The sequence below is a fragment of the Monodelphis domestica genome, chromosome 3, assembly GCF_027887165.1.
Source record: "Monodelphis domestica isolate mMonDom1 chromosome 3, mMonDom1.pri, whole genome shotgun sequence".
Lineage (NCBI taxonomy): Eukaryota > Metazoa > Chordata > Mammalia > Didelphimorphia > Didelphidae > Monodelphis > Monodelphis domestica.
The window spans coordinates 219516503-219588591 of record NC_077229.1 but is presented as its reverse complement, the minus strand read 5'-3'; the positions used below and the strand labels follow the sequence as shown (position 1 = coordinate 219588591).

Sequence of the window (72089 nt, the reverse complement as noted above, 5' to 3'; positions counted from 1 at the left end):
TTAATCATCTTCAGAGACATGGTCAGTTTTCTTGAAGTTCCTGAAACTCATGGTTTCCTTTGGATGTCTGGTGACACATGGACCCCTTTTCAGAGAGCTGTTTTTAAATGCACAAAATGAATATTATTATAAATGAAAATGATATGTAAGGAATTTGACAAAGTGAGGAGAGCAGTTTAACAGAAACTTTGTTTAATTTAAGAAAGAAATACAGATAGAAATATAGGAAAAAAAGGAGAGATTATTAATCTTGTACCATATAAATATACCTAGAATTCCTAATACTACCTAAAATTCCCTAAACTATCTCCAACTGTCTTCTGAGGACAGTTTCTTCTGTCTGGCATGCCAGGGCTATCTCACCTACTCTATCTATAAATTATCCACGAATTACCTAACTCCCTAAATAATAAACAGCCACAACTCATTCATTCCTTCAATTAGTATTCTTTAGCAATCTAACTATCAGCAGCCAACTGCTAGTAGATCCTTGCCTCAGAGACAGACCTCCTGCTCTCTAAAGATCCCAGAGGCAAATGACCCTCTTTCCTCAGTGGCTACTTCCTTTTTCCTCACTCAGCAACTCTCTCCCCCACCCCACCAACTTCCTGTTAGAGAGGAGACTACATCCTCTCCGTAGGTCCTGGTCTCTTTGGTAATAGAATCTTCAGCTCTGGCTCACTGACTCCTGTCAGTTCTGATCTACTAAGAAACCCTGCTCTCTAGCCTCTTAAGAAGATAGAAGGAGAGATTAAGAAAATCCTAACAAACTCCCCCTGAAATCCTTTGGGAGACATCTCCCCAATGGATATTTCAAACATAACTATTTTATACTTATATTCATATTCCTAGTCAAAGTTACCTATACTATTAATTCTTTCTAATAGAAAACTGTATTAATACGAGAAACAGGGAGAAATAAATAGAAAAAGAAAGAAAGCAAAATAATTTTGGAGTTACAAGTCTCAAATTATAAATAATTATAGTTACAAAATTACAAATAAATACAATTAAACATAATAAAATCCTGACTATAGAAAAAAAGAACCTGAAAGTATTAAACCAAATTCAACAAATACCACATAAAAAGTTTGTGATTATTATTATGTACAAAAATGTATAAGAATATTATGTAAATACTATATATACAAGCATATATAACTATAATATGAAAATACTATTATCCATATATATAAATATCTCATCTATATATTATCTATATATAATTTTTATATTTTATATTATATATTATATTTATATTATATATTATTTTTATATTATTATATATAAATATCATCTATATATTATATAATGGATAATAATGTTATCCATTAAATGAATAAGTTTGGTGTTTCAAAGGTAAAAACTCCTAGCTTTTAAGAAAATAAATTAATTTTCAAGCAATATAGATTTCACCTATGCCTTGTCATCAAGAATCCATATGTGACATACTTTCCTAAATATTGCCCAGTTTTTTAGAGTGGGTTAGTCTAAAACTTAGTGAGATGAATCAAATTACAATATGATTGATTCAGTATGAAGTTCTTTCTCACAATATCCTTGAATATACCCTTGGAGTCAAAAGTAGATTCTGTCCTAAAAATGTATAGCAACACCCAGCAATTACATGTTAACCCTTCTTTCTCATTCTTTGCGACTCAGTAAACCAATTGACTTTCCTTTTTCTGTCAAACAACCTTGAGCCCCCTCTTTCAGTGCTTTAAATAAATGCCTGCACTAATTGCATATAACCACAAATGTAAGACCAAGCACTACAGAACTGGTACAAACAAGAAAAGAAATAAACAAGCTATGGTAGATTAAACACTGCACAGTGGTGTTTTTCCTTCCCTGTCAGAGTCTGTAATAGAGTCCCACAGTATTTTACTATTCCTTTCCTTGTATTGCATGGCAGATACCTATAATTTATGACAAAGCCTTTTGCTTCATCAGGTACACTTCCCTTTAAACTGATGCTGAACTCGTTAGTGAGGAAAATGTGACAAGTTGATGGTGGTTTCTTATCTTCAGGTTAAATATTGCCAGTGTAATTCACAGCAAAGCCACTGTTGGAATGATAATGTTTTTGTAATTGAGGATGAAGTTAACCACTTGTCAAGGATTCACACTCTTGCAAACAGGTCTTTTGTTTAAGAGTTCCCTGACAGCCCCATTAAGTCACCCAGCAGCTGCCAGAAGCAAGGAGACCCAACAAGTAGATCAATAGCCCATTGGCCTGCTATACCAGGAGTTCTGGAGCTGTCTGAACTTCTCAAAGGCAATGATGCTACTTAGCCATGTGCTCTTGCTTCCCCGAAGCCAGAGAGATATGATGAGTTGATTATGAAACAGAGAAACCAGAACAAGAGAATCTATTATTTTAGAGGGAATATCCTAGCCTGTGATCATATTCCAGACCAATTTTACATTTTTTGTGGTGTAAATGTATATAAAACTTGGTATAAAATGAAATATCTAATAAAATAGAATCTCATAAGGATTTATGAAGTGTTTCCTACTATGTCCAAAGAGCTCATTTCAGATTCAGGAAGGCCTGGGTTTGAGTCCCATTCCCAATATATATGGCTGTGACTCTGGGCAAGCCCTTTGGAAACTTAATGTTTGCAAAATGCAGGCATTTTGCTACAAATCTCCCACGTGGTTTTGACCTGAGGAATAATGATTTATTTATCCAGGAACTCCGTATACCAATGAAAATGCAAGTCTGAGATCTATCCTTAGTTGCTAGTCTACAACAGTCAAGGAACTATATTAGTCATTAGGATTACAAAGGCAAAATATAAAACAGTGACCACCCTTGATGGAAGTTTTATTCTGAGTCATATAACATATTAGAAAATATATAACAAATAAGTGTGTGTGTGTGTTTGTATGTGATTATTTAAGGAAATTAGGGGGCTCAAGAAAGATTTAGGAGGTAGCACATGAACCTGGTCTTGAGGTAAGTTGGGGATTTTTTAAAAATACAATCAAAGTCAAATAGCATGAATACAATACTTAAATATACATACATGTGCATATGTTTATTTGCTATAATGTATAATAATTATATATTACATCATAGAAGATAGTTACAAAATATATAAATATAATTATATATACTTATAAATCATGTTATTAAATGCTTTAAACATTATTTCATTTAAATTTAATTAAAATATTAAAATCATTTATATGTGATTATGTTATCATATAATATGTAACAAATATAATCATATAATGTGTCATATTGTTATATTTATATATTAATTGGGTTATTAAATATTTTAAGTGTTAATTCACTTAAATGTATCATATTTAAAAGGAAATATTTAATGGTAATCATATCAAAGAAGAAAGAAAAGAACATTGATGAATCACTTAAAAACACAAGTAAGAGCAAAAGAAAATGTAAAATGGGACCTGAAGTATTTATATTTTAAAATTTTTTATGTAATGGAAATTCACAATTTCATATGTTGTCCTTTTTCCTGTTCTTTGAATATGAAAATATTCATGTATGTTAATGCTTATCAATTTCATAGTAATAAAATATGAAAATAAAGTTATAAAATTTAATTTTAAATTTAAAAATATTACTATTATATGTATTATATAATTATATTACGTAATTATATAAATTTCTTTATACATGTATTATAACATAATATTATAATAAATAATATATCTTATTAAAATACATTAAATATATATATATATATGCTAAAGAAAGAGCTAGCATCAAAATGAATGGGTATTTGATGCTGTATTTTTTATTGCACTGACTTTTCCTACTGACCTTGATATTCTTTGTAATCCAAATCCCTGGCATTAAAAAAAAAATTGACACAGTCTCCCAATCAACTATTATAAAAATAAAAATAATGATAATGGAAATTTTATGATAAATATACATAGAAAAGAAATCACTGTGTTATAAGACTAATCACTTCATTACACAAAACCATATTCCTCTTTGACTTAACACACTGAGTTGCAGGAAGAAGGTAAGAGTCACTATTTAAATGACAAGGCAGAAAGTTATCCTTCCAAAGAAGCCATGGGAACATTTGAGACTGCAGCAGAAGGTGGTTTTGCTTCCCTTGTCCTTCCTATTCTGATTGTATGGCTTAGATGCATCTTTTTCCAACACTCAGGGTTTTTTCCCCAAAAACTATTTCAAACATAAAGCATCTTTGGACTTGGACAACATGGACAAAAGTCATAAACAGTATTCTGGATAACCTGGAATAGTCCCAAAACAAAGGTCACCTTTTCAAGCCCCAAACAAAGGGTATTCTGGGCGGTCTGAACTGGCCCCAGACAGGAAATACTGTACCGAACTATAGGAAGTTGGGCCTATTTTTATATTGAATAAAAATCCTTGCAAGTAGTAAGTATTTTGATGCATCTATAATCTGATATTTAATTACTAAGAGGTGCAAATGGCACAAACATCAGAATTTTCTCACAGAACTTCTATTCACTATGGAATAAAATATTTGAAAAATCAAACAGAGAAAAGGCTTTGAAAGAGTATTTGAAGTGTTTTCTGACTTCCCTTGGGCCTCCCCTGGGCTTAAAAACTCCCTAGCCCATTGTGAGTTTTACTCAAACCTCTTTTTCCCTGCTTGAAAGAGCAACATTTCAGAGAGATGATTTTGACATCATTGACTATGAAAGAACTAAACCTGACTGCTATTAGCAGTGACCCTCTGGATCCATTTATCAGCTTTAGCCAAATTTCCTATTTATTGTTGTTTCTCTCAGAGCATGCAATACCTAGCTCCCAGCCTGAGGGACAAGGAGAAGAACAGGGCCAGACTTAGCTGGCCCCTGGCCAAAAGTCTGTTCTGCATCTTCCTAACAAACACCTAAAAAAGAGAATGAATTTATTATAGCATCCAAATGATACACGTAATACCAAAGAGGGGGAAAATGTTATTATGGATCTTTTTGTGTTCCTTCACTTCTTTGGCATTCCAAGGAAAATATTTAAGTAAACAAATAAGGATTAGTTTTTATAACGAATGCAATCTTCTTAAACTAATAGTCAGAGAAGAGCTATGATTGTTATATGTCTAAAAATCCCAAATGGCAAAATATAATTAAAGTTAGAACTGTTGAACAAATAAACCTGTTAAATACACAATATTACCAGGCAAAATGGCTATGTGTTTATCACTTTGCCACTGTAATTACGATGACTGGAACTCTTCATGCATATATTAATATCTTGCTAACATTATAGAGGCTGAGACATAAATTGCAACACACTAAAGAAATCTTCAACCAGAAAGAGCATAGAGGGGAAGAAAATCTTATGATTTAAAAAAAATTATATATATATATATATATATATATATATATATATATATATATATATATATACTCACAATCACCACAGCATTTAGTGTTACTTCTTATTGTCTTTCCCAGAAAGAAATAAGAATCTTTAAGTGGCAAGTAGACTGATCTCCAATGGGTAATCATAATGTACTTGCACCTAGGTACCTAGCTTGCAAAACCAAACAAAAATCTATTGTTCCACTCTTAAAGTCTGAGATTATGAATTTACTCAGTTTATCCTGAGAAGGAAAAAGACAGGAAATGAAACTAGTATATCATTTCTATGTAAATAAGGTACAACTATGTTTAAGAAATCTCCACCAATTTCAGATGATTATGAATTAAACCCTAATTGTATGGATGTGAGTTACAGTGGGTGTGTTCGTTATTAAGAAGCAGGAGAGGTTGGAACATTCATTCCCATGGGCTGATATGCTAAATCCAGAAATAAGAGAGAAGAGACTTTGAAATGACTTCTGAGCACTTGAGAAAATCAGTGCCAAGAACTGCATGTAATGGCTTACAGAAAATTCAAGTGTCTAAGGGTCCACAAGACATAATGAACATTTAGTGACAGGTTTTGTAAAATGGTCTTCCAGTCTCTGAATAGTTACTGAAACTGTGATTGAAAATTTAATGGAAATTATGGCTTTGAAATCACAATGTCCTCCCTTCCTTTGAACAGCACTTGTTGCTTATTGACTTGCCTCCTCTAAGAGTACATTAAATAAATACATTAAATAAGTTATTTTTTATGACTTGCATTCATTAAGTAAATAGGTCACTTTCTTTGTCAATTTTATTGTTTTTGACATTTTTTTTAAAAGCTTGAATTTCCATTATAGGGAAAATAAACAATTTGAATATTATCCTTTTGGGATGGAGCTATATTTTTTAATGGTAATGATTATAACCTTGGTTTTAGGGCCTCTGAGAGAACTAAATGTGACTTTGTGTTTGAAGTACTATGTCTTATTATTTCTGAGCAAATATAAGTCAAATGTTTGCTTTTATTCTTTTCTAATCTCTGAAAATTGAAACCTGGAAATGAGAGATTAATTCAGTTATCACATTCATTCTGTCTGTAATATAACAACCCAAATTATCATAATTGATCCATATCATGGTGTATTGCTATTGTGGTTTTATTAAATGGACTTCTAGCCCCAACATTTATTCTATAATCAAGTCATTTTATATATAACTTGGCATCTAAATACTGTTCAATTGTTGATGACTCAATTTATACTCAGTTTTGTTTGGATTAAGGTTTAAATCTTTTAAGAAAACTATTCCTCTCAAAGTTGATTCTTCTTACCTATATGTGAGGAGTTAAGTCTACCTGTATTGGGAAGTGGGTAGAGAGGGAAAGTTTTAGAGAACCCAGTTTTTACAGTACTCCGTCAAAGACTCAATATGTGCATCAATGTTTTTTTTTAATTTAAAGTTTAAATGCACAATAACATTCACAATAACATTCAGAGTAATAATATAATTTGCATTTTCTCTTAATTCTCTATGCTATGCTTATATATTGGTAGATAGGACAGGTAGGGATAACTAACTCAAATTTCTATAGCATATTGCAATTATAAAATGTTTTCCTCACAAAAAGCAGTTTAATTCTTTCCTTTTCATGCCACTTTGGATATTATTAGTCCCTTTACACAGGTGAGTAACTGAGACTGAAATAATTAATTTTAAAAAGGTCTTTTAGGGAGCAAACTAGAATTACTCTTAAAGAATTATAAATCTGTGTATACCTTTTGCCCTAGCAATACCACTATTAGTTTTATTTCCTAAAATGATCAAGAAAAATGGAAAAGAAACTATATGTTCTAAAATATATCATATATTTATACAAAAATATGTATATATGCATATATGTGTTTGAGTGTGTGTGTGTGTGTGTGTGTGTGTGTGTGTGAGGGAGAGAGAGAGAGAGAGAGAGGTGGCAAAAATTGGATGAAATACTACTGTATGATAAAAAGTGACAAGTTATTTTTTGAAAAAAAATCAAAAGACGCACATGAAATTTAAAGAGTGAAACAAACAGAACCAAGAGAACAATATATGCAGTAATAGAGATATTGTTGGAAGAATAACTTGTGTATGTCTACCTCCAAAGGAAAAAAAACCTGATAAACAGAAATGTTAGGGCATAGTTTTAGGATACACACACACATATATACACACACACACACACACACACACACACACACATGATGCCTTCTCTAATGGGGAGAAAAGAGGAAGGTAGTTAATTGGGTATTTAAATGTAACAAACAAATAATTATTTTCAAAAGCATTTAGTAGGTAGGTGTCTTCTGTGATAGTCTTTGAAGCAAAGAAAAACTCAAGTATCTTATATACTTACATCCAATATAATGAGAAAACATATGCAAATATCAATATAACTAAAAAAACACAAATTAATTTGATAGGGGCAGACATTCATTATCTGCTGTAGGAAATAGGAAAGATCACATAGCAAGTTGATACGAGGATGATTAGAAGGTGACATTTGAAATGAGTTTTGAGGGAAACTAAGAATTCTTTGATTCAAAGAGCAGAAGGAAATTCAATCTATATAATGAAAGCCTATGAAAAAGTAAAAAAAAAAATTAGAAAATGGAATTCTTTTGTGTGAGGAACAAGAAAGCCAGTTCAGATGGGCTGCAAAGTACATAGAGAGGAGTGATGTATAATAAATCTGGGAAGGTAGGTTGAAGCTGTGTTATGAAGTTACACAGAGAATAAGAACTTATGTCAAATAGAAGGATTTACATTTGATCCTAAAGGAAACAAGGAGTAAGTAGATTTTATTAAGCAGGAGGATGACATGGTAGGACATAGCTTAGAGACATTACTTAGATAGCTGAGGAAGATGCAATAGAGAGTGGAGGAATTTGAGGGAGAGAAACTAATTAGGACACCATTGAAGGTGTCACTAGGTGAGAAGTTATCAGAGAGTCAGTTAGAATGGAGGTTATGTGAAAGAAAAGAAAGTAATAGATGCAAGAAATACTGTGATACAAAGCATATAAAAAGGTTTACATAAGGTTATCCAAAGCTAGTTAATAGTAGAAATGGAAATGGACATCAGGTTTTCTTCCTCCTTTGTCAGAGTTCTTTTCACTGTTCTACTTTAATCTATGCTTTTAAAAGGAGACCAGAGAATGGAAAAAAGAAACCAAGGTTAAATGTAGACTTTAAACAATTCTCCAGGGAAGATCTGCCATTTACTCCATTTGTCTTAGCCACTAGAGGAGACTTAAGTACTAAAATAAACTTCTTTCCCAAAAGCAGCACTTCAGACAAAGGACAAAAGTTAACAAACTGGAAGGCAGGAGACCTTGGTCTGTATCTCAACTCTTCCATTTGCTATGTGTGTGACCTTTAATAAACAATTTAAATTATCTGACCATGGACAATATCAAAGAAGTTACCATTTAGAAATTGAGGTGAGGGAAGTTTCAGTGATAATTAAATTTTAATTACTTGGAATAAGCAACATTAAATAATTATCATTTATACTTTACAGAGGCTTGAAAAGGATCGTAACATTATAGAATTTCTGGAAAACACAGGATCATAGACTCAAAGGATAAAAAACTGGAAGAAACCTTAGAGATCATCAACATGAAATATTCTTCATTTTATAAACAAGAAAACTACATCCAAAAGAAGTAAGGAATTTTACCAAGATCCCATAGATAATAAGTAGCCATGTTTGGATGTGAAATCAGACAGAACTATAATTAAGGCATGGGTGATGTAGGGCTTATCCTAGGGCACTGAGAATAAGTCACCAAAGGTATGTACTTCTTCCTCACAGCATCATTTCTGCAATAATGCTGGTCACAGGCCACACAATCTCTGACCCCTTTACCTGGCCCTGTGAGACCATTCTCTCAAACTAACCCTTGTTCTGGCTAAAAGAATGGTAGTGACTTATGTTCAAAAATTGAGATACCTACACTTGAGGCTATGCAGAGTTCCTTCTCCTATCCATTTTAGTGGAAAAACTTAGTTTCTCCATAATAATTGATAGGCAGACAAGACCTCTGGATTACCTTGGTTTGGACTCCACTAATTCTACTGCATTAATAGTGGAAAGTGCCTTTAACTCTCCTTCCCCATCACTGAATGTTCCATTAGTGCCAGATTTCTTACTTTTGAATTCGAACACAGGTCCTTATTGTACTTCACACCTAGGTTCCTGCCATAAAATGGTTTCTACTATCTAGCTTTATCTCCATCTATAATATATTAATCTTTAGGAATATCAGTGGATGCTGGACCATTATAAACCTTTATTTTATGCATTAGCCAGTACTTTGTTAGTTATAGGAATTTGGAATTACCATCTTTTGCTTGAAAGGGGCAACAGTTACTCCTCAGGGCTCATTACTGAAGAGGGGATGTCTACAATACCATAATGTACATGGACTTTCTGAAATGTGGAATGGGAAAAGGAAAGGGAAGTTCAATAAATACAGTTTGTTTGTTTTTTTTTATAACTGGGAAGCTAGTCCCTTCTAATAAGCTTCTGTTCTTAAATAAGCCCAACTATGTAATAGCAAACATAACAATTATAGTAATTTAGGAATAACTTCTGTACCTCTTAAATTCTACATTTTATTTATAAAAAGATAGACTCTTTGATTAGGTAGGGGATTAATCTAAGAAAATAGATGTAGATGCATAGAGAACTCAACTGACTTAAATCTATAAAAGATAAGTTCAGAAGGTGAGACCAATAACATGACTAAGGATAAATTTTTTAAAAAGAGTCCCCAGTAAGAATTTATAGGTCAGAAATGTTTAGTCTCAGGGGAGATTATTTAGAGGAACGGGATGGCTATCTAATAGTAACTGAAAGATTATTGTATTAAACTAGTTCTACTTAGCCCTAGAGTATTGAACTAGAAAGAAACCAACTACATTTATAGAGAGATAGAGTCAAGTTCAATATAAAGGGGGGGGCGAATCTGATAATTAGACATTTGAAAGCAGAAGATATTGTTTTCAGAAATAGTAGAATTCTTCCACTGAAAACTTTTAAACAGAGACTGGACAAGCACTTCTAGGGCACGTTGCTGAAAGTGCATTAATATTCACTTGCACATTTTCCTGTATATATTCTGAGGGCCCTTGATGTCCTGAGATTCTGTTCTATGTTCTACTTGGCTTATTTTTTATTCTTTTTTCTGTCATTCTTATATCCACTTTGATGAGTCCTGCTTCTTTCACCAATGAATACTCCCATACTATACCACCAAATTCCAAATGAACCTCCTATTTTCTCCATGGTTTCCATCAGAATTAACTCATGTATGGTAGGTTCGAAGTCATCTGAATAACTCTTTTGGCTCTTTGGAGGAAAGATACTACATAAATCTAAGAAATAAATGAATAAATAATAAGTGCATTTCCTGAGAACATTTTATATCAGATCTACCTAACACAAATTTAAAATGGAGAACTGACAGCTATCAGATGCAGTATGTGTAGACTGCCAAACCATTTGATTGGGTAATTTTTTTTCTCTCTATTTCATTCTATTATCTTTGTCTGTGCTCTTATAATTTTATATAGCCTAGTTCTGACATTTCATACCTTCAGCATCATAACATCTTAAACATTTGACATATTGAACCTTAAGACCCTACTGATCCTTAAAGTTTCTTGAATACCTGGAATTACCCAGCTGTAGTGAACTCACTAGGGGAGTGAGGACTCTTACCTATACCTATGCTAGTTTATGAGCACAAATGGGAACATTAGATTGAATTCTTAACATTTCACATTGGGTGATGTGCCAATGCTTTGAATGGCTAGAAGTATTTCTGAGGCTTTGAGACAAGAGCTATTGTCAATTTCATATCTTAGCTCTTTCTATTTCCACACTTAATGTGGGCATATGAGAAATGGAGCATCTTTGTTTAGTTTTACAATGGACAATTTTCCAGCTGTTTCAATATACTCTACTCCTTAAGAGACTCCTAGAAATCAGTTGTCATATTTATAACTTGCTTTGTACTTGCAGTCTTTTTATTCAATATAGCTTCAGAACTGGAATGTATATGATGATTTGTCTGTGTGATCCAAAGTAAATTGTAAATAATATTTAACTTGGTCAGTGATCCAATTTCTGTTTTTTGGCAGACATGCACAAGTCAGGTGTATAGTAATGTGGCAATATTTTGAATGCCAAATAACAAAGTGAATACAAATAGAAATTTTTCTTTATACTCACCTAAATTTCTTCCATCCATTCTACAATAGAGCACACTAGAAATCAATTTTGCAGCAACAAAGATGGTCATTCCTATTAAATATCCAAGAGTAGCCATTCTTTTTAACATTGTTCTAGTAGAACTGAAATAAGTTAAAAGAATTGAATATGACAGATGTATAGAAACCAGAAAAAATTAGAAGGAAGTGGGTTAACTTTTAAAGGGAGTACATAAGGACAGTGGATTAAGTATCAGTTTGAAATTCTTTATTCTTAAAATAAAAATGAAACTGTGGCCAATTTTATTTTGCCAAAAATCTAAGTACTGCATCTTCATGCATAGTAATGAAGGTATAGTTATTGGAACATTATAGATAAATAATGTCCGTAAAAATGATAATTTGCCTTTATTTGTAACTCTATCAAGTATAATGAATTTCACAGGTGAGGGAAGTAGAGCAATGACATAAGCAATGGATGTCATTGTTATGGGAATACAGATGTGTACCCCTGGTGTTCGGGAAGGATACCTTTTGCAAGAATGCAAGACCCCAAAACTTAGCTTAAAAACAAAAAGAGAAATTTATTAATTTAGAAAGTAATGTTGAGAATGGCCAGGAGGATAGCAAGGTAGAACAGCAAGATGGGGAGCAGTTCCTTGGGAGGGCAGCATGAATGGAAAGGCTGTTCCCCCCCATGAGGACAGCATGGATGGAAAGGCTGTCCTCCAGATGACATCAGTTCTGGGGATTTTATACTTTTTACAACAGATGATATATCACGGTGTGGACCTATAGAGTATTAGTCACTCAGGCATTTGGTGGGGTGAGGTGGTCATCTGACTGGGGTCTGCCTGGAGGGATAAAGATTCCTTAACAGATATCTTGAGATGTAGCCTGATAGGATCGAGGTGTAGCCTGGAGGTGCATCTCTCTGTCCATAATAGTTTGCCTGAGTTTCTGGGGGTACAGTGCCCATGTCATTATGATCAAATTTAGCATTTAATTGGATACCAACAACATGTAGCATATATTCCTTGCTATATACTCACAATTTAAATTGTAAAACTAGAATACAAGCACAGGTAACTGATTAGGATGAGAAATAACTGAAGAAGATAGAAGAGAGGATAACAGAAAACAGAAGTAAAGGATAAGGATATTATTGTTGACATGTGTATATAGAACTCACATTTCCTTCAGACTATTTCTGCAGATCATATGAGGGAACAAACACTATCTCATTCATTGAGCTGGCTTTCTCTGATATCAATCCCTTATTCTCTGACTTTGTTTTCTGGTTCACTCTAAGCTCAGGAAGGGTAATTTCTATGTTAATTAATCATATTTCCATACAAAGCTGAGGTAAAGCATTGGAAACCCATTTAGATTGCTTTTAATGGGTCATCAATACCAGGCAAGGTTGTGTTACTCATTCTCTCTTGTGATCTAATCAAGTCTTTGATGTAGGAAAGAGGCTATGTTTTAATAACAAAGACAACAGGAAAACCCATATGACATTATGGTGGCAGCATGGAATGAAGAGTTTGGGAAGAAGGAAAATGCCAAAGAGCAATAAACTAAGAATGTTAACTGTAGGGATTAATATTGTATCTGAGTATTTTGTTATCTTTTTAGCTTCATGGATGTATTTTTACCAACATATGCATTTCCAGATTTTCACTTTTTCCCCATTCTCCCTGACAAGCCAGGTGTAAAGATTTAAAAAGAGAAATCAACTCAACTCACAACCCAGGATATTAAACATGTCTGAAAACATATATGACATTACATACCCAGATCTCCCCACAGATTCAATGAAAAAAGAGAGAAGTACATTTTCTCTTTTTGAGGACCAAGCTTGATCATTTTTATTATGTGGTGTTCAGCTTGATTTAATTGATCATTCCATTTATAATATGATAGTCATTCTAAATATTGTTTCCATTTCATTTTTCTTTTCTTCTTTATTCAGAAGAAAGAACAAATGATATCCCCACTAATACAAATCATGAAGCTTTTTCTGCCTTTGGGTAAATTTCAAGGGCCAACACATTGAGTGCAACAGATTTTTATTTTTTGTCCTCTAACATGACCTTAATGATAATTTTATCTCTCCTACCAAGAAAGTATTAAATATTGGTTTCCTAGTTTAGCTTACTTTATTCCTCATCCTCTCACAAAAGTAACTCTAATTCATATCTATTATTCATAGTTTAGTACAAATTCTATTATCATTCATATGCCACAACTTGGTTTACCATTTCACTGTCAAAGGTGAATTCAGGTCATTTCCAGGAATTGGAATATATCAGAAATTAGTATGGATAGGAAATTTCTTTCTTGATCTTCCCATTTGTGTGCTTAGTTTTGGACTATCTAGGTATGAACATTTTAATCATTTACTCATCAACATTCCCAGTTGCTTTCTTTAATGGCTAGACCAATTTATAACTCCATGAAGTATACCTATCTTCCCATTTCCTCTCAGTCATCACCATTTTCATCTGTTGACATCTTGGTAAATTTTTTGGTTGAGTATTTTAAAATTTGCACATTTTATTTCAATGTTAACCACTTGCAATTCCTCTTTTGAAGATTTTATTCATATCCATTACTCAATTAAATTAGAGAAATTGTAATTTGGTAAGTGACTCTTTGGTTCTATAAATTTATATTAATTTCCCATGCATTCCATATTACACCTTTATTAAAATATTTTAAAGTTTCTTTCCTCCTTATCTTGTGTTCCCTGGTTTTGTTCATGAGAAAGTTTTTCAATTTCATGTAATCAAAATTGTCTATTTTATAGTGTGTTATGTTTTATCATGTGAAATTAAATTTTCTTCCCCAAGTTTTATCTGTTAAAGTTACTGTACTCATTTCCCCTTATTTTAACATAATAGGATCTGTTATATTCCCTTACATTTTAAATCTTTCTAAATTTTATGGAAAAGCTATTTCCTCAAGCAATCTCATATATTAAGTTATTTAATCTACTCATATGAGTAGACTGATTTTTCCACTCAAAGGTGTGGTAAATGTTTAACAACCAACTCTTTTACGGGGAAGGTATACATGACATATGCCTATGTTTATTCTGTATTATTAATATTTATCTATCACCTTTTAAAGTCTGAACAATCAGCAATGCTATAAAGTCCTAACTTGTAGCATTTACTGATTTCTTCATTATAAATTCTCACACTGAAAATTTAATTATTGTCATCATCCACAAATGTTCCACTTCCCTGATCTTTTAACTAATCATTACTTATTATCATTCCATATTGTTGCATTGTATTTTTCTTGAATTTCACTGTATCATTACTATGAAGTTTTCACTTTCCACTATTCTCTTAGATAAGAACATCTGCTTTTGCTTCATTTTTCTATATTTCAAATCCCAAGCATTCAAGATGATATTCCATATTAAGATGATGGAAGTATTAGAGCAGAGGTCCCCAAACTACTGCCCACGGGTCACATGAGGACCCCTGAAACCATTTATCCAGTCCCCACCACACTTTTAGAAGGGGCACCTCTTTCACTGATGGTCAGTGAGAGGAGCAAAGGATGAATCCACATCCTGTGCTCCTGGAATACTGTATGTGGTGGTGCTGCAAAGTGCAGCATCACTCACATACACTACTATTTCTGGTGGCATATCCTTTGCATGGCACCTTGTTCTGAGAGTAACTGAAAGAGAACAAGGTGTAGAGAAAAGAATTATGTGGCTGCACAGTGGGAAACATCAGCATGGTGAGCCGCAGTCTGGGGGAGGGGATTTTGCACTGTGTATACTGCTATAGTGGTGGAGGTGATGGACCTGTGCAAGGTGTGATAGGCCCATAACAGTCAGCACTGCAGCTTCCACTATCCCAGACAGCAGTATACAGATTTGTTCACAGTTGTTTTTGTTTTTGTTTTTTTAATAGTCTGGCCCTCCAACAGTCTAAGGGACAGTGAACTGGCCCCCTGTGAAAAAAGTTTGGGGACCCCTGTATTAGAGGATAGAGGGGGAAAATTTGAGAGATGTTATGAAAATAAATTTGACAGACCTTGGCAACAGATTGGATTTGGGGTAGAAGGTGAGAGATACTGAGAAGTTTGATGATAGCACTTAAGTTGTAAGCCGGGGGTATCAGGTGGAAAGTAATAGCCTCAAGAGTAATAGGAAAGTTGGAAGAGAAGGAAGAATTTGGAGGGAAAGAAAATAAGTTCATTATCTCTAAAGGAATTTTTATGCATAAACTTTTTAGGATAGTTTATTATAAATTACTTATACTTTGTCAAAGGTGTTTTCTATATCTATTAACACTCATGTCACATAGCTGTTTTTGTTTCCAATATAATATATCAATTGATTTTCTACTGATAACCCATTTTTGTGTCCTTGGTATAAATTTAACTAATTTATAAAGAATTCTTTAAGACTGTGCTTCCATTGTCACTTTTCTAAAATGTTATTTAACATTTTTGAAACAATGATTATTAGTGAATTTGGCTTTTGGTTATCCTTCTATACTTTATTCCTCCTTTGTTTAGGTATTAGGACTTTATTTGCCTCATAAAAAAGAGCTTAGCAGAATAACTTCTTTCTCAATGTTTAAGAATAGTTTAGTATAAGTATTGATTAATCCTTTAATTATTGACAAATTTCACCTATAAATCTCTCTTCTTTTTTAGATCATTTATCTTTATTTTATGTTTTGCCAGTTTTGATAATTTGTCTATTTTCTTTTAATTCTCATTTTGGGTAAAATATGAATATAATCTGGTCTGACAAATGTTTTTATATGGTCTTTATTGAGAGTTCATCTTTATTCAGTTTTTTAATTTGGTGATTTTATTTTCCTCTATTTTAAAGATCAGGTTAGCTAAAATTTTACCATTTTTATTAATCTTTTTAAAGAACCAAATTTCAGGGTTTTTTCCTACTTCGTCTATTTTTTCCATAGTGTTCAATATTCCCTCTTTTGTTCTCAGTTTATATTTGTGAATTTGTAGTTAATCTATTTTTCACATTATTTTGGTCTTTTTCACAATTTTTATACTATAAGTAATTTACAAATTATAAAGTGGATCATTCAGATAAGCACTACTATTTAGTACAGGTGAAATTAATTTTTCATTTTAAAATAATTCCACTGACCTTTTTTGGGCATATAGTTAGCAAAGACCCTCCTTCCCCCATGTACCTAACAAAGATTCTTATAAGGAGGGATTACTCATGATCTCTAAATTCTTTAAGTTCTTTGGAAAGGAAGTTTTTTGAGTTGGACAGGGTTTCTTTTTTCTGTGTACTATAAAGTACAGGTCAAAGGGATAGGTACTTCTTGGTCACCTAATAAATGTCTTCTAAGTAGACAAGACAAAGGAATGGATAGAAATATATTTGGGGCAGGAAGATGATTAAAGACAGGGCTGAATAATCAGAATTTAAAGTCATGTTCTCTCACAAAGAAGTCCAACTGATTAACCATTAAAACATTATTGCACCTAACCATAAATTGAAACCTAGACATAAAAAAAAAAGAAATAGAAAATACATTTTATACCTTCAATAAGTCTGAAAATTCCAGAAGAAAAGGAAAGGGGTAAATGAGTTCTAGAAAATATAAACATATAAAAAAGAATTAAAATAGTTTTAAAGCCATGTATAAATAAAAAATGACATAATGTAAACACAATTCATAAGACCAGGGCAAATTGGTGGTTACAGTTGATTGATTGCTTGATCTGGAGTCAGGAAGTCTTGTATTTATGAGTTCAACCTGACCTCAGATACTTACTAGCTGTGTTATCCTGGGCAAGTCATTTAACACTGTCTCAATTTCCTCACCATTACAATGAGCTGAAGAAAGAAATGACAAACCTCACCAGTATCTTTGCCAAGAAAACTCCAGATGGGGTCACAAAGACACAACTGAAAAACAACTGATCAATAAGAACACCTAAAAGCCAGAAGGAACAAAGTAATAGATTCCTCAAATCTGATAAATCTGTTTAGTGAATGTTTCCTGGAGAAAATGAACTTTGAGCAAGTTAAACAAGGAAAGAGTATATATATATAAGCAGAGACCAGTGGGAAGAAAAAGTGGTAGCCCCAAAACTTTGCATCACCTGAATCCTCTTTCATTACTTCTATAACTACATTTATAGCTTCTTCCAAATATGTGGAATGTGAGTTGGGAGAGGAATGTGGCCAGATTTCTATTAAGTTGAAAAAAGTTTGCCTATTTAAGAAATTATTTTTATCACTTGCTCTCTTTAAATTTTGTTTTCTAAGACTGCAGTAAAAATAAGTCCAGGTTGGAAAGATAAAAAAATCGACATGAGGCAACTAGCAAGGAAGAGAGACTAGTGATGAAATGAGCCTATCTCCTTTCTTCTGTACAAGATCAAATGTACAAATCTCTAGAGGTTTGGTAGAGTAGGATTGCTGAATTTGGAGTCAGATGATCTGGTTCATATTTTGACTGCCATCAATTATTTGACCTAGGGTGAGCCATAACCTCTCTGGGCTTAAGGAACCTTATCAGTAAAATGACATGACAAGGTTGAATATGTGGTCTCCAAGTTACCTTCCAGCTATGTATCTATAATTCTAGTCTAAGAAATATAACACTAGAACAAAACACTTCTAGAATATCCTTCTTGTTTGATCTCTTTTACCCCTCTCTAAAGGGTGACATTAGCAAATCCATTTGTCGCAATGGATACTGATCAATAGCTTTATGGTTGTACTCATTCCATCACGGCTAATGAACCAATTCATTCAATGAAAAGCTGTATTTCTCTCACCTTAGGCTTAGTGTACGTCTAAAGGGTGTGATTAGGACTAATAGAAATCCATTGATTTATATTAAGCATTTCTTTGTTTTCATGCCAAATTCTACAAACCACTCACTCTCAACTTTGCAAAGAAAATGGCATATTGCTACAGCTTTCCCAAAAATGTGAAAGAAAGGTGTTTAAAGTCAATTTATCTAGAAAATGATTTTCAACCCAATTTGAAGTTGAAACAAACAAAATCAACAGCAAAACTAAGTATAATCAGTTTCACAGATTTATTCTTTCAGATTTGGCAAATCACCAACCAGTTCAGAACTATTCTATTCATCTTTCAGATTACAAAGGGAAGAGATTATGATTTTTTCTTAGAACCATATAATTACCAAACTATAAGGAACTTCTGAAGTCCATTTTTTCATTTGACAAATGAGTTGACTGAAGCCATGCAAGTTATGAGACTTAATCCAAGAAACAATTTCCTGGTTCACTCTTTATTCAAATATCTTTTATATTTTTTATATGACAAATTATAGTGTTTTGAATAAAATGGAAAATTAATAAGAATGGATAACTTGATTTTGCAACAATCAAGACTACAAGTCTTCTGTAAACTTTTGTAACCATATAAATACATACACATATATATGTATATGAATACCAATATATGTCTGATAAAATGACAATCACAGAATAACACAGATATCATAGAATAATAGCTACAATATCAAAACATAGCCAAAGGATCTTATCCTCAGATTATTACAAAATTATTATCTATGACATTGGAGAGGAGGGAGAATGGTTTAATTACTATCACTATCTTTACTCTTCTTATCACCTGGTTTACCAAATTAGCTACCCTGTATTGCTAGTATTACATGTTAACATAAAAGTTGGACTCCTAGGGTAGTTGATTTTATCACTTTTTAACTAAAAGTAAATGTAGCATGGATAGCTGAGTGGCTCGGTGGATTGAGAGTTAAATCTAGAGATGGGAGGTCCTAGGTTCAAACCTGGCCTTAGACTGTGTGACTCTGGGCAAGTCACTTGACCCCCATTGCTTAGCCCTTACTGCTCTTCTGCCTTAGAATCAATACAAAGTATTGATTCTAAGATGGAAGGTAAGGGTTTAAAAAATGTAGTTGACTGGGTCTCAAAGCAGAGGTTCTTAACCTTTGGTCTATAAACTTCTTGTTTTGACTATTATACTTCAATATAATTAATTTCCCTTTGTAAACATATGTATTTAATTTTATAGATTTAAAAATATTTTCTGAGAAAGAGTCCAATGGCTACCTTAGATTGCTAAAGATGTCCATAACTTGCATAGAGAAGGTTAAAAATTCCTGATATAAAAGGTAACTTTAGTCTTCTTCTTATGCTAATCAAATATTTATAGAGCATGGGTATTGTTTAATAAAAATAATGATAATAACATTTATAATGATATTTAATAGCAATATTAATAAATAATATTAAGCAAATATTAAAGGTTTACAAAGCTTTAGAGATAGAAGATAGGTGATAGATTAAATAGACAGATAGGTATTTAATGATCACAACAATTCTTTTAGGTAGGTGCCATTTTATTGATGAAGAAATTGCATTTTGTAATGTACTTCAGGAATTTTGAATTTATTTTCCTACTGTAATAAACTTCTTAAAGTCAGATATCTGTTTTTGTTTTGGTTTCCTCAGTTCCCAGCCCAATCCCTTGCATAGAAAGGGTGTTTAAAAACATTTTCTCTGCATTAGGGTCATATAAAGCATATTAAATCAGATTACTTCCACTTTCCCTCATTCTGTGCTTTATGACTACTCCTGATCCTGAGTTTCCAAAAGCGGATAGCAGTACCAGATATTTGAACAAGTTTCATTCCCTCTAATCCTTTCTTGTCAGTCATGTTGTCTGACATATCTGTTCTTCTTATAAACAGAACACCTTAGATCTCAAAGAATATTTTTGATCTCAGTATTTTTCTCCTAATGAAGCAGCTTACCTCAGATATATACAATATTAAAGCATTGCCTATAACCTCACTGCACAATATTATATGAAATAATTAGCATGAAGCCTCCATTTCTTTGGAAATACATATTTATATGGTGAAGTCTATACCATCTGCAAAAACATTGCAACCTCCCAGAGTCTGAAAAGAATGATAGATCAGGGTTTGGGCTAATCCTGGAAAATGTTGAGAAAGAGAAAAGAAGAAAGAAAGTATTCATGGTTGAAATAAAAAAGGCCATTCTTTGGCAAAACATAAAACACCATCTGTTGAAACAACTCGAGTTCAGGGTTGTGGTGCATGGCATTCTTTGTTGTTGCATCTATCAGGCCTTTCAGGACATGAAATGATGACTGATGAATGTCCCCTGCCAAACAGCAAGAGGGAATTGCATTTTGATATGCAGTTCCTTGGTAGTGAGCCATCCAAACACAACCAGAGTAGGAGACATCACACCCATTTAATGGACTGAATTGGAGGCACAAGATCATTTCTTTTCCAGCCATACACCACATTGCCCTGTGTGCTGGTGTGCAAGTTTCCAGTATTGCTTAGTTTCTGTAGAAGATGAACTCCAATCCTGTAATCCATCCCAGGTGTACCAAAGTCATTTATTACCCTATTTTCTTTGGTGGCATGCACAATTAAAAGTTGGCATGTCCTATGGATTTCTCTCATTTCATTTTCCAAAGAAATCCTCTCAGGACATATACTCATCCCCTTTTTGGTGTACACATCTTGCCTCTGTAAATATTAATAAGCATAAAATCAGCCACAAACACCCTGGCATACTTTAGTCATTCCCTAAAAGAAAGTATTGAATAACTGAAGGCAATTACTCCTCACATACCATTAATAAAATTGTTTCTTTACACACATAAATATTTGTCAGTAGAGCCTCAAAAAACCCACAAAGGTAAGGGATTTTTTTTCTCTCTAACTTTTTAAAAAAATTTTAATCAAAATGTCCTTTTTTGATATCACAATAATTTTTAATTTTTTTTCAGATTACAAATAAGTACATTTTTAATGCTTTGTGATCCATGTTTCTCTTTCATCCTCCCACCCTATACCTTTCCCTAAGATGGCAGGTAATTTGATTTAGGCTTTACATATATTATCATGTAATACATTATTTCCACTTTCATCATGTTGTGAAAGAAGACATATTTCTTACAATAGAGAAAAATTCATGTTAACAAAAAAAGAATGGCATGTTTCAATTTGCATTCAGACTTCATCAGTTCCCTCTCTGGTGGTAGATATCCTTTTATTTGTCATAAGTCCTTGGAGTTTTCTTGGACGTTGCCTCATTGATAATAGATGTCATTCTGAGTTGGTCATCATACATTATTGTTGTTACTGTATATTCTGTTCACTTCACTTTGTGTCACTTCATAGAAGTCTTTCCAGGTTTTCTTGTGATTATCTTGTGTGTCATTTCTTATGGTATGATATTATTTCATTACAAGCATATACCACAACTTGTTCAGCCATCCTCCAATTAATGTACAACCTTTACATATCCAATTCCTTACCATCACAAAGAAATCTGCTACAAATGCTTTTGTACAGGTAGATTCTTTTCTTTTATCTTTCATCTGTTTGAGATACAGACTTAGTATTGGTATTGCTGGATATGCAGTTAGATGGGCTTTGGGCATGGTTCCAGATTGTTTTTCCAAAATGTTTTTATCAGTTCACAGCTCTGAAATCAGTGTATTAATGTACTGAATTGTTTACATGTCTTCTAGAATTTATTATTTTCCATTTTTTTGGTCACATTACCTGGTTTGATGGCTATAAGGTGGTACCTCAGAGCTGTTTCAATTTGCATTTCTCTAATAAATAATGTTTATTGTTTTTATATGACTAAGGACAGTTTTAATTTCTTCAGTTGAGATTTACCTATTCTTGTCCTTTGACCATCTTTCAATTAGGAAATCCTTTGTATTCTTATAAATTTGATTCAGTTGTCTATATATTTGAGAAAGGGAGCCTTTGTAAGAGAGGCTCCTATAAATATTTTTCCCCAGTTTGTTTGCCTTTGAATCTTTGTTTCATTGCTTTTATTCATACAAAAACTCTTTTAATTTAAGTAATCTATTTTATATATCATAATACTCTCTATATCTTATTTTGACCTAAATACGCTTATCTTTAGGTCTGACAATTAAGCCAGTCTGTGCTCCCCTAATTTGTGTATATTATCTCCCTCTCTAAATTGTGCCCATTTTGACTTTACTTTGGTATGTGGCATGAGGTATTGATCTATTCGTAATATATGCCACATTTTTTAACTTTCTTAGGAATTTTTGTGAAATAGAGAGTTCTTCTTCCAAAAGGGTGGATATTTGGATCAGAAATGGGTCTTTAAAAATATGTTTTTTTGAGATTACTTTTTCCTTTAAATAAAGAAAATTCATGGGGAGTTTCATATTTCAAATATTTCATTTTTAAAAATCCATCAAGTATATCTGATAAAACATATCTATCTTACCCATTCTAAAAGTTCTCAACATTTTTCTTGACTGATTCTCATTTTATATCCTTTCATTTTCCTATGAAAAATGATAAATAAAAGAATTACCTTTTTAAAAACTGTACTTCTAGTATCAAAGTGGAATATTACTATTTAACCATATTTTATAGCTTCTTTACAGAGATGAGAAGTGGAAATATTTGTGAATAATAGTACTTTGAAAAATCTTACACCAAAGAGTAAAAAAAAATAGTCATTACTACTGAGAATTCAAGAAAAAATACCTAAATGGAAACATCCTAAATATCTAGTAGTACAAAGAACAAAGTGAAGGAACAATGAATAATTATGTGAGAGAGAATAATATCTTTGAGACAACAAAACACTTCTGGGATACATCTTGCATTCTGGTGAGCAATGAAGGGGTTAATATACTTCCAAATATAAATGAATAGAAGCTAGGCAGTTCCATAAATAGATATTCAGTCCTCTATGTACTGTGCTGAAATCTGGCCTCAGACACTTCCTGTCTGTGTGACACTGGACAAGTCACTTATCCCCAATTGCCTAGCCCTTATTGTTCTTCTGCCTTGGAACCTCTGCTTAATATCGATTCTAAGACAGAAGGTGAGGGTTTTACATATGTATTTTTTCCACAAAATTGGGGGGGAGGGGAAAGGAAAATAAAGTTAATGCACAATGAAAAATTGTGCATAAGAAAATCAACAAAAGAGTAAAACCAAAATAAATATAAAGGAGGTTTTAAAACTAAAGGAAAATAGATAAAATGAAAAACAAAGATTATAGTATTGACTAACAGATAGAAAACTGTTTTTAAAGATAGACAATATAATCAGTAAACTTTTAGCTAGCTGAATAAAAAAAAAAAGAGAAATCCTTTATGGTCCCTGCCAGATCTAAATCTCACATGCTATCAATAGCAAATTACCAGAGTAAAAATGAATAAGGTAAAATGACACAAATAAGGAAAACATTTAGGAAGAATCATCAAAACCATATATAAATATGTATAATATAATGTATATTATATATGTATATGTACATACATATAGTCATATGCTAGCAAAAGATAAAAATGTGATGAGGTATTAAACAGCTAAATCTTAGAAAATAAAATTAAGGAAACTGTAAAGTAACTAGAAATTAAAAAATAAAAGAATCACCTCTGTCCTTTCAAGGTGTTTTTTTAATTTAAATTTGTTTATTTTTTGTAACATTTAAATGTCCAAAAAACTGCATCCCACTTTCCCCTCCCAACCATTGGTAAGGCAACATTTAACAAAAAGATATATGTATATATAAAACTATGTCTTGCTTATTTCTATTCATCAATACTTTCTCTGGAGATAGATATACAGAAGTCATTTTTCAAATAATATTTCTATTGTATATAATGTTCTCAGTTCTGCTCCTTTTAGTCTTTATAATTTTATGAATGTCTTTCCATATTTTAAAAAATTAACTTGCTTTTCATTTCTAATGGAGCAGTAATAGTATTCCAACACAATTATATGCCCCATCTTTTTGACATTCCCCAATTGATGGACATACTTTCAATTTTCAATTATTTGCCACCACAAAGAGAGTTGATTTAAATATTTTTAAAAATATAGTTTCTTTCCTTTTTCTCTAATCAAATTTGGAGAAAATTGTACCAGTAGTATCACTGCGTCAAGAGGTAGACACAGTTTTATAACTCTTTGGACATAATTAGAGAATGATCTCCAAAATAGTTGGATCAGTTTTCCATTCCACCAACAATGTATTAGTGTTCCCAGTTTTTTAAATTCCTTTCAACAGTTGTAATTGTATCCTTTTGTTATTTTAGCCAGTCTGAAAGTTTTAAGATGATATCTTACAATAGTTTTTATTTGCATTTCTTTAATTCATAATTATTTAGTAAATTTTTTATATGGCTCTGGGTTCTACATCCAAGAACTATCACATTTTTGACCATTTATAAATGTGGTATGGCTCATGTTCTCATAAACTTGACTAAATTATCTCTATATTTTAGATATTTTACCTCTATCTGAAAAACTCTCCACAAATTGTTTTTCTCAACTTACTGCTTTCCTTCTAATCTTGCCTACATTAGTTTTATCTGTACAAATCATTTTTAATTTAATGCATTCAAAATTATCCAATTTATATCTCATAATGCTTTGTAACTCTTTCTTATTTAAAATTCTTCTCTTATCCATAAATCTGCTAGGAGATGTGTTCTCTGTTCATCTAGTTTGCTTATGCTATTTCCTGTATACTACCATGCATATATTTTTTATCTTATCTTGCCAAATTATATAAGATATTGGTCTATATCTAGTTTCTGTAAGACTGCCTTCCAGTTTTTCCAGCAATTTTTACCAAATAGTGGATTCTTTTCCCCAAAATGTAGATCCTTACTTTTGTCACAGAAGGTTACTATAATATTTTACAACAATTTATTGTATGTCAGTTCTGTTCCACTGATCCACTTTCCTATTTCTTAGTCAGTAGCAGATAGTTTCGATAATTACAATTTAAAAATAAAATTTTAAATCTGGTGCTACTAGTCCACCTTCCTTTATATTTTTCATTAATTCCTTTGTTATTCCTGAACTTTTGTTTTCACAAATGAATTTATTAATATTTTTCTAGCCCAATAAAGTACTTTTTTGATAATATATTGAAATAGCATTGAATAAGCATATTAGTTTGGATTGAATGGTAATTTTAATTATATTGGCTCTGCCTACCCATAAACAATTACTATTTCTCTAATTATTTAGATTTGATGAAATTGTATTAAAGCATTTTATAATAATGTTCATTTATAATTCCTGGGATTCTTTTGGCAGATATACTGCTAGGGATTTTATTTCATTCAGGATTATTTTAAAAGGAGAAATCTCCTTTTAACTTTTCTTATGGAACTTTGTTAATGTTATATAGAAAAACTGAAAGTTATGCTACTTTGCTAAAATTGATAGCTTTGACTTATTTTTATTAAATCATTATTATTTGTCATATATGTCATCATGTAGTCTGTAAAAAGAGGGTAGTTTTATTACCTCTTTGTTCTTTCTGATTCCTTCAAATTCTTTTTCTTCTCTTATTGCTTTTGCTAGCATTCCTAATATAGTATTAAATAATATCAGTGATAATAGGCATCTTTCTTTCACTCCTAATCTTATAGGGAAGGCCTCTAACTTATCTCTATCACAGATAATTTTTGTGATAGTTTTAGGTATATACCTCTTATTGTAAGGAAAGATACACTTATGTATATATACTTTCAAGTGGTTTTAATAGGATTCAGTGTTGTATTTTTTCCAGAGCTTTTTCTGCAACTATTGATATACTCATAACTTTGTTACATTTGCTGTTGAAATAATCAATTATGTTAGTAGTTTTCTTTATATTAATTCCATTATTGTTATTAATATTACATTCCTACATGGCTAGTATAAATTCTGCTCTGTTAGTGTATAATTTTTGATATATTATCATAGTCTTCTGGATAATATTTTATTTATGATTTTGTATCTATATTCGTGAATGAAATTGGCTTATAATTTTCTTTCTCTTCTTTAATTCTTTCTAGTTTAGGTATGAAAGTAGTATTTGTTTCATAAAAAGAGTTTGGCAGGACTCCTATACATATTGTTCTAAATATTTTTTAAAATATTAGAATAAATATTTGTTAAAATTCTTTTCTAAATCCATCTAGTCGTGATGTTTTTTTTTTCTTAGTAAGTGCATTTATGGCCTGAGCAATTTCTTTTTCTAAAATAGGTTTATTTAGATAGTCTATTTCTTCCTTGCTAATCTAGGCTATAGTATCTTTAGCTAATCTAGGCTATAGTTTTAGTATCTTTCAATTTCACTTAAATTGTTAATTTATTCACATATAATTGGGCAAAATAACTTAATAATTAGTTTTATTTTATCTTCATTAGTGGTAAATTTACCATTTCCATTTTTGAAGCTAGTGATTGGACTTTCTTCTCTTTTGTTTAAAATATAATAACCAATATTTTATTTATTCTGTTCTTTTGTTTTTCATAAAACCAAACTCTAAGTTTTATTTATTTTCAATAGTTTTCTAACATTAAATTTTATTATTTATTATTATATGATATATAATGTTATTTTAATTATATTTATATAATATATGATATCTATTAATATTATATATCTGCTTTAATTTTAAAGATTTCTATTTTGGACTTAATTCAGGAATTTTAATTTGTTTTTTCTTCAAATTGATATTCAGTAATTTTTCCAAGGCAAAAGAGAAGTAAGGGCTAAGCAATGGGCTAAAGTGACTTGTACTTAGTCATATAGCAAGGAAGAATTTGAGATTAGATTTGAACTCAGAACCTCCTATTTCTAGAACTAATTCTCTACTGACTGACATACCTGACCCCTTTTTTTTCTATTTTTTTTTACAATTATAAAGGTATCTTATTAATCTGTTCTTTCTCCATTTTATTGATATAAGTATTTAGAGATATAAAATTTTCTCTGATTACTGTTTTTACTATATCCCATAGGTTTTATGTTGTCTCATTATTAGCATTTTCTTTTAAAAAAATATAGTTTCTCTGACTTATTCCTTAACCCACTTATTTTTTAATACTAAGTCTATGCTTAATTTTTATTCTGTGTTTCTATGGTCCATTTGTATAAATAAAAATCTCTTACCCTAAAAAAAAAAACTACATTTCCTGGAGCCCACTGACTTCCTGTCATTACATACTTCCTGTAGACAGGGGTCAAATTCAGTGGGTGTGCCTACTCTAGCCTCTTTGGCTTCCTGGCAAGGATAGTGGTGGTAAGTGCAGGGGTTTGAACAGGCTGATTAGCCATGGGCACATGGTTTTTATTTTGCTGCTTTTTATTCCTTTATTTCTAATAATCATTAATACATCTCCTAACATAATATTTTTATTATTTGAGATTAATTTTAATGTTTACACATTAGTAAATATAATTCTTTCGCATTGTGATCTGAAAATAATGCATTTTAGATTTATAGGCAAATTCTATTAAAGGTTAATAAGGAGTTATTACCTTTTGCACAAATGATTCTAAAAAAAAGAAAGAAAATAAATCATACAAAGAAGTAATTATTTCATGAAACAAATATGAAACAAATAAGATAACCAAAAGAGTGTAAAGCAAACAAAAATGATTATAGATCAATGATCATTCATAATACTGATGCATTTTTAAAAGAATAAAAAGAGGAAGAATCAAAAACTTCAGCATCATATCCAAAATTATACTCTCAACAAATTGTATTTACACTAAGAATTAGAAATTTCACTAATCATTCATCTTTAAAGAAAAGGATACAATATCACATTATTGTGTGAATAGATTTATAAAGTTTTTAACAAAGTAAAGCATATACTTTTGCTAAAAATTCTACAAAGCATAGTCATAGAAATACTAAACTAAGATATGTGTATAAAAGAAAAAGCTGCTATTATTTACAATACAGAAATCAAGAAACCTTCCCATAGATAGTAAATTCTCCTTCTTTTTCCCCAATGTTATTTGAAATTTGGAAATATTTCTAGAAATTATAGCTATGAAGTAAAGTCAATATGGAAGAATACAAGTATGATAGCCTGAACCTCTGAAAAGGCCATCCATCTAACTAAAATAAAGCTTGACAACAAATACTAGATTAAGTCATTTTCTTGCAAAAGATGACCTAAAAGATGACCTGTTCCACGATAGTAAGAGGGGACGGCAGTCCATACCAAGGCTATACCTAGGAGCTCCATGCTAGCATACATCTAAAAAAAAAAAAATTGCCTTTCCTTCATGTCAGAGAAGTCTGATTTTCTTCTCTTTTTATGATCTGTTTACAATACTTTATTTTAAAATTTGGGTTAAATACTTGGTTATAGCCTATATAATTTCTAAATTTTTTCCTGTGTCATCTGCTTCCTTTCTCATGTTGTCTTCAGCTTCTGCAAAACTTGCAAAAAATTCCCAATGACTTCATATGGCAACTTGTGATATGTTGAAACCTCCATAGTGAAAGTTAGAATGTGAAAGGGATCCCTGTAATTAACAGAGGGAAGGCACTAAAATTAAGGGTTAGGGAAGTCTTCCTTTAGAAGGTGGGATTTTAATTATGTAAAAGAAGTCAGGAAAGGCAACAAACAGAAAGAAGGAAGTAGAATACTGCTTCCATTGGGACAGACTGAGAAAATGCCTGTGACCAAGAGAAGAAATGCCTCATTCATGAAGCAGCAAGGAGGGCAGTGTCACTGGATCTGAGTATATGGTGGTGAGAATAAAGGGTAAGAAGCTTGGCAAGGTAGGAAATGTCTAAGTCATGAAGGGCTTTGAATAACAAGCAGAGCATTTTTGTAGTGAGGGGGTTTATATTCTCTTTCACAATTCAGTAAATTATGAAATAATAAAGATTGTACTTATTGTTGAATATCTCCTATGAAAATCCTCATTGAGACTTCTTATAGTTCACAGATATATGAATTTAATAGTCTGTATAAATGGAAAGAGAATATTTAGGTTGAAAGTTGTTGACTGTAAGAAATATGTTTTTTTTTTCCATATTTTCCCCTTATTCAGACACCTGGAATGTCAAATTCACCTCACAATTGTGTTAACTCCACCATAAATCACTAGAGTGTATACTTAATCAAACAAAGTTGTTTTCCCTTTCTTTTTAATCTTTAATAACATTGCTACCACCTTTATAAGCATATGTAGGATTGTGACTGCAAGTTGCTGCGTAATCGTTCCATTGTTCTTGGTGGTCAAAAAGATTGGTTATAAAGGTAGCTGTTGGCCCAGTGGTAAAGTGCTAGGCTTAGAGTTAGGAAGAGCTCATTTCAAATGTGGCATCAGATATTAATCAGCTGTGTGGCCCTGGGCAATAAATTCAACCTGTTTGCCTTAGTTTCCTCAACTATAAAATGGGGATGATAATAGTACCTACCTCATAGAATTGTTGTGAGGGTCAAAAGAGATAATATATGTAAGAAGACCTTAGAATACTGTCTGGCACATAATAGGTACTATACAAAAGCATATTCCCTCCCCTATAGGAATATTTCTTCTGTTGTCCTACCCTCCACTGATTCTTTCTTCTTTATGAAAAAAAAATGTTAGATCAAAAATTATGAACAAGCAATTTTCAGATGAAATCAAATCCATCAATAATGACTTGAAAAAAATGTTCTAAATTACTCTTAAATTGAGAAAATCAAATCAAAACAGTGCTGAGGTTGTGGGATATATCAGGAAAACTATAGGAAGACAAGCTACCTCAAAAGTAAGGCTAGTAGAATCAATAGAACATTATATATAATAACCACAACTAAATATTGAGAAAGTATATCTCTTTACTTTCATTGTAGAGGTGAGATAACATGAATGTGGAATACCACATAGAGTGTCTCATACTATTGTTGGTTGGTTTTGTGGAACTACTTTTTTTTTTTCTTTTCTAATCTTTGTTGCAAAAAATGACTTGATGAATAATGGATAAGTGGGTAAGAATATATTTAGAAATCAATGTAATATTTAAAAATCCTTAAAATAAAATTCAAGAAAACCCCTTAAAATCCTCTATACTTCTGGATTTCTAGTGAATCTTCATTCCATCTAGTATAAGTCAGTAACAGTGGTATTTTCCCCTCACATAATTTTTTGTAATTTTAAGTGTAAAGGGGTGAGAATTATATTAAATATTTATAAAATTCCCATAACCAATTAAGTTAAAGCTGATGTTTTGAAGGGAAAGTTTCAGTATTTGAAAGAAAATTTTCCCCTCTTATTTCTAATATTTAATAGTCATGTAAGAAGGGCTAAACTATTATGCTGTCTACTTAGAACACTTTAATATATCCAGATTTCTTCCCACAACATGTAATGTATAATTTGGGTTCAGTATCCCATAATGACTGTCCCATTCTTTGAATGAGTCTAGATATAACCTCTGGAATTCTGATTGAACAAGGAGAGTAGTGAAAAGGGGAAATGGATTTCCACATTTTCTTATAGCTTACAAATGTAGCCATGCCCCAGACTTTGTTTTTCAACACAGGAGATAAAGAAATTACCTCCAAGTCAACAATCTACATCTTTCTTTGCTCTCCAGTTTACCTGTTCATCTCAGAGGCTGCATTCAGTCCAAACCATTATTGAGTCCATTGCCCAGCAGGAACTGTGTCAGATCCTAATGCTGATGCTATTTCCAAATCTGGCTGCTGCCTTTTTCTGTCTGTGCTGTTAGTAGCCATGCTGTTGCTATCAGTTGGTCCATCTGTGTAATCTGGGATGAATCCAGACTCATAAATACTTATTTATGTAAGAGAAATGTTCTCTGTCTCTCTGTGTGTTTCTGTCCCGCTGTCTCTCTCTCTTTCCCTCCTCTCTCCCTTCTTTCTTCAAATTATCCCCCTCTTCTCTATCTCCTCACCCTTTTCTCTCTCCCTCTCTCCTCTAAAGAAAAAAATACCTGCAGGAAACATATCTCTTTGGGAAAAAGAAAGTCCTAGCTGTCAATAACTGGCCTAGATTAAGAAATAAATTGACACATTAGTTCAGAATTTGTCTGAGGTAGTTCTATAAGTTTACAAAATTTCAGTCCCAGGATGTTCTGTGTTATCCTTCCTGTCCTCACTGTAGGATGACATATCACTGGGCAGACATTTGAACATCTAGAGAGATATGTAGTTACCCTTCGCTACACATGCAAAAATGAATGATTACTGGCCTCATTAAGGACTGTTGACACATCAAAATAGAGTTGGTTGACTCTGACAAGTGATTAAGTGTGCTGCTGTTTACTTATATTGGCAAAGCAAATTGCTTTTGAAACATACTTTTAATGTGCTAAGAACACCTAATAAACTCTTAGGCAGTGAATGTGTGTTGACATAGGCACAATCTACTAACTTGCTAATGATGAATGAATATTAGCAGATGGAAGGACTTCAGCAATGAACTTCAACTATTATTCTGTGTTAAGATAATCCAAACAATAGTAGAAGAATCTGCATATACAGACATAGCTACTAAGTCTAATGGATGACTGAAAGCTCCTTGAGTTTAGTGGTAGAGTCAAAAGAGAGCTGGGCCCAAAGACAAGAGAGGTCTGCTTTTGAATTCTAATGCTTAGGAGATGCTTCATCATAGACAAGTCACTCCACCTCTCCCCACCTGCAGTTTCCTAAGCTATAAAAGGAAAATAAAAAGACTTATAGTACCTATTGCAAGGGATTGTTGTGAAAATCAAATAAATGTAATACTTTGGGGGGAGGGCTTTAATATCGTAAAATTCACATTGTACACAAAAACTGACATTGGTCCACTTTACTCCAACCTAGCTAAGTTCAGACAGAATTGCCTCTAGATTAGCAATGGAACATTAGATTTTTTCAGTGACAACAATCTCAAAGACCATCTACTAAAGTGTAACAGAAATGTGTCTTCTTCATTGGTGAGGGAGTGCTAAGATTGGTAAAATCACAGGTTCTTGAAATTGCTAAGAAAGAGTAAGAAGTGTCCCATTTATGCCTCCCCTACTGCCAGTTTGTAAGCCTGGTCACAGTCATATGGCAGAGTCCTAAATCACCCTTCCACTGTCTCTGTAAGCATGAAGCAAATCTCAATATGGCCAATTCATTCATTCTGGTTATTTCAACAATCAATGTGGATGGCTGTGTGATTGATTTGGTTTCAGTGATTAAAATCAATAGCCCCAAATAAGTGGATCAAGCCATGCTGTGTTCCATCTCATCAGCTGTGTATAAATAACACCTATTTGGGGACACAGTTTGCCTTAATTATATAATATTGTATTTTAGTCATTGGATCAAGTGTCGGCTATTTCCAAAAGCAACCACACATATCTAATGCCATATATAATATAAAGGTGCAATAGGCTGCTGATGAAGAAAACCAAAAAAAAATGTAGCTTTCTTTAAAAATACCAAATTCCTTCACTATTTCTTCCACCTTCTGGAATACATTGAATAATTGGAAAGGCAATTGAATGATGTATTAACTGTTCTATTTTTATCACACAATAACCTCAATAGATATTTAAATAGCTGAAGTCTCCTATTACATGTCTATATGGTCTTACTTCCAGAAGTCTTTCCACTTCCTCCTTATGGCTGTCTGCTCTTCCTCCTTTTCAAATTGGAAGCTTCTCATTTTAAGGCTCATATATTCATCAAATATAGTCAATTACTCATCTCTTTGAATCTAGAATGAATGGTATTTTAAATACTGATTATTCAGTAATAACCATAGAATGATATAAATTAATGCTTTTTAGAGTGGCTAGGATCCTCTGACACCCAACTAGTCTTAGCAATATATAAATAGAAAACCTTGTAACAATATCCCCATCAAATTTAGCTTCCTGGTGAAGGTTTCCTAATATGAAAATCAACCTTCCCTACAGAAATTCATTCTATTTTTTACCTAAACCATAATTTTTAGAAAGTTTTTTTTTTCCTTATATGGATCCCAAATCTGCCTTTGTGTAGCTTTCAATGACAACTTATAGTTGTTGTTTTTATTCTTATTTTTCATTCTTCTTACCCTTATATCAGATACACTATGTATTATTATAATAAGAGTTAGATATTGTATAGAAACTATGGCTTGCAAAATATTAATTTTGCCCTCTGAGATAAAGCAAAATAAGCTCAATTCTGCTTTAGTTCACAATTCTTTCAAATGCTTGAAGATTGTGAGATTACTACCCCTAATCCAGGCTAAATATCCCCAGTTCCTTCTATGTATAGAATGATCTCAAGTTTTCTCATCATCCTTGTCACTCCTTTTTAGAGCTGAATTCCATCTTTGTGATTTTATGACTGCATACCATTAATCATATTATTGCAACAGGAAAGAAGAACCCTCCCCCTTAGGAAGTAGGAGAGGACTTCACTGCAAACTGAATAGAGTGTCTTAAACTCAAGCATGGCCTATTTCTAAAAGCATATAGGGGATACACCCTTCTTCCTCTCTAAATGGACAAAAAATTATTATTATATCTAATTTGCTGATAATAGGAAGAACTATTAACCAAGGTGCTCACTCACTTGAATCCAAATACAGATATGGAGATAAAATATAGTATGATGAAAAAACTACTCGAAAGGGAACCAGAAGAGCAGACGTTGACTTTCAGCTGTGAAACCTCTGAACCATGGGACATTGAGATAGTCATTATACATTCTTGGGGTTCAGTTATTTCAACTTTAGCAAATAGCTAAAGTTTATTCTACTGTTTCCATTCAAGGATTTTTTGTGGGAGCCCATACTGTTTTTATCTAATTTAAACATTGGGTGTTTCATAAAGAAATTTCTCTTTTTTCTATCAAAACAAACATTTCCAAGGTGAAGAAGAGTTGATTTTGAAGTAAAGCATTTAATAATCCCCCTCATATTCAAAATGTTCTTCTTAGTAAAAAAGTATTTTTCTCATGTATGAAGAGGTTTTCTCTTTGCTTTGCATCCAAACTTATATTCTTCATTGCTGAAGTTCTTCTTTCTCTGTAAAAACATTAAAAAATAAAAAATGCCTGTTTGTCAAATCATAGAATATCAAAGACACAGTATTTTTCAGTCAAATGCCACAGCCCTCCAGAAATTTCTTCTTCAAAGTCTCTGACAAAGGACTTACCCATTTCATACTTGTAGAACTCACAATGAAGATGGTGGACTAAAGCAATGACTGCCTTGAGGTAAGCAACAAAAGTGCTTAAAAGCAAGCTGGAGCCTGCTAAAGTCAAGAACAGTGTCAACAGGAACAATGGGCAGCTAATGACATTTTTGGAACAAGTAACAGAATGTAGCAGAGCAGAATCCCAGAGGGAAGGCAGAGGTAGTAGTCATAGTGGTGAAATGAAAGTGGTTGAAAGGTTAGACAGAACCTGTAAAAGAATCAGGATCAGGAACTGCAATGCTTCCATCTTTTGGAATCTTCTCTAGACTCTTGTTACTGGTGTCATGAGTTTCTTGCAGGTGATAGAAAAAAAGATAAAAATTATTCACCTAGAATTATCTTTTCTCTTGTTAAAGAGACTGAAATATTAGTTACTTTCTATTTTTGTTTATGCTAGAACACATATTATATGTTGGAATATTCATTGGAATGACATCTCAAATAATATCATCAAAGAAAGTGTGGTAAAAAAAGAAAAGATGAACTTGTTATTTGGTGAGAGAGAAGGGCAGATAAGATACATTTTACATTCCCCAAATGAATCCTTGCAACATCAGCTCACCATCACCAACCCCAGCATTGTAGGAGATCCTCATCATGTGAACGTATGGAATAAGTATATGAATGAAAACCACAAAAGATAAGCAGGCCTCACTAGATTATGAACTATATCATGGAAAGAATAACTGTATCAAAAAAGTCAAAGACCCATGTTTGTACTGGAGTTAATATTGATTGTAATATTTGGTTTGTGTATAAGAATGAAGATGAATTTATTACTAGGAGAGTGATAGAAATGAACCCATTTCTTTCAGAGACATTTTAATTTTCAAAAGAGATTGTGGGGAGGGGACCATAAAGCAATGAGAAAATTTAGAACTGAGGCATCTCCAAGATGTGAACTTTGCTCTGTTTAAGCTTCCAGGATCTTTGATTATAAATGGTATTTTAGAGATGAGTTTATTCATATACAAGTACATGTTTAACCAGATGACCTTTGAAGTCTTTATTCCTAAAGTTTAGTGATTCCATGATTAGGATTAATATAATCATAGTCATATTACAATAAGAACAAACATTTATCAGGTATCCGCTATGTGTAAAGCAAAATACTAAGGAACATCTTTTATACCTAATGGGAAAATATTTTGAAAAAAGACTTCAATTTAGGTGAATTAAATTACTATAAATAATTATAGAACCACAAATAATTACTATCCAAAATGCTCTCATGCTATATTTGGATATGACAGAGGTACAAAAAGTAGAATTACTTTTTATTTTGCATTCACAGAACATCCTTCATACTTTATCTCCTTGATTTGGTACGACATTGAAATTGTTTTTGATACAAAGGAATCATATATTCTAAAGGGGATTGAAAAGGGCCCCAGCTTAGCAGGGGCTAAGAAGCCATCATCATCATAATTTTATAAAAGATGAGAAATAGAATAGTTGATCAGTGGAACAGTTTAGGTATATAATACAAAGAAGAAAAGAGCATAGCAACTTACTTATTGATCAATCCAATGATTCAGATATTGGGGCAAGAACTATTTGATGAAAATCTTTGGAAAAATTGGAAAGCAGTCTGTCAGAAACTGGTCAGAAACAAGCATCTCATACCATATACCAAATAAATACAAAATATATACATGAAATAGGTGTAAAAGGTGATCTCTTAAATAGTGGAGGATGGAAAATTTTACCTTTCACATTTATGGGTAGAGAAAAAGTTTATGACCAAACCAGATTAATATGAGAGTCAACTATTTTGATCAAATGATTTTAATTGTACAAACAAAACAAATTCAGCAAAAATTAGAAGAAAAGCATGAAGCTGAGAAAAATATTTACAGCATTTCTCTGATAAAGGTTTCAATTTTCAAAAATATAGGGAACTAAGCCTAATTTATGAGGAGAGCATTTTCCCCAATTAATAAATGACCAAAAGATACATACAGGCAATTTCTAGCAATATTCACAGAAAATAAATACTGGAAATCTCTAGTTATTAGAGAAATACACAATAAAACAACTCTGAAGTATGACCTCACATGCATTAGATTGACTAAAAATGACACAAAAATCAAAATAACAAATGATTGTGGGATATGGGAAAATAGCTACGATAATGCTCTGTTGGTAGAATACTGAATTAGTCCAGACATTCTTAAAATCAGATTGGACCATGCCCCAAAAGCTATTTCACTGTGCAAACTTCCGACTCAGCAATACTACTAATAGACCATTACCAAAAAGAGATCAAAGAAAGAGGGAAAAGATTCATAGGTACTCACATACTTATTGCAAACTTTTTTTTTGGTGGTAGGGCATCTATTGGGGAATAATTAACAAGTCATGATATATGAATGTAAATGAATGCTATTGTGTTATAAAAATTAGGAAGGGTGCTCACTTTGGCAGCATATATACTAAAATTGGAACAATACAGAGAAGATTAGAATGGCCCCTGCTCAAGGATGACATGCAAATTCATTAAGCATTCCATATTTTTATTAGGTGAACACAGAATTGTATATGTGTAAGATCTTTGGGAAAGGAAAGGTTTTAAGACCAAGGAAGAGTTAGAAAAAATTACAAAATGCAAAATAAATAATTTTGATTACATTAAATTAATTTTTTTGTACAAATAAAACCAATGCAATCAAAATTAGAAGGGAAGCAACAAATTGGGAAACAATCTTTATAACAAAAACCTCTGACAAAGGTCTAATCACTAAAATTTATAAGGAGCTAAATCAATTGTACAAAAGATCAAGCCATTCTCCGATTGATAAATGGGCAAGGGATTGGAATAGGCAATTTTCAGGAAAAAATAAAAACTATTAATAAGCACATGAGAAAAATGTTCTAAATCTCTTATAATCAGAGAAATGCAAATCAAAACAATTCTGAGGTATCACCTCACACCTAGCAGATTGGCTAACATAACAGCAGAGGAAAGTGATAAATGTTGGAGGGGATGTGGCAAAATTGGGACATTAATGTATTGCTAGGTGGAGTTGTGAATTGATCTAGCCATTCTGGAAGGCAATTTGGAACTATGCCCAAAGGGCACTAAAATACTGACTGCCCTTTAATCCAACCATAGCATTGCTGGGTTTGTACCCCAAAGAGAAAATAAGGAAATAGACTTGTAGAAGAATATTCATAGCCACACTTTTTTTTTTTTTTGGTGGCAAAAAACTGGAAAATGAGGGGATGCTCACCAATTGGAGAATGGCTAAACAAATTGTGGTATATGCTGGAGATGGAATACTATTGTGTTCAAAGAATTAATAAACTGGAGGAATTCCATGTAAACTGGAGTGACCTCCAGGAATTGATACAGAGTGAAAGGAGCAGAACCAAGAGAACAATGTACATAGAGATTGATACACTGTGGTACAATCTAATGTAATGAACTTCTCTACTAGTAGCAATACAATGATCCAGAACTATTTGGAGGGACAGATGAGAAATAACACTATCCACATCCAGAGAAAAAAACTGTGGGAAAAGAAACACAGAAGAAAAACAACTGCTTGATCACACAGGTGGATGGGGAAATGACTACGGAAGTAGACTCTAAAACAGGGGTCCCCAAACTATGGCCCATGGGCCACATGTGGCCCCCTAAGGCCATATACCCAGCCCCCACTGCATTTCCAGAAGGGGCACCTCTTTCATTGGTGGTCAGTGAGAGGAGCACTGTAAGTGGCGACTTGCTCAGGTACAGTACTACTTCCGATGACATAATTCTTTGCGTGGCACCTTAGAATGAGGCACCACGCAAAGGATTGTGTGGCTGCACAATGGAAGATGTCAGAATGCTGAGTGGCGTACTGGGGGAGGGAATTCCACACTGTATATATTGCTGCCTGGTTAGGGTTAGGGTTAGGGTTAGGGTTAGGGTCAGGGTTAGGTTTTTATAGTCTGGCCCTCCAACAGTCTGAAGGACAGTGAACTGCCCCCCTGTGTAAAAAGTTTGGGGACCCCTGCTCTAAAAGATCACCCTAGTGCAAATATTAGTAATATGGAAATAGGTCTTGACCAAGGACACATGTTAAACCCAGTGGAATTGCAAGTCAGATACAGAAGGGGGTGGGGAGAGAGGAAGGAAAGAGCATGAGTCTTATAATCATGGAAAAAATATTCTAAATCATCTAATTAAATAATATTTTAAAAATAAAAGAAACTAGGAAGGGATGATTTCAGAGAAACCTAGGAAGATATAAATTGACCGTGAATGAAATAAACAGAAACAGGAGAACAATTTACAGGATAACAGAATTGTAACAATAACCAGCTATGAAAGACTTAGTCATTCTGATCAGCACAATGACCCAATTCAATTCCAAAGGACTCATGACAAAAACTGCCATCCACCTCCAGATGGGGGGAAAAAAGCAAAAAAAAAAAATGATGGACTCAAAGTGCAAATATAATCTTTTTTTCTCTTTCCTTTTTTTCCTCACATTTTTTTCAGAATGTGAAAAATTATTTTGCATGACTTAGTATTTGTAATAGAATTTATCTTTATTGTTCTCTCAATGGTTAGGGAAGGAACAGGAAAAAGAAGAAACACTAGAATTGAAAATTGAATTAAGAAAATCAAAAGGAAAGGATCCCCTAAATTAACCAACATATTCAATGCCATATCCACCAAACTACCAAAAGCATTATTTCATACAGCTAGAAAAATAATAATAATAATTCATGTGGAATTATAAAAAGGTCAAGAACATCAAGGGAATTAATGCAAAAAAAATGGTTGGAAAGTAGCCTAGCCATACCAGACATCAAAATATATTATAAGGCAGTAATTTTCAAAACAATCTAGTACTGGGTAAAAAATAGAGTAGTGGATCAATGGAATAGATTAGGTGCACAAGAGATAGTAGTCAATGACTATAGTAACAGTGTTTGATAAACCCAAAGACCCAATCTTTTTATTAAAATTAATTAATTTTTTAATTTAGAATATTTTTCCATGGTTACATGATTCATCTTCTTTCCCTCCCCTCTTATCTCCCACCTCCATGAGCTGATGAGCAATTCCACTGGGTTATTTATATATCATTGTTCAAAATCATTTTATTATTTGCAATAGAGTGATCATTTAAAGTCAAAATTTCCTATCATATGCCCATCAAACCACATGATTGATCACATGTTTTACTGCTGCTTTTCTACTCCAATAGTTCTTTCTCTAGATGTGGATGGCATTCTTTCTCATGAATTCCTCTGAATTGTTCTGGATCACTGTATTTCTGCTAATAGAAAAGTCTATTACATTTGATTATGCCACAATGTATCAGTCTCTGTGTACAATGTTCTCCTGGTTCTGCTCTTTTCACTCTGCATTAATTCATGGATGCCAAAAAGCCAATCTTTTGAAAGAAAATCTCACTACCTGAAAATATCTGCTGGGAAAAATTCAAAACAATATGTCAGAACAAGACATAGACCAACATCTCATATCACACAACAAACAGTCAAAATGTATGCATGTTTAGAAAGAAAGGGTAAATAAATCAGGGGAGTGTGGAGTAGTTTACCTGTCAGAAATATGAATAAAGGAAGAATTGGTGACCAAATAAGACATAAAGAATTTTATGTGATGCAAAATGGATTATTTGGATTAAATTAAAAAGATTTTACACAAACAAACCGATGCAAATAGGGAAACAAAGTAGGAGAAAAAGTTATGGCAAATGTCTCTACTAAAGGACTCATTTCTCAAATATATAGACTACAGTCAATTTATAAGAATGCAGGTTGTTAACCAATTGAAAAATGGTCAAAGGATATGAACAGAGAGTTCTCAGATGAATAAAGTAAAACTATAGTCAAATGAGAAAATTCTCCAAATAATAACAATTAGAAAAATGCATATTAAAGTAACTCTGAGGTAGCAGCTCACACCTATAAGATTTGCTAATATGACAAAGGAAGGAAAATGATAAATTTTGTAGGGGATGTGGGAAAATTGGGACACTAATACACACTGCTGGCAGAGTTGTGACCAACCATTCAACCATTCTGGAGAGCTTCAAAATTGTGTTTACTTTGACTGAGCAATATCATTTTTAGGTCTGTATCCAAAAGAGAACAAAGAAAGGGAGACAGGACCTATTTTCACAAAAATGCTTATAGCAGCTCATTTTGTGGGTGGTAAAACTTAGAAACTGAGAGAACATTCATTAACTGGGAAATGGCTGAACAAGCTTTGGTATATGATTGTAATGGAATACTATTGGGTCATAAGAAATGATGAATGGGACAATTTCAGAAAAACTTGAAAATATTTATGAGAACTGATGCAAGTGAAGTGAGCAGAACCAGGAGAATGTTGTACATAATAACAAAAATATTGTATAACTATCAACTATTTCAACTATTATCAGCAATGCAAAGATCCAACATAGCACCAAGGAACCTATAATAAAAAATGCTCCCTACCACCTTAGAAGGAACTGATAAAAGTCTGAATACAGACTGAACTACAAGATTTTCCCCTTGATTTCCTTACTAACTTTCTTTTTTGTAAGTATAATGTGTCTTCTTTGACAATATGACTAATTTGAAAATATTTATTGCATGATGTCATGAGTAAGCTATATCAGATTACTTGTCATCTTGGGGAGGAGGGAGAAAGAGAAGGGAGAGAGAGAAAATTTAGATTAAAAAAATCAGAAAAAAATGTCAAAAATTATTCCTATGTGTAATTGAGAATAAAAAACATAATTTAAAAAGAAAGGAGTCCTAGAAGCTATCTAGTCTGAAAACTGAAATAAAATGCCTCAAAAAACACCAAGAGGAATCCTCTATATTTTGCACAAACATTTTCCATTAAAGGGTAACCTCTATTTATTTGTGTAATTCACTACATTTCTTCACAGCTCTAATGGTTTGGAAGATGTTTCCTTTATGTTGGGCCTAAATCGATGTCTCCTTCTACCCATTGTTCATAGCTTTGTCCTTTGGGGACAATAAAAACAGAACTAATGCTCTTATATTACATACACAAAATACTTTTTACCCTTTTCTCTCCAAGTCATCTCTCCTCCAAGCTAAATATACCCAGTCCCTTCCATAAATCCTTATATGACCTGGGCTCCTCTCAGCAAACAATCCTGGCCAACTATTTCTGGATATACTAGCTAGATTCTCAATTTGCTTCCTAAACCCCATATTATGTCAATAGTCTGCTCAAGTCAAGGAAGAATCTGCCACTTCCCTTTTTCTGGGTACCATGACTCTCTTAAAGGAGTCTAAGATTACATTGGCTTTGTAGTAATATATAGTTAGTTGTTTGTTTGAGTTTTATGAGAGGCTGAACATTATGGTATTAAAAACAAGTTCTATAGGGATTTCCAAAATGTCTCTTCTTCCCATTTATCTGGTGAGTAAAAATAATTACAGGATAACCATAAAGGTATTTATATTATTGATAACTTGCTAGGATACTGATTTGCTAAATATATGAGAAGGTGTGTTGACATATCCTTCATATCTTTCTCTCCCATAAATCAAAACAACTTTAGTTGTATGCATGAAATTCAATGTATTATTGTTAAATATAAGGCATTTCCTACCAGCTGCATTCCTTGGACTACTCCATCATGATCATGTTCCCAAAAAATCTCATCAACAGGAAATTCATAGTCCTAAAAGACTGAAGCAGAATTGGAACTTGTACTTCATCAGGACTTTCACTACTTTCAGTACTCTCTATCCTTATGATGAGAGGGCTGACAGGTAAAGCAAAGAACTCTCCCCAAAGACTGCATTTAAAAATGTTCCCAAGCCAGCAAATCTTTTATTTCCCTTTTAGAGATATTCCTTAGACTTGGCTTCATCATGCCCCTCCTGGCTACCTTCTTTCCCTAATACATCTCTTCCCTTTATAGTTTTCTTTTCTATGTTATCTTCCCTCATTATATTGAAAGCTCCTTGAGGTCAGGGACAACTTCCTGAGTGGAGTTTTACTGGCAGTTCTTCATTCTTTGAAATGGAGGCTGGTGAAGAATGTGTTGATTGGACCTGAGAACCTGTTTCCTGGTGAGGTTGTTCTAAAATCTCTTCCTTTGAACTGAGATGAGGTGAGTGAAAAGCTAACTCTTAACTGCCAGATTTTTCTGAAGAGACTTCCCCAGGTCCTCGGCATTGCCAAGGCCAAAGGACTAACTCTCCCTGTCTCTGTCACAGTGCTTAAGTTATATATCTTACCCTTACTCTATCTGATTTCTTTACTTCATTTTTTCTACATTTTGTAAATAAATTATAAATAAATCTCTTTGAAATAAATTAAATTCCTGGAGACCACACTCTTAAATAATCCAGCCCAACCCCTTTAAAATTAACCTCTTTTAAAATTAACCCCTTTTCCCCCTTACAAAATGAGACCTTAAAGAACTGTTGAAAATATTTTTTTCCTTTTAATTGATTCTCTTTAAATATTTGCTAAATTATTGGGTTTGTTTCTGCAAACTCAATTTTATGTAAGAAAAACTACCTGTTTCATCTTCTGAGAAATTCACTATCCCTCTCTTGATGGAAAACTTTTCTCCTAAATATAGATGTTGTAGATAAGTTACTTTTTCCGGTATCTCTAATTTGTTATTATGTGAACTATTATATATAGATCATGTGAAATGTTGGTCCAAATGTAGCTTCTTCCATACTTCTGTCCAGTTTTTCCAACAGTTTTCATCAAATAGCAAGTCATTATCCCTGTAGCTCAGTGGTATTTTTGTATTTATTACATATTAATCTATTAGATATGTTTTCCTTTAACATATATATATGTATATATACATATAAAAATTTCCTTGATCTATCTCATTTTTTATCCAGTAGAAACTTGTTCTGATAATTACATTTTTGTAGTAGATTTTAATATCAAGTACTGCTACAACCCCTTGTTCATTGTCCCATCTGGCAACATCTTTTTGCACAACTCCTTGAAGATATGCCTAAATGTTCAGTTGTCATATATAGTTATTCTTTTTTAATTTAAATTGCTATATCTCATAAATGATCTAAATGGTGCCTATTTTTCAGACCTTTCATGAGAGGTTCTTATTGTTTTTGTGTCATGTATACCTCTGGTAATCAATAAAGCCTTTAGACCCTTTCTTAGAATAATATTTTAAATGCACAAAATAAAATACAATGTATTTTATTTTTATTTATTTTTACATTTTTAGTGAATTTAGAACATTATTACTTGGTTACAAGAATCATATTCTTTCCATTCATCCCCTTTCCCCCACCCTTCCCATAGCCAATGCATAATTCCATTGGGTATTACACATGTCCTTGATCAGAACCTATTTCCATGTTGTTCATGTTTGCACTACGATGTTTATTTAGAGTCTATGTCCCCAATCATATCCCCTCGACCCATTTATTCAAGCAGCTGTTTTTCTCCTGTGTTTCTACTCCCACGGTTTTTCCTCTGAATGTGGATAGTGTTCTTTCTCTTAGATCCCTCAGTTGTTCAGGATCACTGCATTTCCACTAATAGAGAAGTCCATTACATTTGATTTTACCACAGAGTATAGATCTCTGTGTACAATGTTTTCCTGGTTCTGTTCCTCTCACTCTGCATCAATTCCTGGAGGTCATTCCAGATCGCATGGAATTTCTCCAGTTTATTATTCCTTTGAGCACGATAGTCTTCCATCACTAACAAATGCCACAATTTTTTCACCCATTCCCCAATTGAAGGGCATCCCTCATTTTCCAATTTTTTGCCACCAAAAAGAGTGCAACTATGAATATTATTGTATGGGTCTTTTCCCTTATTATCTCTTTGGGGTACAAACCCAACAGTGCTATAGTTGGATCAAAGGGCAGATAGTCTTTTAGCACCCTTTGGACATATTTCCAAATTGTCCTCCAGAATGGTTGGATTAATTCACAACTCCACCAGCAATGCATTAATGTCCCGGCATTACCACATCCCCTCCAGCATTCATTATTTCCCATTGCTGTCATGTTAGCCAATCTGCTAGGTGTGAGATGATACCTCAGAGTTGTTTCAATTCACATTTCAGTTAAGAGATTTAGAGCACTTTTTCATGTACTTATTAATAATTTTGATTTCTTTGGCTGAAAACTGCCTGTTCATGTCCCTTGCCCATTTATCAATTGGAGAATGGCTTGATTTTTTGTGCAATTGATTTAGCTCCTTATAAATTTGAGTAATTAGACCTTTGTCAGAGGTTTTTGTTATGAAGATTGTTTCCCAATTTGTTGCTTCCCTTCTAATTTTGGCTGAATTGGTTTTGTTTGTACAAAACCTTTTTAATTTGATATAATCAAAATTATTTTACATTTTGTGATTTTTTCCTAATTCTTGCTTGGTTTTAAATCTTTCCTTTCCCAAAGATCTGACATGTATACTATTATATGTTCACCTAATTTATTTATAATTTCCTTCTTTATATTCAAGTAATTCACTCATTATGAGTTTATGTTGGTGTAGGGTGTGAGATTCAAGTAATTCACTCATTATGAGTTTATGTTGGTGTAGGTTGATCCAAACCTAATCTCTCCCATACTGTCTTCCAATTTTCCCAGCAGTTTTTATCAAATAGTGGATTTTGGTCCTAAAAGCTGGAATTTGGGCCAAATCATAGATTGTCTTGCTAAGGTCACTTATCTCAAGTCTATTCTACTGATCCTCCTTTCTGTCTCTTAGACAGTACCATAATGTTTTGATGACCACTGTTTTATAGTATAATTTGAGATCTAAGACTGCAAGGCTACCTTCCTTCATATTTTTTTCATTATTTCTATGGATATCCTTGATCCTTTGTTCTTCCAAATTAACTTTGTTGTGGTTTTTTCAAATCCAGTAAAAAGGTGTTCATATGGTTCCTGTGTTTGTCTCAGCAGATATATTCTTAAGTATTTTATATTGTTTAGGGTGATTTTAAATGGAATTTATCTTTCTAATTCTTGGTTCTTAGATGTGTTGGAAATATATAGAAATGCTGATGACTTATATGGGTTTATTTTGTATCCTGCAACTTTGCTAAAGTTGTTGATTATTTCCACTAGCTTTTTAGTTGATTCTCTATGATTCTTTAAGTAGACCATCATAACATCCCCAAAGAGTGATAGCTTGGTCTCCTCATTGCCTATTTAATACTTTCAATTTCTTTTTCTTCTTTAATTGCTACTGCTAGTGTTTCTAGTACAATGTTAAATGATAGAGGTGATAATGGGCATCTATGTTTCACTCCTGATTTTATTGGGAATGCATCTAGCTTATACCCATTGCAGATGATGTTTGCTAATGGTTCTAGATATATACTATTTATTATTTTTAAGAAAAGCCCTTCTATTCCTATACTTTCTAGTGTTTTCATTAGGAATGATTGTTGTACTTTGTCAAAGGCTTTTTCTGCATCTATTGAGATAATCATGAGATTTTAGTCAGTTTGCTTGTTAATATGGTTAATTATGTAGATGATTTTCTTAATATTGAACCATCCTTGCATTCCTGATTTAAATCCTACTTGGTCACAATGAATAACCTTCGTGATCACTTGTTGGAGTCTTTTTGCTATTATTCTATTTAAGATTTTTACATCTATGCTCATTAAGGAGATTGGTCTTTACTTTTCATTCTCTGTTTTTGACCTATCTGGCTTTGGAATCTGTGAATTTGTAGAACTCCTTCTTTGCTTATTCTGTCAAATAGTTTGTATAATATTGGGATTAGTTGTTCTTTTAATGTTGGATAGAATTCATTTGTGAATCCATCTGGTCCTGGGGATTTTTTCTTAGGGAGTTCTTCGATGGCTTGTTCAATTGATTTTCCTGATATGGTGTTGTTTATGTAGTCTATTTCTTCTTCTCTTAGTCTAGGCAATTCATATTTTTTGTAAATATTCATCCATATCACCTTTATTTCCATATTTATTGCCATATAATCAGGCATAATAATTTTTAATGATTGCCTTAATTTCCTCTTCATTAGAGGTGAGATCTCCCTTTTCATCTTGGGCAATGTCAATTTGGTTTTCTTCTTTCCTTTTTTAATTAGATTGACCATTACTTTGTCAATTTTATTGGTTTTTTCAATGTACCAGCTTCTAGTCTTATTTATTAAATCAATAGTTCTTTGACTTTCAATTTTATTAATTTCCCCTTTGATTTTTAGAATCTCTAATTTAGTCTTTTGTGAGGATTTTTAATTTGTTCACTGTCTAGTCATTTAATTTGCATCCCCAATTAATTGACCTCTGCCCTCCCTAATTTGTTAATATATGAACTCAAGGATATATATTTCCCCCTGAGTACTGCTTTGGCTATATGCCATAGATTTTGAAAGGATGTCTCATCATTGTCATTTTCTTCAATGAAATTATTAATTGTTTCTATGATTTGTCCTTTAACTAACTGATTTTGGAGAATCATATTGTTTAATTTCCATGTAATTTTTGATTTGCCTCTCCATGTACCCTTACAAATTATTATTTTTATTGCATTGTGGTCTGAGAAGTTTGGATTTATTATTTTTGCTCTTTTACACTTGTTTGCCTCTGCTGGAGGCTCAGTACTGTGGGTGGGGGTAGGGTCCTGGCACCTTCCTTCTTCCTTCCCCTTAAATCCAAGCATTCTAGAATTCAGGCTTTTGGGGGGCATACTTTTAAGTTGAGTCTAGCAGGATGGTTCCTTAGCTCTGTCCTGTTGTTAGATTTGGTTTTCAGTCACCTAGGAGCATTTGTTTTTTAGTCAGTAATGAAGGGTTTTCAGGGGTCTGAACTTTTGCTGACTCTAGGCAGCCATCTTGACTCCACCTCCTACAAGGTATTTTAAAGGAAAGGAATTATGTTGAAAAAGAGTTACAAATATGTTTTTAAATTGAGTTGCAGACCTGCATCCCAACTGAAATCTTTCCATGCAACCATTAGGATTCTAAGACCTCTAGGTTAAGAACCTCTGTCTTAGATTATGCTAGTGTAAACTTTATATTCACAAATTTTCTTTGAAACAGATCTAATTCCAAAAGAGGGGACCAAGGTAGTAACTAAGAGCTGCTGGATGGCTTTATGCCCTTTTGCACATGTAATCTATGGATAATACTCGGGCCTACAACCACAAATGTCCTAAGGATTAGACTCCAATTGAACTCTTCACTGCATTAGTACTGAATTGTATATATGGTTAACATTCTTTACATGTTGTTGAAACTATAATTAAGAGCCCAGCAACAAAAGCTTTTTCTATTAGTGTTGTCTTTGGCTATTGATTTTGAAGAGATATAATTTCTACCAGCAATTAGTACTTACCAGATTGCCATAACAATCAAGTCATTTTTTTTGTTTGTTTTTTGAAAAAGAGAATCCTGGCTTAATGGGGGAAGAGCGATGGGAATATGCCAAGAAAATGGCCCTCTCTTTTTTACCTTTATAGATTTATCTGAAAATATTTTTAAGGCACATATGCTGATGATACTCCCATTAATCTCAAACAAATTGAATCATTCTGTGGTACATTGCAAGGTAATACATTTCTCTTTGATTTATTTTTTTACAGTGAATTTAGAGGCAATGATCCAGTTGTAGACAGTTAGAAAAGCAAGAATGATGCACATTTCCTGCATTCTCCTTTTTCCTCTTATTGGTCATATGACTTTACAATGTTAATTTTCTTTATTTGAGTTTCAACTTTATTATAAGAAAAATGAAGAAGTGGGAAAGGTTTGGACAATGTTTATAACTAAGGATTCTTAATTCTCTAGCATCCCTTAGTTCTAGGTTCCTGCAGGAGAGATAAAGCTGAATTAGGATTCAGTATCTAGCCCCATTACACCTCTAGGTATCTTCTTACTATTACTTTGCCAAAGTATCACTATAATTTCAGGGGCAGATGCATCTATAATCAAAGGGCCATTTAACTTTTAATTCATACAGAAAGATCAAAAGCAAGACCATTAAACACCTCCTGGTGTGCTCTGAGATTTTTATTACTAAAGAAGAGAGCTGAAAGCAAAATAGGTTGGCAGACAATTAATCCTTCTTGACTATCAACAATATAAAAACAACACAAACTTGAGGAGCATCCAAGTAAGATCATAGTTCCCAATGCCTGAATCTGGTGAATAATAGCACATCTGTTCATGGATGGGAAGGCAAGAGGTTATAAGTGAACATAAAAATTACTTGGTAAATAATTGAAATCAAGTGAATACTAAAACTATCTTTCACCTTCCTTGCTCCCTACAACAATGCTGTCATTTTAATTCCCTTTAAGACTTTAGGTAGCTAAGAGTAGAACATGTCTGAAATGATCTCAGGGCTGGGGATGTTGAAGGTGGTCTATTGCTTGAGCTCATGAGTTCTGAGTTGAAATAAGCCTTAAGTCTATCCATGCCAAGTCTGGAAAACATTTAAGAGACCTCCCTGGCTCCCAACATGAGTGGTTGCTGTAGCTCCAGTCTGAAAGAGATTTCACAGATTCAGTTACAGAGGCAGAAAGAGACAGAGAGAGATAAAGAGAGACATAGAATTTAAAATAAAAAAGTACTTTAGACACAGAAAAATATTTTGCATAAATATAGGAAATATATGACTATTTTATGTAGTCATATGATACTAGCTATTTATTCTATACCCAGGTTATGAACATATGTAGAAATTTGTTGACATGAATACAGGTTATGCAAATGGCTAGTATATCTGAGTTGGGGGAATAATCTAGAGAACTCAAAAAACAAAGAGGCAGGTTTTATGTTTTAAAAAAGTTTTTTAAAACTTTTGAAAGAATTTTGATAAAGATAGTCATACACACATACATATTTTGGACAATGTGGGAACTTTTATTCCTGACTGTGAATATTTATTACAATTTTTTAAGAGAAAATTCTTATTCTAATGTGGGGGAGTAGGAAAGAGAGAAAATAAATCCTTATTACTTGAAAATGGAGTGGGGGGGGAGAGATATTATACTGCTAAATCCTTTATCTTGTTCTGGAATGACTGAAAATGGAGAAAATGCTTATCTAAGCAGAAACTTCTATTGCTTTTCTAAGAGTCTAATAGCTTCTAAAACTTCCTAAAAACCTTCAGGTTTTTTTTTTTCCTTACACATATTTGAGTAGCCTTAAATATTTCTCCTGAATTTAAAATGAATTGGTTACTGCCTAAGGACTGTCACATAGTGAAAGATCTAAGATATTATCAGTTAGAGGAGCTTTTTCCCACTCTATGGAATTCAGCCTCTTTTTTATTTCAAAGTCAAACCCTTTCTTCTGAGGCACAAAGAGATTAGATGTCTTAACAGAGGTCATAGCTAGTTATGTGTCAGAGGTAGGATTTGAATCCACCTTGTTGTTTTTCATCCTTTGTTTTAGAAGACCGATGATACCGCAATGCTGCAGTCAGTGCAGAGGTGTTCCCTCTGCCACTGATCAGATTTATATGAGTTCAGAAAGCACGACTATATATCAGACACAGAATGGTCTATTAGAACATTAAGAGATGAAGTGATTGGATTTGCTCAATTCACATTTCCTTTTGCTTCTAGGATCCTTTTCTGCTCATGTTATACAGAGCCCTTTGGAACTAGGTACTCTAGCTCCAAGAGCAGTAGTCTATCCTCTAGATGAATAGTAATCAATCAATTAAGATTTAGTATGTACCTACTATGTGTCAAGCTTCATACTAAATACCATGAATACAAACAAGAGGCAAAAGACAGTCTCTGCCTTTAAGGAACTCACAATTTAGTGCGTGTGTGTGTGGGGGGGGTGAAAACATGGAATAAATAAATATACATAAAAAAAAATATATATATATATAAAATATATAAAAAATAAATAAATAAATGCAGAACATGCTGTATAAAGGATAAATAGGAAGTGATTAACAAAGGGAAACCACTACAACTAAGATGGTGTGTGAGAGGCATTTAGTAAAGTACAGGATTGTATTTGGGACTTAAAGAAAGTTAGGGAGGTCAGTAAGTAAAGAGGAAAAAAGAAAGCAATCCAGGAATGGAGGAGAGTCAAAGAAGATGCCCAGAGTGGAGAGATAGAGTTTCTTGTCTATAGAAAGACCAGGAGGTCAGCCTCATTGTCATCATTGACATCCAATAATGTAGAAAGAATGTTGGTCTTAGAGTCAGAACTTTAGGTCAAACCCCAATTCTGCCTTTTGCCTCCTCAGACAAATCACAACCTCTATCAGTCCAAATTTTCTTATCAATAAAATGAAGGGATGAGACTAGATCAGTGGTGTCAAACTCAAATAAAAATTAGGGCCTTTAATTTAAATATAAAGATCCCTGGAAACTGCATACTGGCTTAATTTTAAAATATATTATCTATGTTTTGTTATATTTTTATTTATCTTGTTAAATATTTTCCAATTACATTTTAATTTGGTTCAGAACAAAATGAGGAGTATTGTGGGCTTTGGGTGGTAAATAGACTCCACATATAGCACTTCTGGTCAAGATGCCATATGTGTCATTTTATAAAGCCCTCTTAGTATTAAATCTAGGATCCTATGGCTACAAGTAAATGAATTTTCTAAAAGCAAGGGAATATATTCCATTCAAAGGATCATAACCTGTCTTCCAGCATCCCTTTATCCTGAACAATCAAGTAATGTCTTCCTTCATTCCTCCAGAGTTGTAAAGGAAATTCCCAGGACACCATTTCATTCACTCAATGACACTTATAGTCAAGATACACATGAATTTAAAGAAAGTTGCCGTAGGTTTCTAGTACCCCGTGGGTCATCAATTGTGACAGATACAATCAACAATTCCTCAGTTTTTGTTTTTGTTTCTCTCCCAGTCAGGCTGCGTCTTGACAACATTAAATGCTGCATGATGTCTGCTTGAAGTAAATATCCAAGGGCCATCCATGAGTAGGTGGTCAGCCTTGCAAAAGCACTGAAGAAAATATTGATGAGTAGGTCCTGGGTGGCAGATAAGGAAAATTAACCAACCTACTATGTCTCTATCTCAAAATCTCTCAGTACTGAGCCACTCATCCCTTCTGGAAATTTTCCCATAAAGGCGATTTTAAACCTATTTGACTTTGCTCAAAGCATGGACCTCACAGTTTGGCTTGGTTTCTCATAGACTCCAATACCTCACAGCAGCTTCTAGAAAGCCAAGAGTGTGAGCAGGGACAAATCTAAGTAAAGGAAAGCATTCGCCTTCAACATGGGCCTTCTTTCCATGCATGCCACTGCAAGGGTTGTATTTGCCTGTCGATATCTTCAATCACACATCCCTTGCTGTTGCTTATTGCTTAATGAAGAAACAGACGGCATTGCCTCACATCTAATAGTTGTTAATAGCCTAATAACATTAACGTATGCAATATTGAACTGAATCTCAAGTCTGACAGGGGCCCACATGTGTGGAAACGTAATTATGGTGGAAACATAATGATAAATCACTGTAGTTTCTCCCTGCCTTAATAAACTGTCAGGAACTACCAAATGAGCCAAAAGTAATTAAGGGAAGCATCAGGAACTTGGACTGAAGGCCCAGGATGATTTTAAAAGAAGGAATGGTCTTCCATTCCCAGTCCCCATCCACCTGCCCCCCCAAACAGCTTGCATAAACTGGAGGCAATAGCTATTACACTGATTAATCTTAGGCCATAATCTTTTTCTTTCTCTCATACTCCTTTTCTTTCTTCTGCCTGGAAAATGACATTTAATTTTTATAATTAGTTCAATTTAAGAAATGCTTATTAAATGCCTACTATGTGCCAGACACTGTGCTAAGCCCTGCAGATACAAAAAAAAAAAGGGAAATTTCTCAAACAAGATAAGAGAATTTCTTAGGCATGCAAATGACTCATAAAATTCCTTTTATCTCTGGGCCTTATCGTGATCTGTATAGATAGAGGCAATTTTTACTTAATGTGCTAAAAGAAGAGAATGCCACCATCACTTAATCCTTCATGACATCTTTGTGAGAGTTGATGGAAATATGTTATTGAGCACTACTTCAGGGGTGGGGTGGTGATGGGGGGGGGCATTGGCTTTCAGAAAAATCTCCTATTTCAAGCATCTCTCATCTTCAAAAAAGTCTGTTCTTTTGACTTGGATAAGTGTACTTATGGATTAGTATTTGTACATGCAAACTGTTCCTACATTAAGGAGGGTCTAACAAAAGTATTAAATTAAACTAAATTTCTAATAGCCATATATAGTCCCCAGTCTCCTTCCAGCACATTCTCCAGACTTTTATTTCTGATGTCAAGAACCCTAGAACTTCAGAGCTGGTCTCTTTAAGATCAGTTTTCTTCTTGGGTGTACATGTATCTTTTGGGTTGGAGTGGGAGTGTTTGCATATGATAATCGGACGTGGAGAATACAGATCCCTCTAGCTATCAAGTATAATGACAAGTGCTAGAAGCAAGATCTGTTGATTTCTACCATTTCTAATATAATGTTCTTCCCATTTATCCTCTTCTATGTCTTTTTCTCTCTCTCTCTTCTCTCACTCTTTGCCTCTTTATCTCTGTCTCTGTCTGTTTCTTTCCCTCTGTGTCTCTGTCTCTTTCTCTTACACACACATACAAATATAGATCTAAACACAAATCTGGTTAGTATTTTTTTAGTTTTTTTAATGCCTACCTTCTATCTTAGAATAGATATTAAGTATAAAAATATTATAATAGATAAAACTTTAAAAAAAAAAAGGAAAAGTAAGGACTAGACAATGGGATTTAATTGATTTTTCTGGCTCATAACTAGAAAGTATCTGAGGCCAGGTGTGAGCCCATGGCCATTTCTGATAGAATCAGTCTATCCACAATATTTATAGAATTCCTGCTTTGTAGAATACTAAATTATAGGAATGAGAGAGGATCGACATAAGAGAAATAAGATTATATATCTAAAATTATGAAGGGTCTTAATTGTCATTTAGTACAAACTTTTCATTTTGCAGGTGAGGAAACACATTTAGAGAAATAAAATTACTTTCTTATAGTCACACAGGTACCAAGCATCAGAAGTGGGATTTGAACCCAAATCATCTAGCACCAGGACTACTACTGTACCAGAATGCCATCAAGAGGTTCTACTCTAAAAGAAAAGAAAAGGGATCATACATTGAAACCACAAAGAAAGGCAAAGACTGAAACAATGAGTGGAAGATGGGAAGAAAGGAGTCAGTTGTTCTTTATGGCCTATGGAATGGTACCACTCTACTATACCATGTTTTGAGTAACTGATCCTATAAACACTTTACTAATAGTTTACTAATACCCACTGAAATTCTACCCTAATGTCCCATTGTGATACACAGGTGGTTCTGAGTTCTCTAAGCCTTTGTTATTCACATAAAATCTTGGTTAGATCCTACCAAGCTAGAAAGACTTTGAATCTTGGCCCATAGAACACTGCCTGTCATCTGAGGACCAGCCTAGCTCATCACTAAATTGGCCTAAAGTGGTGTATCATTTGGACAAAACAAAATCATAAAGACCACCTATGGTTAAGTTCTAAAAGGACCATGATCCATATTGTCAGAGAGAATTCTGTATCAATGAAATCTCAAATCCTTGAGGCACCAAAAATATTGAATTTGTTATTTGCCCTTTGAGATGCAACATGGAAGATGAACTGTGTTCTGGTCCTGACTCTGACACCTACCAACTGTGTGATAATTGGCAAATTCCCTTATCTCCCAATGCCTCTGATGGCTCTCTGAGATTATATGTGACAGATGAGTTGCCAGCTTCCCTATACCAATGGAATTATTGGTATATATATATATATATATATATATATATATATATATATATATATATATATCCTTCCCAGAATTTCCATAATGTAAGTGCCTACTGAAACATTTCATAGAAGCAAAAAAAAAAAAAAAGAAGAATTGGGAAGGTTAAAGCAACATATACAAATTCTGAAGTTGTGTCAGAACTTCATGCCTCACACACACATTGTAACATATACCAGTTCAACTCTTGGGCAGTGAACATCACTGAATAATGTATATTTAAGTTACTGTTAATAAGAGAGATAGAGAGAGAGCTCCATTTTCCCCCCAAATAAGTGTCCCTAGAGGCTGGAAATAGTCCCAGGTAAAATGCCCAGTGGGAATGGCATGAGGGAATAGAGCCAGCAATAGGAAATTAGGTGTCAGGGGAACAAAGAAGAGAAAAGCAAGAAAAGTTTAGAGAAATGACTATAAGCATCAATTCAGAATCTACACATTTGGGGCTGCATCACAACTAAGCCTTTTGAGATTCATCTGTCACTAGACAGTACTAAGCACACTGTGTTTAAAGGAAATCTTTGTTCCAATTCCCTCCCGACCAGAAAAAGCTGCTGAGTTCACTCAACCCTATCTTTATCCTTTACAAAGGAAAACTATAGAGAGAATAGTCTCACTCCCAAGGGCTTCACTAGCTCTTCGTATTTAACTAGCTCTGTCTAACCAGACAAGAGCTTAAACTTCAGCCATTCAACTGCTACAGGCATTGGGAAACAAAGAAAGCTACTAAGATGCTTTTATTTTCTTTCTTTAGGGGTTTCTCAAAGTTTAGGTGTCCCAGAGTGGAATCCTTTTTAACTGGGTCACCTAAAGTACTTCACAAAGAGCTGAAAACTTTGCAAAATATACAATGGTTATAGCTTGCTTGATTCTTTTTTTTTTAAAGTTGAATATTTGGCACCCAAATAATAATGAATAGTTCTACCTATTCCGAAGGAAGATTATCAAAAGATGCCTTTACTGACCCATTAAGAACATAATAAGGAGACAGATCTCATTCTCATCTTTCTTCTGTAAGAACCTCTAATACATCACTTCATTCTGCAATTCATAGAATCAGAAGAATAAGGCATATGGGAAGAGATCTCAAAGGTCTCAAACTTTTCTTAAAAGTAAGTTTAAGAATTATGTTATATTCCACTGAATATTTTTTCCAAATAAATCTTTGTAAAAATAAAATTTACCAGGATTCCTAACGTGTAATCCATCTGTCCTTTGCAACAACTTGGTAAAGAAGGTTCTGTAGGTATTATTGTTCACATAAGTGTGACTGTTGTTATTCAGTCATTTCAGTTATATTTGACTCTCTGTGTCCCCAGTTGAGGTTTTCTTAGCAAAGACACAGTTCTTTACTATTTCTTTCTCTAGCTATACATAGACTAATTCAGATAAATTAGCATTTGTCCTATTTTAAAGATGTACAAAGGAAGATGATTCTGGTAAGTGTCTAGTCAACAGGTTACAGGATTTATACTCCTAGTATTATCATGGATCTATTGAAAGAACACTGGAATTGCTATTAAAATCCTCATTCTGCTATTTTTCTCCCTATATTACTATAGACAAATCACTTAATCTCAGAGCCTTAGTTTACTTATCTTTAAAATAAGGGGCTTGGACTCATTGAAGTCTGAGTTCCACTGTAGATTTAAAACTATTATTCAATGATCTTGACTTAAATTCTGGTTCAACTACTTACCACGTATATCATCTTGAGCAAATTTCATCCTCTCTGGGTCTCAGTTTCTTTATCTGTAAAACAAGAGAGTTGAATTTATTTTTATATGTTTCTTTCAACTCCAAATCCCCTGACCTAATATCTTTCAATAACCTATTCCATTATGTCATGAACCTTTCTTATTATATCCTTAGACATAGCTTAAATTATCTCCTTGATCTTAAATCCTTTAATTCTTCACTTGTGCTGCCTATGGTTAATATGATATGACCCATATACCAAAAGACATTCAGTAGATAAACCCTAACTTTTCTTAATATAAGTTTAAATGGACAGAAGACACATACCATTGAGGTGCAAATTATTCTTTTTCAGTCATTTTTCAATCATGTCTCACTCTTTTTGAACTCATTTGAGGTTATCTCAACAAAGATATTGGAATGCCATTTTGCCATTTTCTTCTCCAGCTTATTTAAAAACAAGGAAACCGAGGCCAATAAGGCTAAATGACTTGCTTGGGGTCACACAGCAAATAAGTATCTAAGAAAAGATTTTAACTGAGGAATGTGTTTTCCTGACTTTAGGCCAGGTGCTTTATACAGTAGCTGCCCTAGCACAGTTGCAACTACAAGCTAATTTGGAGTCAAAATATCTTAGATCACATCTACATTCTACTACTATTTATTTGACCTTGCAAAAGTCATTTAATATCATTGTGCTGTTTTTTTTAAACTAGAAAATGATGAAGTTGATGGTCTTAAATGTCCCTTTCAGCTCTGGATCTACCATTTTATGTCAATTTCTCCCATCATCTTGCAAACTCTCTCTAAAAGCAATTCAGGTCTTTAGTGATATTTCCTTAAGTTATCATTAAAGTGGTTATGCTTAGAGAGATAAAAACATTGTGAAGGAAAATAAGCATAGTGTCAATTAACTTAACCAAATAAAATGAAGTATTTACCATTGTTTCAACACAGAAATCAATAAAAGGTATTTTATTTTGTACCTTGTTGCAAATATGCAAAGCAATTACTGAAGGGGAGACAGATCAGGTCACTGGTGTTTGAGCTGTAAATTAGTTGAACCATTTTGGAAAACAATTTGTAATTATATCCTAAATGTGGCTAACCTGTATATACTCAGTGATACCCCTATTAAGCATGTAATCCAAGGAGGTCAAGGACCATAATCAAAGAGCTATATGTATAAAAATACTCATAGAAACACTTTTTGTTCTGGCTAAGTACTGAAATCAAAACTGGAAATAGTTGAACTAATTATCTACTGTGAATTTAATAGAATTTTATTGGTCCATAAGAAACAAAGAATATGATGATGAATTGTGAGAAATATGGGAACACTTCCTCCAATGAAGTTAGAAGAATCAGGCAAATAAGGGCCACAAGAATAATGTGAGGGAAAACAGTGGAAAACAGTTCTGAAAAACCTTCAAACTCTACCTACAGCATTGAATGAATATAACTTAAAATAATAAAAGAGGAAAGACATCTTCCACTCCATGACAAAGGAATTAGATGGATCAAAAGAACAGAACCAGAACTTCTGGGTAATCTTGGCTGCAATCTAGACGCCACACGCTTCCTCTCCCCGGCACCGAATGAAATAGACTACATCAAAAGAGCATAAAAATCACCTTTGGAGGAACAGAAGGACTCCCTAGTACTCCCCAGTACACCACAGAGGCGAAGGTACATGGGGTTTGAACATTTCCACACTATAATAAGAAGGAGGTATGGCTTGCACAGAAACGTAAACTGAGCCACCCTTCCCCTCCCTACCTCCCCCACCAAACCAGAGTGAGCTACCGGAGCCCTCACTGGGACAGCGAGTGAGTGGGGAACGTCTCTGTCTGTGGGGGGGGGCACTCCAGGGTCCTTGGGATCTGGGGACTGCCAGGAACAAACATCTCAGGGTGGTTTCATGGGAGAACCCGGCGCTGATCACAGGGGTTCCTCAGAGCTGTACTTGGGGTGGTTGTGCTGAGCATCTGGGTGGAGCTAAACACCAGGGGTGGACCACGTGCTGATTATCTGGGTGGAGCTGAACACCTGGGCAGTTTGGCTGTGATCAGGGACCCAGCACTCTAAGAAACCTTGGAGGCTGGGAAGAACTAGTCTGAGACAACCTAAATTCACAGAAAACCCGCCCATATCACCCTGACCCCAGACCAAAAAGGAAAGGGGAATAAAACCACCAAAGGGATGGCTCACATGGCCCAAAATCAAGCCTCCAGGAAGAAAGGGAAAAATGTGATGATTGAAAACTTTTATGATGGAAGTACCCAAGGAAAAGAAGAGAATGAGGATGAAATCCAAAAAAAAAATCAGACCATGCCTCCCAAAATGGAAACTATCAACAACCTCTGGAAGATCGCAAAGTGGAACTTATCCAAAAGATGGAAACCTGGAAAGAAAAATGGGAGAAAGAGATCAGCAGTCTGACAGATAAGACTGCTCAATTGGAAAAAGAGCTCGAAGCATCCAATAGAAGGGCAGACAAAGCTGAAAAGCAAAACCAGTCCCTAACGACCAGAATTAAGCAACTCGAAGAAAGTGAGATCATAAAACAGCAAGAACCAATAAAGCAAAGCCAAAAATTTAATGAATTAGAAGAAAACATAAAATATCTCACTGAAAAGGTCACTGTCTTGGAAAACAGAGGAAGAAGAGACAACCTCCGAATTATCGGTCTCCCAGAAAAACCAGAGATAAACAATAAACTCGATGTTATTCTACAGGAGATTATAAAAGAAAATTTCCCACACGTTCTGGAGCAAGGGGGCAAAATAGAAATAGAAAGGGTTCATAGAACACCCTCTATACTAAATCCCCAAAAGACAACCCCTAGGAATGTAATTGCCAAATTCAAGAGTTTCCAAGAAAAGGAGAAAATCCTACAAGAAGCCAAGAAGAGGAGCTTCAGATATAAGGGGGCTCCCATAAGGATCACACATGACTTAGCGGCTAACACACTAAGAGACTGCAAAGCATGGAACACGATATTTAGAAAGGCAAGAGAGCTGGGTCTCCAACCAAGAATCAACTACCCAGCAAAACTGACTATATACTTCCAGGGGAAAGTAAATAGAAGATTTCCAAGCATTTGCTAAGAAAAGACCAGAACTTAGTGGAAAATTTGATATCCAAGCACAGAAAGCAAGAGAAACATGAAAAGGTAAATATGAAAGAAAGGGAAAAGGAGATAAACCTTATATTTTTCTTTAAGTCAAACTCTCTTCTATAAGGACTACGTTTACATCAAATTATATATATTAATATGTGGGGAAAATGTAATGTGTAACTCTCAAAAATTGTATGCATCATAAGAGTAGTTAGAAGAAACATGTATAGGGAAAGATTGGGGCATTAAGAAGATTTGGGGAAAGTGGGGGCAAAGAAAGGAAAAGGGAGGGGGGAACCATCAATAACACTAAGATTTACTTCAAGAAATAGAGGGGGACATAATAGAATAATCTTTCCCATATAAAGATACACATGGGAAGGGGAGGGGAAGAACTCTCATATGAGAAGGAGAGGAAGAGAGCGTGAAGTGGAATTACTTATACCTTACTCTCAGTGAAATCAAATCTTAGAGGGAAGAACATCTACATCCAGTGGGATCCTGAATTCTATCTCATCCATTAGGGCAAGAAAGAAAGGAAAATTAAGGACGGGGTTGGGGGAGGGAGTATAAAAAGGGAGGGAAGGAGAGGGGGGAGGGGAAGGGAGCATAAAAAGGGAGGGGTTAGAAAGGGAAGCATCTCAAGGGAGGGGTCTAGGGGGATTGACCTAAAGTAAGTCATTGGTTCAAAAGGAGATAGCTAAAGAAGAAAGGTCAGAACTAGGGGAAGATATCAAAATGCCAGGGAATCCACAAGTGACAATCATAACTTTGAATGTGAATGGGATGAACTCACCCATAAAACGTAGACAAATAGAAGATTGGATTAGAACCCAAAACCCTACCATTTGTTGTCTTCAAGAAACACATATGAGGCGGGTTGACACTCACAAGGTTAGAATTAAAGGTTGGAGTAAGACCTTTTGGGCCTCAACTGATAGAAAGAAGTCAGGAGTTGCAATCATGATATCTGACAAAGCCAAAGCAAAAATAGGCCTGATCAAAAGGGACAGGGAAGGTAAATATATTTTGCTAAAAGGGAGTATAGACAATGAGGAAATATCACTAATCAACATGTATGCACCAAACGGAATAATAGCATCCAAATTTTTAATAGAGAAACTAGGAGAATTGAAGGAGGAAATAGACAGTAAAACCATATTGGTGGGAGACTTGAACCAAACACTATCAAATTTAGATAAAAAGAACAGAACCAGAAATGTATTCTCATAAGCACAATATCCTCATCTTTGTTTTGCCTAACAAAATAAAGTTCCACTGGGGAGAAGGGTAGTGGGAATAATCATGCATTCACAAATGTTTCTCATGGACTAAGTGGTGGGCATTGGTGGGCAGTAATAGGTATGGGGAAAAGGTATACAGTAGGGCCCCTTTATCCACAGTTTGTGATTTTAAGTTATCCATGGAAGTGGCCATGGTTTCAGTTACCCTAACCACAAAGTACTGGAAGTTTGCCTAAGAAGTACTGTTAAGCTCTCTTCTGCTTTCACTTGCAGTTTTTTCACCTTCACTTTTTAAAGGCTTTTTTTTTTGTGGGAATTGGGAAGGTGGAAGAGCAACTACCCAGGGGGCAGAAGCCAGAGGGAGAGCCTATATAAATGAGGTCAGCTGATGTTTACTTACATCCTAGGTTCCACAGTAAGTCTTGGAACATATTCTTGGCAGATACAGAGGCCCTACTGTATTTTACTCATTGAAATTAATTGATTTAAATATTAATGGTTTCAAATTTTTAAGTATTATGTTGTGTTATGTTCATTATTCTTTCCAAATGAATATTTTTTTAAAAATTCATTTGCCAAAGTTTTGCCACACATTATCTCTCCTTTAGAAAAATTCTGTCAAGAAGATGCTGCAGGTTTTATTGTCCCCATTTTATAGATGATGGGAACTGAGCTCCAGGGTGTTTTAGGGACTTACCCATGGGCACAGAGTCAACCTTAGGGAACAGGCAGGGTGTGACTGCAGATTTCTGAATATCAAGGCTGTTAAACAGTGTGTCAAGGCCACTACACTGCACTTCTGAATAAGGACATTAAGAGTATGGAAACAAATGTGTCATAACTCCTCTCATTTCCTCTGTGCCCAATCCAGTTTGAGCTGAAGTGTTAAGAATCTGGATGTTTGCACCTCCCAGTTTTCATGGGTGATTGTCAGAATCAACAAACAGGTCCCTCTACCCCTTGGAGCTGTAATCACAGTTTTTTAAGACACATCTGTGGCAGGAGAACAGGTGGTTTGCCTCAATCCTTTGGGTTCCTGAGAGAGGAGTGAATCAGGTCTTGAGAGATCTGGTGCAGCTGGCAGGGGTTCAATCATTCCAAGATTCCTTATTGTATTCTGGCAAGATAGGAGTGTTTCAAGAACAACAAAGCCTCTCTCAGCTTTGATTTGGCCCCACTGCTCACAACAGCTGTGAAAAGAATAAGGTCAGTGTGGTCTGCTAAAGGACTGCTGGATTGGGGGTTGGCTGGTTGTTTTCTTGTGTTTTTTTTATTTTCTTTCAGAAAAGAGAACTAGGATTCTTCATGAATACGCAGGGAGAACATTAAAGAAAATATATGAGATTTGTTTGAAGCTAAAATATTTGTGGTCCTCAGTTTCAGTCCCATTTATGATTTTCACTATTGGAGCAAATTAATGTTCTAAACTTTGGAGCTATGATCTTTCGTATACATAAGAGTTAAATGAATGAGGAAGTGGGAAACATTGTACATTTCTTTATAAGCCTAAAGGAAGTATTACAAGATTCTTGATAATACTGAGCCCTAGAGCTACTGTCTGATAAAATTACATTAGGAAAAGTGAGATTAGATTATTTTTGGACCAAGGTTGTGATTTCATTGGTATAGAGAACTCCTAGGCAGGAAATGACTGCTGCCAAGGTGGATAGATCCTTAGACTGGAACTTGTAATCACAGAAAGTAGTCTGGGGCACTGAGAGTTTAAGGGACTTGCCCAGGGCTCAGCAGCCAGCATACCTCAAAAACATGACTTAAGCCCAGGTTAACTTTTAGATAGCACAGAAGATAGAGTCCTGGGCTTGGCATCAGGAAGACCTGAATTCAAATCTTCTCTTAAACACTTTGGGCAAATCACTTAATTCTGTATGCCTCAATTTTTTCAACTTTAAAATGGGATGATAATAATAATCTCTATCTTCTAGGGTTTCTATAAAGGTTGAATGAATTAATATATGTAAAGTACTTACCACAGTCCCTTGCCTATAGTAGGCACTTAATTGTCTTTCCCTTCACTTTATTTCCCTTCCTTTCCTTGCCTTCCCTTCTCTTCTCTCCCCCTTTTAAGAAAGGAATCAGATGAGGAAATTATTAATCTTGAAATAAAGAAAGCCAAAGTGTCAGATTTTAAAGGAAATGAGAGGAAGAGAAACATAAATATAAACACATATGTGTATACATAAATATGTATGTATAATATTTTCCCTCAATTATATGAAAAAACAATTTTTAACATTAGTGGGTTGTTTTTTGTTTGTTTGTTTCAGCCAAATTCTCATCCTTCTTCCCCCACCCCTTAGATGGCAAACAATCCAATATGGATTTTACCTGTATAACAGTGTAAAACATTTTTCATATTAATCATTTGTGAAACAGAATTCAAACAAATAAAAGTGAAGAAAAAAAGAGAGATTATAATATGTTACAATCTGCATTGAGACTTCATCAGTTCTTTCTCTAGATGCAGATGGTATTTTTCATCACATGTCTTTAAGAATTGCCCTATATTACTGTTTTGCTAATTACAGCTAAGCTATTAATAAATGTTCATCATATAGTATTCCTTTTACTGTGTACAATGTTCTCCTGTTTCTGCTCACTTCACTTTGCATCAGTTCATATAGGTTTTTCCAGATTTTTCTGTAATCATCTTGCTCAACATTTCTTATTGCACATTTGTATTCCATTGCAATCATACACTACAAATTGTTCAGCCATTCTCCAATTGATGGACATGCCTTTAATTTTAATTCTTTGCCATCACAAAAAGAGATGCTATAAATACTCATATAAAAAGGTCCTTTTTCACTTTTTTAAAAAATTCTTTGGGATACAGACCTAGTAGTGGCTTGATTTTTTTCTTTTTATATATAAAAGATACTGTACTTATACATTTTCTAACCAATGAGACCAATTTTTATGTCCTGAGATGAGATGACATTTAAATATTCAAAGGATCTCTGATGTTATCAATGGTGGCATTCTCTCTATTGCTGCAGATTATATTCTACCTATTTCTACTCATCTATGTAGTTCTTGTCCCTTTTCCTCCATGGATTCACTGAAAGGAATCACTCAACATGCTGAAGATATTTCTCAAGGTTTTTGTAATTTTGTGAGTACCAAGGGTATTTTTAGACTATTAACCTTCTTTCTAGTCACTTAATCAGTCCAAATCCTTTTGTAATCATAAATTTGCTTTAAAATGAGATTTAGGATACCTCTTGTACATGGGCCATAATTAGAAATAGGATGGGGCCTACTTGCTCTCACTGTGCATCTTTCCTTTGACTTTTGATTCTTTGTGAACTTGTGATATTCCAGTACTCACAACCATATAGCATTTCCAGATGACTGATGCAATAGATGACTACTTGAGATCATTAATATCACAATATGATTTCTCAAATGTAATCTAGCCTTATTTCAATTTTGTGGCCAACTCTTTGTTGATTGATTGATGTGTAGCACCAGTCCAAGAAAAATGTGCTGCTTTACTAACTCACTGAATGGATAATCAACTACCACTGTAGCAGGGAAAAAAAAAGAGATTTTAATCTATTTATTTTTTGCTATATGGGTTGATGAACCAATCTCTTTTTGAATAATTATGGATTTCATTGAGAAAGCCCAGTAATATTCTAGGAATTAGTGTAATTGGCATAATATGAATTACAAAACAGAACATGTACAGGTTCTTATTATCTATAAGGAACCCTTCTACCATTTGGATATTGTAAAGGACATTCTCCATGGCAGTAACAAACACATTGGATAAGCACATATCACTCTATTCTATACCTTTCGTGGCACTAATAATCATAGAGTAGTTGAACAGAATTTAGTACATTGAATCCTAGATCCAATGGAAGGGATTGCAGAGGTCATCTAATCTAATTCCTCAATTACAGATGAGGAATTTGAAATCTATAATGATGAATAATTTGTTTAGGCTAAGCCAAAGAGAAAGCAGCAAAGCTGAGAGTTAGAATTCAAATCCTTTGGTTTTTAAGTCTAAGGCTCTTTCCTTTATATTATACTGCCTGCCATAATTACATTTATCAAGGAATTTTACATGATATTAATATATGTTAAATTAATAGCTTTAAAACATTTTTCTATACTTAATAAAATATGACTTTTTAAAAATCAGCAAAGAGAAAATTTAACATTATCCTATATTCTTTGCAGCCAGTTATATGACTAAATATTTTCTATACTCTAGAAAATATTTTGTGAAAGTCTGATTGTTTCCTTCTCATACTTTCCTTTGAACATCATGTTCTTAAAAAAACAACAAAAAAACTACCTTCTACTGGCCAATATGGCAGCAAAGGAAAGTAATAAATGTTGGAGGGGGTGTGGCAAAATTGGGTCATTAATACACTGCTGGTGGAGTTGTGAATTAATCCAACCATTCTGGAGGACAATTTGGAACTATGCCCAAAGTGCTTTAAAAGAATGCCCTTTGATACAGCCATAGCACTGTTGGGTTTGTACCCCCAAAGAGATAATAAGGAAAAAGACTTGTACAAAGATATTTACAGCCACACTCTTTGTGGTGGTAAAAAGTTGAAAAATGAGGGTGTGTCCATAGATTGGAGAATGGCTGAACAAATTGTGGTATCTGTTGGTGATGGAATATGATTGTGCTGAAAGGAATAATGAACTGGAGGAATTCCATGTGAACTGGAAAGACCTCTAGGAAGTGATGCAAAGTGAAAGGAGAAGAACCAGGAGAACATTGGACACAGAGACCGATATATTGTGGTACAATTGAAAGTTATGGACTTCTCTACTAGCAGCAATGCAATGATCCAGGACAATCCAGAGGAACTTATGAGAAAGAACACTATCCACATTCAGAGAAAAAAACTGTGGGAGAAGAAAGGCAGAAGAAAAACATTTGATCCATCGCATAGTTTGATGGGGATATGATTAGGCTTTTGGCATTAAAAGATCACTCTACTATAAATAGGAATAATATTGAATAGTTTTTTGAACAGTGACACATGTATAACCCAGTAGAATTGTTTGTCAGCTCTGGGAGAGGGGAGGGAAAGAACATGAATTATGTAACCATAGAAAAATATCCTAAATAAATAAATAAATTTTAAAAACTTACCTTCTGTCTTAAAATTCATATTAATTATCAGTTCCAAGGCAAATGAACAGTAGGGACTAGACAAGTGGGGTTAAATGCCTTGCCAAGAATTACACACTTAGGCAAAATATGAGGTCAGTTTTGAGCCCAGCAATTCCCATATCAAAGCCTGGATCTAATCTACTAATCTACTGATCCCCCCAACTGTCCCTAATAAGGATATTATTGATAATTTGATTGATCATTCTCATAAAGATTCTAGAAAGCAGAGGAAGAAACTATATGCCTTAGGAGATAATGTTTTTTCAATTGTCTTTTTGAGGTAAAAATACAATCTCTGTTTTCCCCCCTTCTTTTGGTGCTTCTGCTATCTGAGAAATCTTGTGAAATAGTACTTTAAAATTTAAATGCTTACAACATTTTCAACACAGATTCTTCAACATGATCTGGGTCTGATCCAACTACTCTTCCTAAAATTTTAAATTCCATTCCAATTTCCTTCTATCACACATTAGGGACTAAATTTTAGTCACCAATATAGAGGTCCCTCTCTTATTGCTAATAAACTGGATCATTAAAGAAATATCGACAAATTGGTTCCATTTTATGTCTATTTGTTGTCTTCCTGCCAGAATACTATTTAAGTGTTCTTGGAATGATGTAGCTCAATTGGGTCTAAGGCCAAGTTTTCTGTAGCCTTCTTTTCATTTCCACTGACAATTTCATAATGGAATGCAGCTCATGATCTTCCACCTTCCTCTTCCAAAATGTTTTATTTATGAGTTTCTATACTAAACCAATGTTGACTTGGGCTGCAATGTCTCTACCCTTGTCAAGATAAAGAATTTACTAGCTAAGGTGGTTTTTAGGCTCTTTTGACCTCCTCTTTGTAGCATCTGGTTTACATTGATCATTTCCCCCCCCAATAAAATGGTGATAATCAAGATGGGCATCTTTGTCTATTTTTCTGCCTCTACCTGCTTTTTGTTTGTTTTGTTTACATTGATAGCTTATTTAAAAGGGGAGCTGATGAAGTTTAAATTATTTTTGTCCTTTCTTTAGCTTTTCTTCTAATATGTTTTTGATTTGTATATATATTCAAATATGAGTGCTGTACTGATAATTTCCCAATCTATAATAACCAGCTGTTTCCTATCTGGCAAGTTTTAGCTATTTTCAATGTTTATGATATTGTTCACTGTATGCCTTGTCTAGAACCTTCCAGTTCTTTTTTGGAAGAAAATATTTATGATATGTGCTTGAGATTTCTAAGAATACAAAAGCTTTCACCACAAAGTTTTATAGAACTATATAGAATGAGAGATGGATAGGACCAATTCTATATGTGTGGGTATAAACATATATATATGTATGCATGTGTATGCACATATGTGTTATGTGTGTGTATTTACATATATATATTTCTCCTACCCCTTTATGTATACCTTTGATTTGAAATCTCTGAGTATTCCTGAGTATTGACTTGACTTGGAAGATTTGCCAAGTTTTCATAGTTTTCCTATTTTTCATCCTCGGCAACAGATGTTGATACATACGTGGCAATTATTTTGAGCATGGCTTTTTCTTTTTTGGCTTTTGCTATTATGAAAACTGTCCCATGAAATGGCTTTTGCTATTGTCTCTTGGCACACAATGTAGCTCCTTTGTTTTCTTTCTAAGGTGAACCTTTCAGCCATCCATCTATTTAGATACAATTGAAATGATATCTTCTAATAAAACATATGTTAACCTTTTAAAACATTAATATGTACATGTTATAGGGTTTGGTTATTGCTATTGTGATTATTGTTGTTTTAAAAGTATAGGGCTTGGTTAAAGAGTCATTTAGGGATGAGTGAGTGATAATTAATACAATTGATTCTTCTGTTCTGGATCTATGATTTCATCAGTGTAAAGAATTCCCAGTGTGGAAACCCCTCCTCTGAAACAGATTGAAAATAGATCTGTAAATAGCCTTAGTGAATTGCATAGGGCACTGATAGGTTAATTGACTTGCCCACAGTTGCAAAACCAGTCTGTGTGAGAGGTAAGACTTGAACCTAGATAACCCTAACTCTAGGGCTGGCCTCCTATTGACTTCCAAGGTGTTCATACAAAAGGCAAATTATTGCAATTATCTGACCTGAGCTAGAGATAGGGTTCTTTTACTTATGAATAACTTAGAAGGAGAAGGGGTAGATAAATTACCATCTGCCTTCCAGATAAATATCATGTCAAAAAAAAGAAGAAGAAAATATTGATGAATTATGTCAAGTAGTTGAGATCTCATCTAATTGCTTTCTTTCTCGAATTCTCAATTCTGGGTTTGCATGGATGATTTAACAGAACAAAGAGCCCACTGACTTAGTCACATTCTACATGACTCCCTTGACCCCAGTATCTGGCATTACCCACAAAGACATGAATGTTTATTCTTTAGTCAGCAATCCCAAAGAATTGGAAAGAAGCTATGATGTTCATTCTCCAATTGGACTATTCACATTTTTCTTTTTAAAATTTTTCCCAATTATAAATACAATTTTAATAATTATCTGACATTTTGTGATGTTATCTCTCTCCCCTCCCCCTAAGACATCAGATAATATTACATAGTTTATATATGTGCTTTCATGCTATAATGCAATTTATCTTTCCATGTACATCATATTGAGAGAAGATGAATAGTACTTTTAAAAGAATAAAGTATGTGAAGGAAATAAAGTAAAAATGGGATGCAACACTCTGCATTTGGACTCAATCAACTCTTTCTGAGGTAGTAGATATAGCCTTTTTCATCATGAGTCCCTTGAAACTATCTTCAATCCTTGTATTGCTGATAATAGTCAATCATTTACTTTTTCAGAGGAAAAGGGAATAAGACATCATTCAGAGTACTCTTCTATTCACAAATTTTCAATATTCAAAACTATCTTCCTAAATGCTCTCTCATGGCAGATGAAATTCTAATGATATAAATATATTCTTTTGGATAACCAAGACTTCCAAGTCGCCAGTAGTTTTCTACTGATATTCAAATACTCCTATAAAAGGTAACCATATATTTGCTATCAGCTAATGTCTTACCAGGCATTCATTTGTAAGATTTAAACCCTACATAGTCAGAAAGGAAAGATATTTTTGGGTAGGGGAGAGGGAGAATGGAAACAGCAAAGAGATGTCAAGGTTGTTTGGGGAATGCTGAATTCAATAAGCACTTATTATGGACCTACTGTATCCTGGTCCTTGAACTCAGCCCAGAGTAAAAAAGGATAGGGGAGGAAAGTCTTTCCTCTCAAGGAATTCAAAATCCAATAAAAATAAAATAAATTTGCTTTTTTAAATTGGAGTTCTCAAGTCAGAAATAATCTGTTCCTTATACCTGAATTCAGAGAGAGGAAGACTTCAAGATTTTCCTGGCATCTTAGTACTAAGAAGACAAAGCACTTGGTTTTGCTTCAGACAAAATCAGATTCCAATCTCCTGTTCATCTCCCTAGGCATGTATAATTTACAAAATACAAAAACATAAAAAAGGATAAAAATAATCCCCAGGAAACATGGCCATCAATCTGGAGTTAGATTAACAGTTTTCTAATCTGATCCCCTCATTTAATAAATTAAGAAACTTATGCCCCAAAATATAGATTTTTCCCAAGATCACACAGGTATTACATGTCTGGAAATCCTTGATTGGAATCTTGGAACCATACTCTCAACTGGAATCCTGGTCTCCTAATTCTAGCATTCTTTCCATTATAACTCAATGATTACTTGGGAAATCCCAAAATACATTTAGTTCAAATCTTCACAAACCACTCCTCTGTTCAGCTGTGGCTAAACCTTCCTGAAGTGGTTGAACAGGAAAAATTAAGATTGCCTGGGTAAAGGAGACAATTCTGTCATTGTTACAATTATACCAAATTTGATATGTACTGATCTATTAAAGGTGACAGATATATGTTGAGTCTTTAGACTCAATTAGAGAAATTAGAAATTAGAGAAATCTTCTCTTGTATTATCTAGTTCATTTTGTTGAAATGAGGAGAGACAGTGAGAGAAAGAACAGAGGGTCAAGGAAGGAAGGATAGAACAAAGGAAGGAAGGAATGAAAGAAGGATGATTTGACATCTTTCTCTTCTAAAGTCTCAAATTGCACAAGGCTGGGAATCTCTTCAAAAGCCAGAAAATTCAAATTTTCCTCCCCAAGTAATCAGGCTTTTTTTTTTCTTTTTTGTCAATTTACTCTTCTATTAACAGGAAATGCCCACTTCACTACCAGTAACAAAGAGCATCTGGAGAGTGATTCTGTGGTAATTCTCTAGTGGGCAACAGCCTGTTTTTTTTTTTTATGTCATAATCAAAATCTGTCCCTGAGGATGCCAAAAGTAGCCCAGAGGAAGTGTTGGACACAAGATTTCTCCAGACTGTACTTCATGTAAAGGAACCAATTTATGCTAGCATAGTCCACAAATAATCTGTCAGAGAAGGCAAGGAGGCCCTCTAAGAAAAGCACTTTCCACTCCTTTGTCCCACAGAGATATACATCAGGAGGCCCAATGAAGTAGATTAAAGAAAAGAGAGGAGGGAGACTTTGACTCCTTCATGATTTTATACCTTTCTCCATGCTTCCTTAATCTCTCCTTTGGTTTTCTTTTAACCCAGCAATATTCACTGGGGTCTTGGGCTGCTTTGCCCTGCTTCCTGCAAATAGACACCTACAAAGAAGCTAAACTTCTTTTTTATTCTCTGATTCTCTACACCAAGTTTGCTAGCTTCTTAGGGGATTCAGATCTATGCTTCCATAAAAGCAGATAAACCCAGATTAACAACCTGGGTGTTTTTATAAGCTTTTCAAAGATTTGTTTCTCCACAGTTTCTGGTTACCTTAGAGAGACACCTAGTTAAATCAAGGGAGCTTAACCCCATTAGAGAATGCATTTGTTATATGTAATGTGTGTGTGTGTGTGTATATATATATATGTTTTTTTAAATTTACCTCAGACCAATTCTACGTTAATTTCACAGAGAGGAAAAGCTCCTGGTGGACAAGTATAGCTTTTTTTCATAAAAAATATGATATTTATAGAACTACATGAGTCAAATACATATAATTTTGATAAATTGTTAAATTTGATAAATCACTTCCTGCTTGGCTAAATGTCAGAAACTGAATTGTTTGGAAAGTATACATTCATTCTGACATTTATTATCATATCCATACACTTGGAATACCTTTTTATCTGTCCTGCCACAGAAGTGTGTATATGTGTACATTCATCGCTAAATCCATTTCTTCTACCCATCCTGCTTTGTAAAAGTTATTAAATATATGGTATCATTGCTTTTTAAAACCATTTCATGACAATTGAATGCTCTTTGTCTTCTCTAATCATTCCTGTGACTCCCTAGAACAAAGTTTCCTTCCATGGCCCTCTATCCTAGCCACATTTCTAGTTCTTGAAATAAAAATAAAAGCAACACTGTCATCACTCCAGGAAAGAGTCTGTCAAGTCTATTCCCTTATGGTTTCACTCTCCTATTCAAACCAAAATAAAACCATTGAACATAAGTTCCTTTATAAGTTGTTGCCCACAATTAGAATAGAAACTCCTTGAAGGTAGTGATTATATCACTTTTGTATTTTCATCCACAATATCTAGCATAACTGCCAAATTCATAGCAGTAGGCACTTAACATGTTAATTCATTCTTTCATCCAGCATGTGAAGACTGCTTCAGCTGAAAAGAGGGTAGAAACCAATAAGAAGGTTCAACGGCTGAGAGGGCGACGCAGCAAAGCACTGTGGAGTGCTTAGGGCGTGTTGGAGCACAAAGACAACACGGCCATCCAATGCAGTTGAGGAAGTCTCCAGGTGTACCAACTTTTCGTGCCACTGGACCCAGGCTTCCAATGCCGAGAGAGTGGGAATGTCTCTGTGAATCGACTTTTCCACTTAAATCTCCTTCATGCACAAGTATCTTTGAGCACACTCATCTATCATAGATGAAAATGCACAAAGGCAATCATCATCCTCGGTTACCGAGAGACGACTACTATATACTACTCATTATTTTACACATTCCAGTATTAAAATATTAAGAGTGGGATGGTCACACAGAAAGCATAACATTTGTCAGTTGGGGTCATTTCAGTTCAGTCATTCAAAGAGAAAATGTTTGTTTCTACCAAAGTTTTGCTGAAAAAGATGGACCTAGGGCAGAAAACCGTTTAGGAAGGGGATTATTTATTGTCGAGGGTCCTAATGATCGATTTGTGTCATTTTTCTCATGATACAATTTTGTTTCTTTCTGCAAGTAGAGGCAGCTGTATAGAGAGACCTGTCTGAGTCATATTTCCTTTGTCACAGAAAATTATAATTTCTATACTACTGTTAAAGAAGACTATGGCCTTCTGAAGATGTTTCTGAGGTTTATTTTTTCCTCCAAAGCCTTACATCTACTGCCAGTTCTAAGTAGATACTCAAGCTGCTTAA

At 33.8% G+C, this 72089-nt stretch overlaps 1 long non-coding RNA gene and 1 other non-coding gene across 2 annotated transcripts; one reads left to right on the top strand and one right to left on the bottom strand.

Annotated features, from left to right (window-relative positions):
- The first annotated feature begins 37029 nt into the window (after nt 1-37029).
- Nucleotides 37030-37136, top strand: LOC130458558 (U6 spliceosomal RNA). The gene has a single exon (XR_008917974.1). It is a non-coding gene; the product is annotated as a U6 spliceosomal RNA (small nuclear RNA).
- A 10099-nt stretch (nt 37137-47235) lies between these two features.
- Nucleotides 47236-62552, bottom strand: LOC103096229 (uncharacterized). Its single transcript, XR_008917631.1, has 3 exons — nt 62464-62552; nt 56112-56164; nt 47236-47448 (listed from the first exon to the last, which is right to left on the bottom strand). It is a non-coding gene; the product is annotated as an uncharacterized LOC103096229 (long non-coding RNA).
- Nucleotides 62553-72089: the final 9537 nt, after the last annotated feature.